Below are 72,089 nucleotides of genomic sequence, written 5' to 3' on the forward strand. Positions count from 1 at the left end.
ATACATAATTTCATTTAAATAAATGTTCACTAAGTAGTTGCTATATACACAAGTCATGGTGGTGGGTATTAGAGACATAAGGAGAAAAGTTTAAAAAATCCTTTCTTTCAATAATATTACCATATACTAGGGGTACAAAGCATATTTGTTGTTGTGTCATGGTAGTAGTACCAAACTCTTTTTTTACATCATTTGGGGTTTTCTTGGCAACAAAACATGTAAGATTAGTAAACATTAATTAGGGAAAATACTCACAACTTGGGACATAAGAATGGGCCTCATGCAGTTAGCATCTAATATACATTTTAAAGTGATTCTAAGTGACTCAAGGAAATAGTGAAAAAAAAAAATCTTTAACTGGTACAAAGTTATGGAAATGCATAGAATAGAAAATCAGAATATAGTAGGTCACAAGTTCTTAGGATATCAGTTTCCTGATCTGTAAAATGAAAACAAGAGGTAGTATAACATGGTTGATAGTCAGCTATAGAGTCAGAAAAACCTGGATTCAAATTCAGCATGCATTAAAAAAAATTGCATGCTTCTTGATATGTTATTTAATCTTTCACTGGTGTAGGCAACCCTACAGGACTGTAATTCATCAAAAACATGCTCATCTATATTTTCAGAATTTCATCTGTGAATTCCATGTCAGTGAAATCACAGGCCCAGTTTCTATCCCTAAATCAAGATAAAAATAGTTGTAGTAAATACCTCAGAAGATGAGATGGATTGACTTTGTAACCCTAGAGGGACTTTATAAATATGAATCATTATTATTTATGTCATGAAAGCTAAATTGTATGTCAACTGTGAAATTCCCCTGATATTTGATAAAGATATATCTTATCCCCCTTATTTCCTTACTCTACTTTTTCCCTAAACTTGTAGAAAAACGTGTGAAATACTGAAAACCCAAAGCAAAGCAATGGAATCCTTTATGTAATGTCAGAATATTTCAATTCATTATTTCATTTTACTGAAGTATTTTTCCTCATCTCTTTTAATTTTTATTATATAAGGAATAATCAACTTTCTGGGACGGAATGGAGGAGACATCCATTGGGAAATGTAGATATATAAAAAATACGTTACATCAATTTATTTTTAAAATTAGAATCTGAGGAAATACCTGTGTGTTTTCTGTTTTGTTTTGTTTTATTTTTAATTTTTAACAAAAGTGTTTGAAGAATTAAAATTTAGAAAATAAATAAAATCCAAGACAATCAGTCCTGTTCTCTTTCTTCATGACAATTTCTTACATCTTAAGGGCTCCTGTTCCCAGAATGACTAAAGGTGATCATTTTGGATCCTTGATTACAAAAATATTCTTTCATTACTGATCAGGAAAGGATCTCAAAGATTATAATTTACAATTGAGCATGAAATCTGAAGCTACATTAATAAGAACATAGAACTATATTGTGAAAATATTTTGGAATAAAAATGTCAGGGAAGAAGATGAAGAAATGAAACAAGGAAGCTAATAAATATGAAAAGAAACCTACTCAAAACATATATTCATGTCTAGAGTTATTGGAAGAAAATGTATTTTTAATATGAATAGCTAAGCAAATAGAATTCCTGTTTATCTATATGTAATAGAAATTTTTTTTTTTTTAACTTAGTAGAGGCTATTGAGTTGATCAGCTTTTACATTTTGCTTTGGGTTCCATTTAGCAGTTTGGGGAATTGTTTATCTCTTTCATTCCTGTATCTTTTTCTTTCTATCTCCCAGAGAATCATTCTTTATGAAAAAAAATTTTTTGAGAGCAAGTTTAGAACTAAGATTAGAACCAAGATTAGAACTGAGCTGAGGCATGTAGGCAGAGAATCTAAGAGCCATAAAGGAAAGAATGTATTCTAAACAAGTGGAATTTATTGACATGGAAACAGAAATTAAGAAAGACATCTGAAAAAAATAAGAAGGCAAAGTTATCTATGAAAAGGACAATAAAGATTGCAATAAAGATGGAAATTTACCTTGTCCAGAGCTTTCAAAACTAGACAAAGAGAGTTTATGTCAAACAAGAGATAATATAGAACTCAATGAATTCATAAAAATAATTTAGTCAGACTTGAGAAAAATCACTTGGTCTGCATGTGGAGATTTAGAGTGAGACAAAACATGATACAAAGGCACTAGTGAGAAATTAATTGGAATAATAGAGATGAGGGATGATGAGGATCTGAACTAATGGAATATTACATGAATGGATAGTAGAAAGATATCAGGATTGTTTTGAAAATAGGTAACAAGATTTGCAATTAAGAGTAGGAAGAATGGTGTAGGTATTGAAGAACAATAGCAAAATTTGCCATAACTATTTCTTACATTTTAAAAATTATTTTTAAATGATATTTATATTGTTAAAAATTTTTTTTTCTTGTATGTTCCAGCATCACAATTTTTGGTTCAGTTCTGCAAATGAGGTAGATATTATAATCATTAGGGAAAGATGTGGCTTGGAAGTCAGAAGATCATTGCTCAAATTCTGACTTTTTAGCAATAACTATAAATAATATATCACCCTGGGCCTCATTTTCATATCTATATATTGAGTGGATTGAACAACATGATTTCTTTTGACCTTTTCAGTTCTATGCCTTTATGATGCTATCTAAATTTGATTTTTATTAGGAGAAAACTGAAGTGATTAAGTGACTTCTCTAATGTCACGTGGCTAGGTAACAACATAACCAAAATTAGAACACATGCCTCTTGACTTAGAGAGTGGTACTTATACTATTACACCAAGTACTTTTCTGTACCTAATATTCCCAAAACATAGTATATCTTCCTTTAAGCAACCCTCTATTATGTATGTCTCTTGATATTCTTCTCTTATTATATATACATAGCAAGGAATAAAGACAATAGTTCAATAAACCCATTTTAATTATTTGATCATTTTTCAGCAATGATTTTCAAAAGACTTCATATTATTTTGCGAATTTTAATTAAATTAACCCCAGAAGACCTCATTTGAAATACCTTCAACTGTCAAATAATATTTATCATACATACCAGGTAGAATTGATCCATCAGTAAAATGTTTGCTTCAAATGCTAATATACAGTGCTCCAGGAAATTATCTCAGTAACAAAAATGCTGATGAATGATTATGCTCATTTATAAACCACATCTTACACGACCTGCTCTTCCCATTATCCTGCCTCTTTCAGAAGGACTTCTGGAAAGGTTAAAAGAAGAAACATAAAAACTGTAATTCAGAAAAGATTATTCATTATTAATAAAACTTGAAAGCCAGTGCCTATATGTTAATCTTTTAGTAAACTTCAAATGCTTTCAACATGCCCATTTATGAACTCTAAGTGCTTTGAATATTGGCAAATGATACAGGGTAGAAAAAAAAAAAGCAAAAGGAAAGAATGAGCATATCTACACCAGGATGCACAGGAAGGGAATCATTAATTTTCCAGTATCCAATCTATTGTCATGGGAACAAAAAACTTACTTTTTTGATTCATCATTACATTTCACTAAAATGGTATGTTGAAATATTTTGCATACAAAGAGAGCATTGTATAATTAGAGCTATGAAACCAAAAGAGTATTAAACTCTCGAAGATCAGTTTTGGGAGTTCTGAAAAGAAGGTATTGTGGCTCTTCAAATATTTTTAATGCTCCTTTATGAAGCTTGATAAGACACTTTCTCATTGTGTTGGAAGTACTGAACATTAGAAGTAGTTCCATTAATATATAGGTGATTTATATTAATTATTTTTAGTAGGAACATTAAAGGATAGCTTTTACATCATTACAAATAGTACTCTAAGAATATAAATTAAATTAGCTATATTTCGATTTGCAAGAAATATTTTTTTTCTTCTCTAAATGGGCAAAATTAGTGTCAAATGATCTTTTGAACAATTTACTACAAGATTCAAAAAAAAAAAAACTTTCATTACCATTGAAGATAAAATTTAAATATATGAACACATCACTTAGGATCCAAGGATTCTTATTTGATATAGTAAATATGAAAATATTTATTAGATAATGTTATTCCTGTTAGCATCTGCTTTCCTTTGTATATTTGCTGAGGATCTTATTCTCTATATCAGCTCCTTATTATCAACTTCCTTTTTTTTTTTAATAGGATGGTATTTAGCCCCCTTTACTTTTTTTTAACATGTATTTTGAACACAAAAACAGCACTGCATGTCATTTCCACATAACACTTAGAAATGAGTAATCAAAAGTATTTGCCAGTATGAAAAAAAAATGTTAATTCTAATATCCCACTTACAAGGAAAATAGTAAAAGTACAAGCATTTCACTGAGTCTGATAATTACTACAACAACAAGAATAACAACATAGAATACTTTCCTTTCCTACTTGGAAAAAATATTTTAAATCTGGTAAAGAAATAATGTGAGATGTTCAGATGAGAAACATTTAGACCCTTAAACACTGGGTCCAATCTAACAATCATTTATTAACTACCTTCTATAGGAGGCATTATTTTGGATATTGAAGATTCGAATAAAAAAACTAATATGACTTCAAAGAGCTTATGTTCACTAAGGTAACTGGGGAATACAATGTAATAACAAGAATATGAGAAGATGGGTTTCTGGCCAAGATTGCAGAGAAGGCACACACAACTTTTTAAGCTCCTCTCATCCTCTCACAACCAACTATTAAATTCAGCCTCAAAAATAGTGCTTGACTGCTGAAATTCATGAAAATTAGAAGCACACAATTTACCAGCTGAAGATAATCTGGAAGATCACCAGGAAAGGTTTGTCCTGAGGGGCCAGTAACAGACCACTGCGGGCAGGGAGAGACTAGCCTCCCAAGCAGATTAGACGCAGGGGTGATCTCTATGGCTAGAGAAGTTATAGAGACAACTCTGCTGCTATAGGCTAACTGCTCTGCCTTGATTACAAAGCAGTAAACCGGCAGATAAATTAAAACCTAAAACAGAGGGTACTCTAAAAAACACCAGAACCAAACAAGATCTGGCTGTAACTACTCAAAACCAGAAGTGACTCAGGCAGACCCATAACACAGCCCTGCAGCCACATCCTGCAGTACAAGGCTTTTACAGAGGGCAGTTATAAATCTGCACAGCAGGGGGGCACAGCCTGGGGCAGCCTTTAATCCAGTGCAGGCTTCAGATTGGGGCAATAGAACTTCCCCAGCAAGACAGTGCTTCCCTGAGCAGGGACACTTCCAGTCCCTGCAGGACTCTTCACTGCTCAGTCTCTAATACCCACAGCCCCAGGGCTTTGGCTTGGGTTAGTGGAAATTTCACTGCTCAGCATCTAGCCCCAGGGCAGTTGTTAAACCACATAGCAGGGTTCTTTGCAAGGCACTTTTCCAGCTCGGCCCTGCAGGCCTGAGTATCTTTCCCAGAGCACTCCTCACTGCTCTTTGTAGCAAGTTGGCAGGACAGCTACCCCCATACACGTATCACTGTTCTGCAGGAATCTGGTAACCTCCTTGTCCTGAAGGCAGACCTTATAGACTTTAAAAAATGAATAAAAAAAAAAATCAAAAGGATGATCGATAGCTTCTATACAGAAAGAGAGCAGTTTTTCAACTCCAAGGAGACAAATAGCAGACAGTCTCCAGACAATTGTTGGTCCCCAACACAAAAGGCTCTCCTAGAAAAGACTATTAAAAATCTTAAAAGAGAACTAGAAGAAAAATAGGGAAAGGAAAGAGAAGCTATGCAAGAGAGTAACAACTTCCTGAAATGTGAATTGGAAAAGGTAAAAAACTCCCAAGAAGTGCCGGGAAATAGAATTTGTGAATTGGAAAAAGAAAATAACTCACAAAAAAAAAAAATGGAAAAAAAAAATGGAAAAAAAAAATGGAAAAAATGCCATAGAGCAAAACAATTCATTAAAAAACTCAATTGGACATATACAAAAAGAAGTGAAAAAAAAAAGCTACTGAAGAAAATAACTCACTAAAAATTGGAACTGAACAAATAGAAATGACTGATTCATTGAGACATCAAGGATCAGTCTAATGAAATCAAAAAAAAAAAAAAAAAAGAAAGAAAGATTGGAAAAAAAAAATGTCAACTATTTACTTGGAAAAACAACAGACCTGGAAAATAGATCTAGGGAAGATAACCTGAGGATCATTGGACTACCTGAAAATTTTGATGAAAAAAAGGCCCTAGATACTATTATATAGGAAATCATCAAAGAGAACTGCTCAGAAGTAATAGAAATGGAAGGAAAAATAGGCATTGAAAGAATTCATCGAACACCTTCCCTAAAATAAAAACTCCAAGGAATATTGTGGCCAAATATCAGAATTTTCAGACTAAAAAAAAAATATATATATATATATATTCCAAGAAGCCAAGAAAAAACAATTCAAATCCCAAGGTGCCACAATAAAGGTCACTGAAGATCTGGCTGCCTCAATATTAAAAAATTGAAGAGCGTGGAATCTGATATTCCAAAAGGCAAAAGAACTTGGAATGCAGCCAAGAATAAACTACCCAGCTAAGCTGAGCATTTTCTTCCATGGAAGAAGATGGACATTTAATGAAACAAAGGAATTTCATTTGTTTCTAAGGAAAAAAACCAGATCATAACAAAAAAATTTTCCTCCAACCAAAGGACTCAAGAGAAGCAGAAAAAGGTAAAAAGAACTCTTGAGAACTGTATTTCTATTGTGGATATACATAAATAATACATGTATAATTTGATTTGACTGATATAACATAAAAAAGGGAAGTAAAAATGGAAAGGGGATAGTGTCAGAAAAAGGAAAAAGGGAAGATAAAAAGAGGGAAAATACATCCCATAATGAGGCAAATAAAACCTATCATATCTGAGGGAACTTAGAGAGAGGGAAAAACATTTTGTGAACCTTATTTTCATCAGAATTGGCTCAAAGAGAAAATAATGGACATACTTGTTTTACAGAGAATCTTCCCTCACCTCATTAAAAAGTGGGAGAGGAAAAGGGAAAAGGAAAAAGAGTAATAAGGGAAGGGTACAAGAAAGGGGAAGGGATTCAAGGGGAAGGGATTCAAAGGGAGGAGAGTGGGATGCTAAAGAGGGAAAGCTGCACAATGCAAGTGATGCCCATAAGTTCAATACTAGGAAAGAGGGTAAGGGGGGGCAAGAAAAAGAAAATCATAATATGGGGGTAATAAAATGGCAGGAAATACAGAATTAGTAATTTTAACAGTAAATGTGAGTGGGATGAACTCTTCCATAAAGCAGAGGTGGACAGCAGACTGGATCAAAAGTCAGAACCCTACAATATGTTGTTTACAGGAAACACATTTAAAGCAGGGATATGCATACAGAGTAAAGGTAAAAGACTGGAGCAGCATCTATTATGCTTCAGGTGAAGTAAAAAAAAAATAAAAGCAAGGGTAGCCATCCTTATCTCAGATCAAGCAAAAGCAAAAACTGATCTAATTAAAAGATATAAGGAAGGAAACTGTATCTTGCTAAAAGGTACTATAGACAATGAAGCAATATCAATGTTAAACATATATGCACCAAGTGGTATAGCATCTAACGTCCTAAAGGAGAAGTTAAGAGAGTTGCAAGAAGAAATAGACAGCAAAACTATAATAGTGGGAGATCTAAATCTTGCATTCTCAGAATTAGATAAATCAAACCACAAAACACATAAGAAAGAAATTAAAGAGGTAAATAGAATATTAGAAAAATTACATATGATAGATCTTTAGAGAAAACTGAATGGTGACAAAAAGGAGTATACTTTGATATCATCAGTTCATGGAACCTACACAAAAATTGACCATATAGTAGGACATAAAGACCTCAAAATTAAATGCAGGAGGGCAGAAATAGTTAATGCTTTCTTTTCAGATCACGACGCAATAAAAACTACATTCAACAAAAAGTTAGGGATAAATAGACCAAGAAGTAATTGGAAATTAATAATCTCATCTTAAAGAATGATTGGGTGAAACAGCAAATTATAGATACAATTAATAATTTCACTCAAGATAATGACAACAATGAGACATCATACCAAAATTTGTGGGATGCAGCCAAAGTGGTAATAAGGGGAAATTTTATATCCCTAGAGGCTTATTTTAATAAAATAGAGAAAGAGAAGATCAATGAATTGGGCTTGCAATTTAAAAAGCTAGAAAAAGACCAAATTAAAAACCCCCCCATCAATTACTAAATCCGAAATTCTAAAATTAAAAGGAGAAATTAATATTGAAAGTAAAAAGAAAAACAATTAAACTAATAAACTAAGAGTTGGTTTTATAAAAAAAAACAATAAAATTGATAAACTTTTGGTAAATCTGATTAGAAACAGAGAGAGGAAAATCAAATTAATAGTCTTAAAAATGAAAAGGGAAAACTTTCCCCAATGAAGAGGAAATTAAAGAAAAAATAAGGGGTTACTTTGCCCAACTTTATGCCAATAAATTTGATAACCTAAGTGAAATGGATGACTACCTCCAAAAATATAGGCTTTCCAAATTAACAGAGGAGGAAGTAAATTGCTTAAATAGTCCCATTTCAGAAAAAGAATTAGAACAAGCTCTTAATCAACTCCCTAACAAAAAATCCCCAGGATCAGATGGATTTATATGTGAATTCTACCAAACATTTAAAGAACAATTAGCCCCAATGCTATATAAACTATTTGAAAAAATAGGGAATGAAGAAGTCTTACCACATTCCTTTTGTAACACAGACATGGTACTGATACCTAAACCAGGTAGGTTGAAAACAGAGAAAGAAAATTATAGACCAATCTCCCTAATGAATATTGATGCTAAAATCTTAAATAAGATATTAGCAAAAAGACTACAGAAAATCATCCCCAGGATAATACATCACGATCAAGTAGGATTTATACCAGGAATTCATTGCTGGTTCATTATTAGGAAAACTATCAGTATAATTGGCCATATTAATTACCAAATTAACAAAAACCATATGATCATTTCAATAGATGCAGAAAAATCATTTGATAAGATCCAACATCCATTTCTATTAAAAACATTTGAGAATTTAGAAATAAGTGGACTTCTCCTTAAAATAATCAGTAACATCTATTTAAAACCATCAGTAAGCATCAAGTAATGGGGACATACTGCAACCATTCCCGATAAGATCAGGAGTGAAACAAAGTTGCCCACTATCACCATTACTATTCAATATTGTATTAGAAATGCTAGCTTTGGCAATAAGAATTAAGAAAGAGATTAAAGGAATAAGAATAGGCAATGAGGAAACCAAGTTATTACTTTTTGCTGATGATGTGATGTTATACTTAGAGAACCCTAGAGATTCTACTAAAAAGTTAATGGAAATAATCCACAACTTTAGAAAAGTTGCAGGATACAAAATAAACCCACATAAGTCATCAGAATTATTATATATCACTAACAAAATCCAACAGTTAGAGTTACAAAGAGAAATTCCATTTAAAGTAACTATTGATAGTATAAAATATTTAGGAATCTATCTTCCAAGGGAAAATCAGAAACTTTATGAGCAAAACTACAAAACACTTTCCACACAAATTAAGTCTGATCTAACCAACTGGAAAAAAAAATATTAAATGATCTTGGATTGGGTAAGCAAATATAATAAAGATGACAATATTATATAAACTTATCTATTTATTCAGCACTATACCAATCAGACTCCCAAAAAACTATTTTAATAACATAGGAAAAAATAACAACAAAGTTCATATGGAAAAACAAAAGTTCAAGAATTTCAAGGGAATTAATGAAAAAAAATCAAATGAAGGTGGACTCGCTGTACCAGAGCTATAATACATTACAAAGCAACAGTTACCAAAATCATTTGGTATTAGCTGAGAAATAGAGTAGTTGATCAATGGAATAGGTTAGATCCAAAGGACAAACAAACCAATAATTTTAATAATCTAGTATTGACAAACCTAAAGACCCCAGTTTTGGGGATAAGAACTCACTATTTGACAAAAATTGCTGGGGAAATTGGAAATTAGTATGGCAGAAATTAGGCATTGACCCACACTTTACACTGTATACCAAGATAATGTCAAAATGGGTTCACGACCTAGGCATAAAGAATGAAATTACAAATAAGTTGGAAGAGCATAGGATAGTTTATCTCTCAGATTTGTGGATGAGGAAGAAATTTATGACCAAAGAAGAACTAGAGAAAATTATTGATTACAAAATAGAAAATTTTGATTATATCAAATTGAAAAGTTTTTGTACAAACGAAACTAATGCAGACAATATCAGAAAGGAAGCAATACATTGGAAAAACATTTTTACAGTCAAAGCTTCTGATAAAGGGCTCATTTCCAAAATATATAGAGAATTGATTCTAATTTATAAGAAATCAAGCCATTCTCCAAGTGATAAATGGTCAAAGGATATGAACAGACACTTCTCAAATGAAGAAATTGAAACTATTTCTAGCCATTTGAAAAGATGCTCCAAGTCATTATTAATCAGAGAAATGCAAATTAAGACAACTCTGAGATACCACTACACACCTGTCAGATTGGCTAGAATGACAGGGAAAGATAATGCAGAATTTTGGAGGAGATGTGGGAAAACAGAGACACTAATACATTGTTGGTGGAATTGTGAATATATCCAGCCATTCTGGAGAGCAATTTGGAACTATGCTCAAAAAGTTATCAAACTGTGTATACTCTTTGATACAGCAGTGCTACTACTGGGCTTATACCCCAAAGAGATACTAAAGAAGGGAAAGGGACCTGTATGTGCCAAAATGTTTGTGGCAGTCCTGTTTGTAGTGGCTAGGAACTGGAAAATGATTGGATGCTCATCAATTGGAGAATGGCTGGGTAAATTGTGGTATATGAATATTATGGAATAGTATTGTTCTGTAAGAAATGACCAGCAGGGTGAATACAGGGAGGCTTGGAGAGACTTACATGAGCTGATGCTAAGTGAAATGAGCAGAACCAGGAGATCATTATATACTTCAACAATGATACTGTATGAGGATATATTCTGATGGAAGTAGATTTCTTCGACAAAGAGATCTAACGCAGTTTCAATTGATCAACGATGGACAGAAGCAACTACACCCAAAGAAAGAACACTGAGAAATGAATGTAAACTGTTTGCATTTCTGTTTTTCTTCCTGGGTTATTTTTACCTTCTAAATCCAATTCTTTCTGTGCAACAAGAGAACTGTTTAGTTCTGCACACATATATTGTATCTAGGATATACTGTGACATATTTAACATATATAGGACTGCTTGCCATCTGGGGGAGGGTGTAGAGAGAGGAAGGGGAAAAATTGGAACAGAAGTGAGTGCAAGGGATAATGTAAAAAATTACCCAGGCATGGGTTCTGTCAATAAAAAGTTATAAGTATGAAAAAAAAAAAGAATATGAGAAGACAAATTAAAGAAGAAACAAGATGTTATGGCAGGAACAATGGATTTAAAAAAATAACGTATAAACTTATTATTTATTTAAATTCATGTTTTTAAATTTTCCATTAAAGATGTTTATTTTCCAGATATATGCTTAATTTTCAACATACACCATTGCAAACTCTTGTTACAAATTTTTTCCTACCCTGTTCCCCACTCCTCTAAATGAAAACAATCCAATATATGTTAAACATAGGCAATTTCTATACATATTTGCACAATTATCATGCTGCACAAGAAAAATCAGATGAAAAAAAGGAAAAAAGAAAAAGGGAAAAAAAAAGGGAGAAAGTAAAAAATGCAACAAACGAAAAAAAGAGTGGAAATACTATGTTATGCTCCATACTAAGTTCCCACAGTGTTCTCTCTGGATACAGATAGTTCTCTCACAAGAACATTGGAACTAGTCTGAAAAATCTCATCTTTGAAAAGAACCATGCCCATAAGATTTGATCATTTTGTAATCTTGCTATTGCTGTATACAATGATCTCCTGGTTTTCTTCATTTCACTTAGCATTACTTTATATAAGTTTCTCCAGGGCTCTCTGAAATCATCCTGCTGATCATTTCTTTAAGAATAAGAATATTTCATAACAATCATATATCACAACTTATTCAGCCATTCTACAACTGATTGGAATCCATTCAGTTTCCAGTTTCTTGCCAATATATATATATGTATATATATATCATGAAACCATTTCAACTTTATCTTGGTATAGGATATTAGAAGAGGGTCAATGCCTAATTTCAGCCATACCAATTTCCAATTTTGCCATCAATTTTTGTAAATTCTGAGTCCTGATCCCTGAAGCTGAGGTCTTTGGGTTTAACAAACAGTAAATTATTATAGTCATTGACTATTGTGTCTTGTGAAACTAATTTATTCAACTGAACAATTACTCTATTTTTTAGCCAGTAAAAAATGGATTTAATGACCAGTGCTTTATAATATAGTTTTAGGTCTGGTACAGGTGGCCATCTTCATTTGCATTTTGTTTCCTTAATTCCTTAGAAATTCTTGACCTTTTGATCTTCCAGATGAACTTTGTTATCATTTTTTCCTAGCTCTGCAAAATAATTTCTTGCAATTTGATTGGTATGGCACTGAATAAGTAGGTTAATTTAGATAATATTGTCATGTTTTTAAAGTTAATTCAGTTTACCCATGAACATGTGATATTTTTCAATTGATTACATCAAATTTCATGTGTGTAAAGTATTTTTCAATTATGTGAATATAGTTCCTAACTTTTTCTTGTCAGGTAGACCCCCAAATATTTTACATTATCAAGCTATTTAAATATATAAATGGAATTTTTCTTTGTATCCCTTGCTGCTGAACTTTATTAGTCATATACAAAAATGCTGATCATTTATATTTTTAATTCTGCAACATTGGTAAAATTGTAAATTGTTTCTAATAGTTTTTTTAGTTGATTCTCTAGGATTCTCTAAGTATACCATCATATCATCTGCAAAGAGTGATAATTTGGATTTCTCACTATCTACTCTAATTCCTTTAATTTATTTTTCTTCTCTCATTGCTAAAGCTAACATTTCTAATACAGTATTATATAGTAATGATGGTAGTGACCAAACTTGTTTCACCTCTGATCTTATTGGGAATGCTTCTACTTGATCCCCATTATACATAATGCTTGCTGATGGCTTTAAAAAGATGCTATTGATCATTTTAAGTAAAACTCCATTTATTTCTATACTCTTGTGTTTTTAATAGCAATTGGTGTTCGATCTCATCAAATGCTTTTTCTGCATCTATTGAGCTAATCATATGATTTTTTATTATTTGACTATTGATATAGTCAATTACGCTAATAGTTTTCCTAGTATTGAACCAGCCCTGTATTTCTGGTATAAATCCTACTTGGTCATTAGGCATTATCCTTTTTTTTTTTTTTTTTTTTTTTTTTTTTTTTTTTTTTTTTTTTTTTTTTTATTTAATAATTACATTATATTGACACTCATTTCTGTTCCGATTTTTTTTCCCCTCCCTCCCTCCACCCCCCCCCCTAGATGGCAAGCAGTCCTTTATATGTTGGATATGTTGCAGTATATCCTAGATACAATATATGTTTGCAGAACCGAACAGTTCTCTTGTTGCGTAGGGAGAATTGGATTCAGAAGGTATAAATAATCCAGGAAGAAAAACAAAAATGCAGATAGTTCACATTCGTTTCCCAGTGTTCTTTCTTTGGGTGTAGCTGCTTTTGTCCGTCATTTATCAATTGAAACTCAGGTCTCTTTGTCAAAGAAATCCACTTCCATCAAAATATGTCCTCATACAATATCGTTGTCGAAGTGTATAATGATCTCCTGGTTCTGCTCATTTCACTTAGCATCAGTTCATGAAGTCTCTCCAAGCCTCTCTGTATTCATCCTGCTGGTCATTTCTTACAGAACAATAATATTCCATAACATTCATATACCACAATTTACCCAGCCATTCTCCAATTGATGGGCATCCATTCATTTTCCAGTTTCTAGCCACTACAAACAGGGCTGCTACAAACATTTTGGCACATACAGGTCCCTTTCCCTTCTTTAGTATTTCTTTGGGATATAAGCCCAATAGAAACACTGCTGGATCAAAGGATATGCACATTTTGATAATTTTTTGGGCATAATTCCAGATTGCTCTCCAGAATGGTTGGATTCGTTCACAACTCCACCAACAATGCATTAGTGTCCCAGTTTTCCCGCATCCCCTCCAACATTCATCATTATTTTTTCCTGTCATCTTAGCCAATCTGACAGGTGTGTAGTGGTATCTCAGAGTTGTCTTAATTTGCATTTCTCTGATCAATAATGATTTGGAACACTCTTTCATATGAGTGGTAATAGTTTCAATCTCATCCTCTGAAAATTGTCTGTTCATATCCTTTGACCATTTATCAATTGGAGAATGGCTTGATTTCTTATAAATTTGAGTCAGTTCTCTATATATTTTGGAAATGAGGCCTTTATCAGAACCTTTAACTGTGAAAATGTTTTCCCAGTTTGTTGCTTCCCTTCTAATCTTGTTTGCATTAGTTTTATTTGTACAAAGGCTTTTTAATTTGATGTAATCGAAATTTTCTATTCTGTGATCAGTAATGGTCTCTAGTTCATCTTTGGTCACAAATTTCTTTCTCCTCCACAAGTCTGAGAGATAAACTATTCTATGTTCCTCTAATTTATTTATAGTCTCGTTCTTTATGCCTAGGTCATAGACCCATTTTGATCTTATCTTGGTATATGGTGTTAAGTGTGGGTCCATGCCTAATTTCTGCCATACTAATTTCCAATTATCCCAGCAGTTTTTATCAAATATTGAATTCTTTTCCCAGAAGTTAGGGGCTTTGGGTTTGTCAAACACTAGATTGCTATAATTGACTATTCTGTCTTGTGAGCCTAGCCTTTTCCACTGATCCACTAATCTATTTCTTAGCCAATACCAAATGGTTTTGGTGACTGCTGCTTTATAATATAATTTTAGATCAGGTACAGCTAGGCCACCTTCATTTGATTTTTTTTTCATTAATTCCCTTGAGATTCTCGACTTTTTATTGTTCCATATGAATTTTGTTGTTATTTTTTCTAGATCAATAAAATATTTTCTTGGAAGTCTGATTGGTATAGCACTAAATAAATAGATTAGTTTAGGGAGTATTGTCATCTTTATTATGTTCGCTCGGCCAATCCAAGAGCACTTAATATTTTTCCAATTATTTAAGTCTGACTTTATTTGTGTGGAGACTTTTTTATAATTTTGCTCATATAATTCCTGACTTTCCTTTGGTAGATAGATTCCCAAATATTTTATGGTATCAACAGTTATTCTGAATGGAATTTCTCTTTGTATCTCTTGCTGTTGGGTTTTGTTGGTGATGTATAAAAATGCTGAGGATTTATGGGGATTTATTTTGTAGCCAGCTACTTTGCTAAAATTATGAATTATTTCCAATAGCTTTTTGGTAGAATCTCTGGGGTTCTCTAGGTATACCATCATATCATCTGCAAAGAGTGATAGTTTGGTTTCCTCATTGCCTACTCTAATTCCTTTTATATCTTTCTCGACTCTTATTGCCGAGGCTAGTGTTTCTAATACGATATTAAATAATAATGGTGATAGTGGGCAACCTTGCTTCACTCCAGATCTTACTGGGAAAGGTTCCAGTTTTTCCCCATTGCATATGATGCTTACTGATGGTTTTAAATATATGCTCCTGACTATTTTAAGGAAAAGTCCATTTATTCCTATGCTCTCAAGTGTTTTTATTAGGAATGGATGTTGGATTTTATCAAATGCTTTTTCTGCATCTATTGAGATGATCATGTGGTTTTTGTTTGTTTGGTTATTGATATAGTCAATTATGCTAATAGTTTTCCTAATATTGAACCAGCCCTGCATTCCTGGTATAAATCCTACTTGGTCATAGTGTATTATCCTGGTGACAATTTTCTGTAATCTTTTTGCTAATATTTTATTTAAGATTTTAGCATCAATATTCATTAGGGAGATTGGTCTATAATTTTCTTTCTCTGTTTTCAGCCTACCTGGTTTAGGTATCAGTACCATATCTGTGTCATAAAAGGAGTTTGGTAGGACTCCTTCAATCCCTATTTTTTCAAATAGTTTATATAACATTGGAGTTAATTGTTCTTTAAATGTTTGGTAGAATTCACATGTAAATCCATCTGGTCCTGGGGATTTTTTCTTAGGGAGTTGATTGATAGTTTGTTCTATTTCTTTTTCTGAGATGGGACTGTTTAGGATATTTACTTCTTCCTCTGTTAGTTTGGGCAAGCTGTATTTTTGGAGGTATTTTTCTATTTCATTTAAGTTGTCGAATTTATTGGCATAAAGTTGGGCAAAGTAACTCCTAATTATTGCTCTAATTTCCTCTTCGTTAGTAGTGAGTTCTCCCTTTTCATTTTTAAGACTAACAATTTGATTTTCCTCTTTCCTTTTTTTAATCAGATTTACTAAGGGTTTGTCTATTTTGTTGGTTTTTTCATAGAACCAACTCTTAGTTTTATTAATCAATTCAATAGTTTTTTTACTTTCAATTTTATTGATCTCACCTTTTAGTTTTAGAATTTCAAGTTTAGTGTTTGACTGGGGGTTTTTCATTTGTTCCTTTTCTAGCATTTTTAATTGCAAACCCAATTCATTGACCTTCTCTTTCTCTATTTTATACAAATAGGCCTCTAGAGATATGAAATTTCCCCTTATTACCGCTTTGGCTGCATCCCATACATTTTGGTATGATGTCTCATTATTATCGTTTTCTTGGGTGAAGTTATTAATTATGTCTATGATTTGCTGTTTTACCCAATCATTCTTTAGTATGAGATTATTTAGTTTCCAATTATTTTTTGGTCTACTTCCCCCTGCTTTTTTGTTGAATGTAATTTTCATTGCATCGTGGTCTGAAAAGGATGCATTTACTATTTCTGCCTTACTACATTTGAGTTTGAGGTTTTTATGTCCTAATATATGGTCAATTTTTGTATAGGTTCCATGAACTGCTGAAAAGAAAGTGTATTCCTTTCTGTCTCCATTACATTTTCTCCAGAGATCTATCATATCTAGCTTTTCTAGTATTCTGTTTACCTCTTTAACTTCTTTCTTATTTATTTTCTGGTTTGATTTATCTAATTCTGAGAGTGCAAGGTTAAGATCTCCCACTATTATAGTTTTACTGTCTATTTCTTCTTGCAGCTCTCTTAGTTTCTCTTTTAAGAATTTAGATGCTACCCCACTTGGTGCATATATGTTTAATATAGATAGTGCTTCATTATCCATGCTACCCTTTAGCAAGATATAGTGTCCTTCCTTATCTCTTTTAATTAGGTCAATTTTTGCTTTAGCTTGATCTGAGATCAGGATGGCTACCCCTGCTTTTTTGACTTCACCTGAAGCATAGTAGATTTTGCTCCAACCTTTTACCTTTAACCTGCATGTATCTCCCCGCTTCAGGTGTGTTTCCTGTAAACAACATATTGTAGGATTCTGGCTTTTAATCCATTCTGCTAACCGCTTCCTCTTTATGGGGGAGTTTACCCCGTTCACATTTATGGTTAGAATGACCAATTCTGTATTACTTGCCATCTTGTTAACCCCGGTTTATGCTTTCCTCCCTTCTTTCCCCTTTCTCCCCCTTCCAAGTATTAAGCTTGTGAGCACCCCTTGTTCTCACAGCCCTCCCTTTTTAGTGTCCCTCCCCCCGCCTTAGAGTTCCTCCCCCTATCTTACCCCTTTCCCTCCCAGTTCCCGTATTCCCTTCCGCTTAGCTTATTCCTTCCCTTTCCACTTTTCCCTTCTCACTTTTCAATGAGATGGGAGAAGTTTCACCATAGATTGAATATGTCTTAAGATTTTTCACTTAAAGCCAATTCTGAAGGCAGTAAGATACCCACTATATTCATCCCCCTCCATTCTTTCTCTCAGATATAATAGGTTTCCTATGCCTCTTCATGAGATGTACTACCCCCACTTTACCCTTTTTCTGGTACAATGTCCTTTCCACATCAATTTCTAGAACAAGGTATACATGTATTCTTTATGCATCTATATAGTCAAAATATAGTTCCCAAGATTAATCTTTACCTTTTTAGATTTCTCTTGAGTTCTATATTTGTAGATCAAACTTTTTGTTAAGTTCTGGTTTTTTCATCAGAAATAGATGAAATTCGCTTACTTCGTTGAATGTCCATCTTCTTCCCTGGAAAAAGATGCTCATTCTCGCTGGGTAAGTTATTTTTGGTTGCATACCAAGTTCCTTAGCCTTTCGGAATATCATATTCCAGGCCCTTCGATCTTTTAATGTGGATGCTGCCAGATCCTGGGTGATCCTTATTGTGGCTCCTTGATACTTGAATTGGGTTTTTTTAGCCGCTTGCAATATTTTTTCTTTCATCTGAGGGTTCTGGCATTTGGCCACTATATTCCTTGGTGTTTTGATTTTAGGATCCCTTTCAGTGGGTGATCGATGAATCCTTTCAATGTTTATTTTTTCCTCTGTTCCTATGACTTCTGGGCAGTTCTCTTTGATAATTTCCTGGAAGACAGTGTCCAGGCTCTTTTTTTCATCATGTTTTTCTGGGAGTCCAATGATTCTCAGATTGTCTCTCCTGGATCTGTTTTCCAGGTCTGTTGTCTTCCCCAGAAGGTATTTCACATTTTTCTCCATTGTTTGATTTTTTTTGGATTTGCTTGACTGATTCTTCTTGTCTCCTCGAGTCATTCAATTCCACTTGTTCAATTCTGATTTTCAGTGAAGTATTCTCTTCACTCACTTTTTTGAAATCTTTCTCTAATTGTCCAATTGAGTTCTTTTGTTCTGTGGATTTTTTTCCATTTCGCCAATTTTGTTTTCCAGTTCACTAATCCTATTTTTCAAGGATTTTACTTCTTTATCCACTCTCTCTTTAACTGACTTCTCCAGGCTCTTTTGCCAAGCCTCCCTCTCCTTTTCCCATTTTTCTTCTAGCTCCCTTGTGAGAGCCTTTTTAATCACTTCTATGAGGTTCATCTGTGCTGAGGAACAGATGATTTCCTCCTTTGGGGAATCACCTGGGACTGCCTGTTTTTAGTCTCCTCAGGATTTAGAGTCTGCTCTCTATCTGTGTAGAAGCTGTCTAGGGTTAAAGTCCTCTTCAGCTTCTTGCTCATTCTGTCTATTAATCAGAGACAAACTACCAAAGAAAAACAGAAAAAACTGGAGTCTTTCTTTGGGGGGGGGCTGGGTGTGTTATCGAGCTTCCTCTACAGACTGCAGGTGGTAGCAGTGAGGCACTAGCAGGACTGTGCTGCGCCTGCGCTCTGAGATCCCAAAGCGTGCTGAGTCACTGAGGGGGGGAAAGGGGTGGGCGGCCAGGTCCTGAGAGACTCCAGCTGTTTGCGGTTGTGCTCTTCAGCCCCGGTGTTTTTAGCTTCTCTGCTGGGCTGTTGACTTGCTGCAGGTTCCAAACCTGTAGCGAAGCTCTCCCCGCAGAGACAGCTGCGATCACTCCCCACCCCCTCTCCAGTCTGCTCCCGTGCTCTCACTGCCGCTGCCCGCCGCCCGCGCCCGATCTAAAACCGCCCCAGCCCTCCAGTAAAGACAGACCTTTCTTGGCGGATCTCAAGGATGGCTTCTCTTGGTAACTATTTGTGGGTTTTTTTCAGTCAAGCATTGATTCAGAGGCTTGTAATGAAGTGGATAGTGAGAGAAAGCGCGGAGCTTATGCAACTGTGAGCCTCCTCTCCGCCATCTTAACCGGAAGTCATTAGGCATTATCCTAAGGATAAGTAGGGGTTATATGTTTGCAAATATTTTATTTAAGATTTTGCCATCAATATTCATTAGGGAAATTGGTCTATAGTTTTCTTTCTTTGTTATACAAAACTACCTGGTTGCACCATATTTATGTCATAAAAAGAATTTGATAGGATTCCTACTTTCCCTATTCTTCCAAATAGTTTATATACTATTGAAATTAATTGATGTTTAAATATTTCATAGAATTCACATATAAATCCATCTAGATATTGTTTCTTAGGGAGTTGTTTATTTTTTTCTAAAATAAGTCTATTTAAGTAATTTATTTTATCTTCTGTTAACCTGGACAATCTATATTTTTTAAGGATTCATCAATTTTCCCTAGATTATCAGGTTTATTGGCATATAGTTGGGCAAAATAGCTCCCTGCTCTAATTTCCACTTTATTGGTGGAAAGATTACACTTTTCATTTTGAGACTGTTTGATTTTCTTCTTTCCTTTTTCTAATCAAATTAATTAATGGTTGATCTATTTTGCTGTTTTTTCATAAAATCAATTCTTAGTCTTGTTTATTAGTTTTTGTGGTGTTGTTGTTGTTTTTTACTTTCAGTTTCATTAATCTTCCCTTTTATTTTCAGAATTTCAAATCATACTTAATTGGGGGTTTTTACTTTGTTCTTTTTCTAGCTTTTTACTTGCATGCCCAATTCACCAATCTTCTCCATTTCTATCATATGAAGGTAAGCATCTTGAGATATAAAATTTCCCCTAAGAACTTCTTTGGCTGCATCACATAAATTTTTGTATGGTACCTCATTATTGTTATTCTCTTGGATGAAATGATTGTGTCTATTATTTGTTGTTTTACCCACTCATTCTTTAGGATCATATTATTTAGTTTCCATTTAATTTTTAGTTTAATTTTCCCAGGTCCTTTATTACATGTAATTTTATTGCATCATATCTGAAAAACATGCATTTACGATTTCTGCCTTTCAATATTTGATTTTGAGATTTTTATGCCCTAATATGTGGTGAGTTTTGTATAGGTTCCATATGCCACCAAGAAAAAAAAGGTAATATTCCTTTTTGTCTCCATTCTATTTTCTCCAAACGTTTATCTTGTCTAACTTTTCTAAAATTCTATTTACCTCCTTAACTTTTTTCTTGTTTATTTTGTGTTTTAATTAAACTTGTTTTGATAGAACAAGGCTGAGATCACCCACTACTATAGTTTTTCTGTCTAATTATTTTTGCAGGTCTCAACTTCTTTTCTAGGAATTTGGATACTATATCAGTTGGTGCATCTTTGTTTATTATTGATATTACTTTATTACTAAGGTATGAGACACTGCCAAGAGGGAGTACAGAGGCCACCTTGACCTTTGGTGAACAAGTTTTCTTCCATTTTGCAGAAACATCCTAATTAAACAAGGAGCAGTGATGCATGCCTGGGAAAAGTATTTGCCTGAGGGTCACAACATAGCTCCTTTTAAGAAGGGATGCCTTGACAGGTCCTCTTGTCTGTAAGTGTTTTGCTGATGTGGCTGGTTTAGGGCTCCTCCCATGCATACACAAAGTCCTATAAGTTGCTTTTCAAAATGGTGATTGGGGATTGTCTGCCATTCATGCACTGATCACACTTGCAAAAATGTATGACAACAAGGCTGTGTGGCATAATAAATTAGAACTCTTCACACACTTTATGAATCTCCCATCTCATTCATCTTGTCTCTGAGATCAAAGGGCTCATATACTTTGAGAGCTCTTTAACAAGATATAGTTTTCTTCCTTATTTCTTTTAATTAACTCTATTTTTGTTTTTGCTGGATCTGAGATGAGGATTGCTACTCTGTTGTTTTTTTTTTTTTTTTTTTTTTTGTTGTTGTTGTTTGTTTTGTTTTGTTTTGTTTTGTTTTTCAGCTGAAGCATAATAGATTCTGCTCCAGCCCTTTACCTTTATTCTGTATGTATCACTTTGCTTTAAATATGTTTTTTGTAAACAATATATTCTAGGATTCTGGCTTTTAATACAGTCTGATATCCACTTCTGTTTTATGGGAGAGTTCATCCATTCACATTCACAGTTAAAATTACTAACTGCATATTTCCTGCTATCTTATTTCCCCAAGTTATACATTTCCCTTTCCTTTCCCCTTTCCCTCCTCCCCAGTTTTTTTTTTCTTCTGATTACCACTTCACATCCCTTTTCCTTTAACTTCTGTTTTCCCTTGTTTTACCCACCCCCCACTTTTGCTTTCACCTTTCCTCTCCAACTTCCATATAGGGTGAGACAAGTCCCTCTGTGAAACTAAATAATTGAAAGGTTCTGATAAAGGCCTCATTTCCAAAATATATAGAGAACTGACCCCAATTTATAAGAAATCAAGCCATTCTCCAATTGATAAATGGTCAAAGGATATGAACAGACAATTTTCAAATGATGAAATTGAAACTTTTACCACTCATATGAAAGAGTGTTCCAAATCACTATTGATCAGAGAAATGCAAATTAAGACAACTCTGAGATACCACTACACACCTGTCAGATTGGCTAAGATGACAGGAAAAAATAGTGATGAATGTTGGAGGGGATGGGGGAAAACTGGGATACTGATGCATCGTTGGTGGAGTTGTGAACGAATCCAACCATTCTGGAGAGCAATCTGGAATTATTCCCAAAAAGTTATCAAACTGTGCATACCCTTTGATCCAGCAGTGCTACTACTGGGCTTATACCCCAAAGAGATACTAAAGAAGGGAAAGGGACCTGTATGTGCCAAAATGGCTGTGGCAGCCCTGTTTGTAGTGGCTAGAAACAGGAAAATGAATGAATGAATGCCCATCAATTGGAGAATGGCTGGGTAAATTGTGGTATATGAATGTTATGGAATATTATTGTTCTGTAAGGAATGACCAGCAGGATGAATACAGAGAGGCTTGGAGAGACTTAAATGAACTGATGCTAAGTGAAATGAGCAGAACCAGGAGATCATTATATACTTTGACAACGATATTGTATGAGGATGTATTCTGATGGAAGTGGATTTCTTTGACAAAGAGACTTAACTGAGTTTCAATGGATAAATGATGGACAGAAGCAGCTACACCCAAAGAAAGAACACTGGGAAATGAATATGAACTATTTGCATTTTTGATTTTCTTCCCCAGTTATTTTTACCTTCTGAATCCAATTCTCCCTGTGCAACAAGAGAACTGTTTGGTTCTGCAAACATATATTGCATCTAGGATATACTGCAACATATCTAACATATATAGAACTGCTTGCCATCTAGGGGAGGGGGTGGAGGAAGGGAGGGGAAAAATCGAAACAGAAGCGAGTGCAAAGGATAATGTTGTAAAAAATTACCCTGGCATGGATTCTGTCAATATAAAATTATTATTAAATAAAATTAAATTAAAAAAAAAAGAAACTAAATAACTGGTGTTCTCTCTTTGAGCCAAATCTGAGGAGAGTAAAATTCATGCAATGCTCATCCACCCCGCTTCTTTTCCTTATTGTAATGAGGTTTTTTTTTTTTGTCTCTTCTTGAGATATAATTTACCCCATGTACCTCCCTTTTCTTCTTCTAATAAAATGCCCTTTACAACTTTAGTTTCTTTTACATATAATCATCAAAAAAAATCAAATTATACCTGAATCCTCTAAGTATACCTATAGCAGAGATCTAGTTTTCAAGTTCTTTCCTTTTTAGCTATTTATGCTTCCCTTGAGTTCTGTATTTGAAGATAAAATTTTCTGTTCCCCTCTAGTCTTTTCAACAGGAATATATGAAATTCACCTCTTTCATTGAACTTCCATACTTCCATCTTTTTTTCCTGGAAGATAATGCTTACTTTTGCTGGACAATTGATTCTTTGGGGCAACCCAAGGTTTTTTTGTTTGTTTGTTTGTTTGTTTGTTTGTTTTTTGTTGTTTTGTTTTGTTTTGCCTTTTAGGATATTTGACTGAGGGTACTCTGATCCTTAAAAATGGAAGCGCCAAAATTCTGGGTAACCCTAAGAGTAACTCCTCAGTATTTGAATTATTTCTTTTTGGCTGCTTGAAATAGTTTCTCCTTGGTTTGATAATTCTGAAATTTAGCTATGATATTCCTTGGAGTTTTCATTTTGGTATCTCTTTGAGGAAATGATGACTGAATTCATTCAATGGCTATTTTACCCTCTGCTTCTAGGACACTAGGGCAATTTTACTTGATGATGCCTGAAACATGATGTTTAGGCTCATTGTTCATCTTGTTTTTTAAGGATTTTTTTTTTCAAAACATATGCATGGATAATTTTTCACATTAAACCTTTGCAAAACATTGTTTTCCAAATTTTCCTAGCCTTCTCCCCAACTCCTTCCCTATATGGCAAATAATCCAATATATATTAAACATGTTAAAATATATGTTAAATCCAAATGTATGCATATTTATATAATTATCTTTAAGCCCAAGAAAAATCAGATTAAAAAAATGAGAAAAAAATGCAAGCAAACAAGAATAAAAAAGTGGAAATGCTATGTTGTGGTCCTTATTCAGTTCCAAGAGTCTTCTCTCTGAGTATGGATGACTCTCTTCATTACACCATCATTGGAACTAGCCTTAATCATCTCATTGTTGCGAACAGCCATGTCCATCATAATTGATTTTCATATAATCTTGTTGTTGCTGTGTAAAATGATCTCCTGGTTTTGCTCCTTTCACTTAGCATCAATTGATGTAAATCTGTGTAGATTTATCTGAAATAATCCTGGTGATCATTTCTTATAGTGTATATGTTATAAAGTAATACTATATACCATTGACATACCATAACTTATTCAGCCATTCTACATCTGATGGGAATTCACTGAGTTTTCAGTTTCTTGCAACTACAAAAAGAGTTGCCACAAACATTTTTGTACATGTGGGTCCCTTTCCCTTCTTTATGATCTCTTTGGAATATAATCCCAGTAGAAACACTGCTGGAACAAAGTTTATGCACATTTTGATAACCTTTTGGGCATAGTTCCAAATTTATCTCCAGAATCGTTGGATCAATTCACACCTCTACCAACAGTACATTAGTGTCCCAATTTACCCACAACCTCTGCAGTCTTTATCTTTTCCTGCCATTTTGGCCAATATCAGAGTTGTCTTAATTTGCATTTCTCTGATCATTAGTGTTTAAGAACAACTTTTCTTATAATTAGAAATGGTTTTAATTTCTTCATCTAAAAATTATCTGTTCATTTCCTTTGACCACTTCTCAATTGTAGAATGGCTTGAATTCTTATAAATTGGAGTCAATTCTTTATATAATTTAGGAATGAAGCCTTGAATATAAAAGCTTTTCCCCAATTTATCGCTTTCCTTCTAACCTTGTCTGCATTGGTTTTGTTTGTATAAAAACTTTTAACTTAGTATAATCAAAATGATCTAGTTTGTGTTCAATAATGAACTCCAGTTTTTCTTTGGCCACAAATTCCTTCATTCTCCACAGATATGAGAAGTAAACTACCTTTTGTTCTTTTAATTTGCTTATAATATCACTATTTACATTTAAATCATGAACCCATTTTAACTTTATCTCGAAAGGAAGTTAGGTGTGGGCCAATGCCTAGGTTTTGCCAAACTTATTTCTAATTTCCCCTGCAGTTTTTGACAAAAAATGATTTATTTCAAAAGCTGGAGTTTTTGAGTTTGTCAAATACTATTTTACTATAGTCACTGATTATTTTGCCTATGAACCTTATCTGTTCCACTGATCCACTACTCTTCTTTTAGCCAGCATCAAATGGTTTTGATGACCACTACTTTATAATATAGTTTTAGGTTTGATATAGTGAGGACATCTTGATTTGCATTTTTCCTTAATTCCCATGAAATTCTTGATCTTTTCTTTTTCCAGATAAACTTTGTTTTTATTTTTTCTTGCTCTGTACAATAATTTCCTGGAAGTTTTCTGTTTGTTTATTTTTGGTATGACACTGAATAAATTGGTTAATTTAGGTAGTATTGTCATTTTTATATTATTAGTTCAGCCTACCCATGAGCATTTGATATTTTTACAAATTATTAGATCTGACTTTACTTGTGGGGAAAGTGTTTTGTAGTTGTGTTTATATAGTTCCTGACTTTGTCTTGGCTCATCAATGCCCTTCAATCCTTTAAAGTAGAAACTGGTAGATCCTGGGTAATCCTGATTGCGGCTCCACAACATTTGAATTATTTCCTACTGACTCCTTGCAATATTTTCTCCTTCATTTGATAGTTCTGACATTTAGCTACAATGTTCCTTGGAGTTTTAGTTTTGGAGTCTTTTTCAGGTGATCAGTGAATCCTTTCAATTGCTATTTTGTCCTCTGGTTCCAGGACATCAGGGCAGCTTTCCTTGATGATTTCTTGAAAGATGTTGTCAAGATTATTTTTTCATAATAGTATTTAGGTAGTCCAATAATTCTTAGACTGTGTCTCTTAAATCTATTTTCCAGTCAGTTGTTTTTTCCAATGAGGTATTTTCTTCTTCTTCTTTTTTTTAAATTAAAAATTGTTGACTTATTCTTCATTTCTCATTGAGTCATTTACTTTCATTTGTTCAATTCTCATTGTTAGCATATAAATTTCTTCATTGAACTTTTTATCTCCTTTTGCATTTAGCCAATTTAATTTTTAAACAAGTTGCATTTTTTTTTCAATTCACAAATTCTGTTTTTCAATGAGTTGGTTTCTTTTCAAATGTATATTCTTAGGAGTTATATGCTTGTTTCATTTCATCAAACCTATTTTGAAAGGAATTATATCATTTTCCCATTTCTCTAAATTTATTTTCCAAGTTTTTTTTCCAGATAATTTTTGTTTCCTTCTCTAAATTCTCCTGCAAAGTGCTTATTTCCTTTCCCCATTTTTCTTCCAATTATTTCTAAGGTCTTTTTTTTTTTTTTTTTGAATTCTTCCAAAAGAGCCTTATGAGATAGGGACACACTCATATCATCCTTTGTGGCTTCATCTGGAGATGATTTGTCTTTTTTGGGTCCTCAAAGTTTGAGATATGTTCTTCTCTTTCTCCATAAAATTCCAGGATACCAGGAAGAGCTCAGATAAAAAGTGTCTCTTCTCCACCATCTTGGTTTAGCCTCCCTACTTTCATTTTTGTGAGATTTTGACTTCCTATTTTTTCTCCTTCCTCCCCTTTTCCAAGATAGCACAAAACCCAATATAGGCTATATGTGTGTAGTCATGTTACACATATTTTCGCATTAGCCATACTGTAAAAGAAAAATGAGAACAAAAAGGAAAAAAGAGGAAAAAAGAAACATTAAAAATGAAAATACTATATTTTGATCTGTATTCAGACTCTGTAGTTCTTTCTCTGGATGTAGATGACATTTAATATCACATGTTTTTGTTTTGTTTTGTTTGGTTTGGTAATTGTCTTGGATTACTATATTGATGAGAAGAACTATAAAAGCTGACCATCATAAAACGTGGCTGTTATCAAGTACAATGTTCTCTGGTTTTACTCACTTCACTTAGCATCTATTCATGTGAGTCTTTCCTTTTTTTTTTTTTCCCTAAAATACACCGGCTCATCATTTCTTATAACACAATGAAATTCCATTATATTCATATACCCTAAGTTATTCAGTCAATCTCTAATTGATGGACATCCTCTTAATTTCCAATACTTTGCCACCACAAAAGAGGTACTATAAATATTTTTGTACATATGTATCATTTTCTTTTTTTATGATCTTTTTGGAATAGAGACCAAGCTAGCACTTGTATTATTGCATATAAATCTAAGCACAAGATATGGTCATTTGACCATAGTTTCAAATAACTCACCAGAATAGTTGGATCAGTTCATAAGTCCATCAACATGTGTGCCAGTCTTCCAATACCTCCTATAACAGTTATCATTTTCTTTTTCTATCATGTTAGCCAATCTAATATGTGAGAGTTGGTACCTCAGGATTTTTTAAATTTTCATCAAGGGATTTTTTTAAGTCAAAAATCATGAGTTCATATCCTAGCTCAGTCATTAATAACCTTAAAGAACTCATTTAAATTGATTAAGCTTTGTTTCCTCATCTATAAAAAAGGGTGTGAGACTTAACGACTCTTTAAATTCCTCTGTGACTTTCAATCTATGATTACAAGTTCATTTGAAGGAAAGAGTTTGAGTGCCAATATTTAAGAAAAATATTCTTGTGAGATAAGCACCTGAGTTGAGCCTAAGGATTCAAAAAGGACAACCAGAGGAAGAAATACAAAAACATAGAGGCAGTAGATGTAATATTAATATATAATAATGTATATTCTTACTCCTCTGTTATCTAATGAGTGATGTTTCTATGTTACTCTGGTCTCAATTCATTATGACACATTATGAGAAAACTGATAATTATATATGTTTATAAGAATTATTATCAGTGAAACAATTTGGGAATGCATAAAATTGAGATATCTGCAATAAGACATCACTTCCTTTTGAACAGGTTTTAAAATTACTGTCAATAACCTCTAATTTATATCCCCATTTCACATTTAATGTGGTGAATTTGTGACTAAGTTTCAAAGTGTTTTACAAATATATATATATATATATTCCCCTTAGGCATCAACATAGCTTATGATTCTTCACTGAAAGGTGCTATAAGAAAGTACAGGGTAATTATAATTAGTTAAAAATGAGTGAAGCAATTCTTTGCTGATTACTTCCTACAAGCATAACTAATCTAATGTTTTGCTCCCCATGAAATAATGGTTAAAATGTTAATTATTAAGGCCTTATTAAAGCTTAATTGTTATCTGCTTCTGTGGAGTTCATTAATTAGGAACCATATCATGTACCATCTTCATTTGTAAAAAGGTTTTAGCAGGGAATGTCAGCATAGCAAAGGATCTAGACTGTAACATCCTTTCCTCCAAATCTCTCAAACCCATCGTGTCACATCCATCACAAAGCCTTCACATTAGGAAAAATAAAATGAAGAGCTCAGGGGGAAAAAAAAAGAGAAAAAAAAAAAACTACGTGACAGAAGATTGGATAGTGGAGAGACCTCTGTGTCTTATCCCTTTTATTAAGGGGAGATTAGCCAGCTGATAGGAACATCTATCTTCATGCTCAAACTCTAAAGTTAGCAGGGTTATGATCCAGTATGTTAAGCAAGTGCTTTATATCAAGCCAAACAGTTATTGTCAAAGTCAGCATGAAGCTCTCCCAGTAATCTTGACATAAGGGCATTGAAACATTGATAACAACTCTACATTAGGAGTTTACCTAGTTGGTGGAGTATGGTGACATTCCTAGTTTCCAAGACTTTCCAGTGGACTTAAATAGACAATCAATATGATACTTTTTTTTTCATTCTTATGTCAGTGTAGTCTGAGAGTTTCTAATTATAGTACCTAAATCTTTTCCTATTCATCAATAGGACTATTCAACAATACAAAAGGTCTGCACTTTTTTTCTTATAAACTTTCCTGATTTCATCTCATCACTCCTAATCATACCTTTCCTCACTCTCATCTGTCTCCTTTCTCATTGTTCACACCCAACAGATATTTGTAGACATTTATTATGTCTTTCCTTGTCTTCCCTTTGGCAAATTATTCATATTAATTCATTTAATATGTCTTCATAAATCAATGCAACAGCCCCTTAATCATTTTCATTGCTTTCCTCTTAACTCCCTTCAATTTTTTTTTCATGTCTTGCACACACAATGAGTTAGCTAAGCCTCAAAGTAGCATTTTAGATATGGACTCATCAGAATTACTAGCAAGAAACTCATTTTATTTCTTAATCATAATGGTTCTATGGATACATTTTAAAATGTTAGGAGATTTCTGCAAAATAACAGAACAGTGCTTTACATATCAATGATCACAGAGTTGATTAGGAGAATATAGAATCCCACTTTAGGGATAATTGTATAAGCACATTGAGAAAACTATACAATAACAGTTCAGGCCCTAAGACAATGAACTCCCACCTTCTTTTTTTCTTATTTTTGTTAAAATGAGATTATATGTGTAAATCTCTTAGCACAGTGCCTAAAACATTGTTGGCACTTGATAAATGCTTGTTCACTTCTCTGAGGACCTATGCTTAAACTGTTATTTTCACTTCTTAATTGTTACACTGCATTGAGAGGGATAATTTGGTCTATTTCTCTGCAGTGAAAGTAACATGTTCTTAAAAACATTTATCTTTGTATACTTCTAAATTAAGTTACTTTCTTCATCAAACTTTGACTATATTATCTTTTTCACAAATCTCCATCCAGGGCTATATGATACATTTTCACATTAATGAAAGTTTAGTTTAGTTCATGGAGCCAAGAATTGGTAGTTAGGGAAAACTTGGTTTCTTATGCTGGTTCTTCCAATAAGTACTTTAAAAACTGTGGGTGAGACACTTAATTACTCTGGGTCTCAGTGAGTTCATTTCAGAAAATAAAATGACAGACTTGGATAAGCTGATCTTTATGACTTTCACCAAAGTAGCTTAAAAAGGCTATGGAAATATGAAACAATATTTTCTTTTTTTTTTAATTTTATTTTATTTAATAATAACTTTGTATTGACAGAATCCATGCCAGGATAATTTTTACACGACATTATCCCTTGCAATCACTTATGTTTCGTTTTTTCCCCTCCCTCCCTCCTCCCCCCCCCAGGATGGCAAGCAGTCCTATATATGTTAAATATGTTGCAGTATATCCTAGATACAATACATATTTGCAGAACCGAACAGTTCTCTTGTTGCACAGGGAGAATTGGATTCAGAAGGTAAAAATAACTCGGGAAGAAAATCAAAAATGCAAATAGTTCACATTCCTTTCCCAGTATTCCTTCTTTGGGTGTAGCTGTTTCTGTCCATCATTTCTCCAATGAAACTCAGTTAAGTCTCTTTGTCAGAGAAATCCACTTCCATCAGAATACATTCTCATACAATATCGTTGTCGAAGTGTATAATGATCTCCTGGTTCTGCTCATCTCACTTAGCATCAGTCCATGTAGGTCTCTCCAAGCCTCTCTGTATTCATCCTGCTGGTCATTCCTTACAGAGCAATAATATTCCATAACATTCATATACCACAATTTACCCAGCCATTCTCCAATTGATGGGCATCCATTCATTTTCCAGTTTCTAGCCACTACAAACAGGGCTGCTACAAACATTTTGGCACATACAGGTCCCCTTCCCTTTTTTAGTATTTCTTTGGGGTATAAGCCCAATAGAAACACTGCTGGATCAAAGGGTATGCACAGTTTGATAACTTTTTGGGCATAATTCCAGATCGCTCTCCAGAATGTCTGGATTCGTTCACAACTCCACCAACAATGCATCAGTGTCCCCGTTTTCCCGCATCCCCTCCAACATTCATCATTATTTTTTCCTGTCATCTTAGCCAATCTGACAGGTGTGTAGTGATATCTCAGAGTTGTCTTAATTTGCATTTCTCTGATCAATAGTGATTTGGAACACTCTTTCATGTGAGTGGTAATAGTTTCAATTTCTTCATCTGAAAATTGTCTGTTCATATCCTTTGACCATTTATCAATTGGAGAATGGCTTGATTTTTTATAAATTTGAGTCAGTTCTCTATATATTTTGGAAATGAGGCCTTTATCAGAACCTTTAATTGTAAAGATGTTTTCCCAGTTTGTTACTTCCCTACTAATCTTGTTTGCATTCGTTCTGTTTGTACAAAGGCTTTTTAATTTGATATAATCAAAATTGAAACAATATTTTCTTAATTTTCTTTTTATTTATTGCTCCCAGTTGTCCTTCTTATGCAGGTTTCCAGGGTCAGGCAAAATATAAAAAAGAGTTACAGGTTTAGAAAATGCTTTGGTGAACCACATAGCTCCAATTAGCTGTATGGACTAAAATTCTACCTTTTATAAGAAATGTTTCTCAACACCTTTTAATTCTAGTGCCTTGCCTCTTTTAATTATTACATATTTATCCTGTATATGACTTGTTTTGTATGTAATTGTTTGCATGCTGTCCCTCCCATTAGAATGCAAAGTCTTTTTGAGCAGAAACTGTCTTTTGCCTTTTCTTTTTTGTCTCCTCAGCATTTAGTACCAGATCTGGAACATAGAAATTATTTAATAATTATTAGTTAATTTGATTTAATTTTAATATGGGGAACAGATATGGAGATTGAAAAATAACTAGAATTTTCTACTCTATTCTTCAAGTGCAGGTTTTTGTATTCAATGTCATTCTTCTAGTTTCTCATCTTCATGACTTTTTCAAACATCATTTCTCTCTTATCCTCAAAATAAATGTCATTCAAACAAGGACTCAGTACATTCTGATGCCGTTATTGTTTATCCTTATTATAATATCATTGATATTCATTGGCATAGCACTGTATTTCTACAGGGTAAACTTTAGAGGGTAAATTCCTGTCCCTGCTTCTGTCACAAATACTACTAATCTGTCTGTTATGTCTCTAAATAGTATGGTATTCATTTGAATGGGCTTATTTGTACTTGATATGGCTGATGTCTGAAAAACTTAGTTTAAACCCACAGATGCTTTGTCATCACCATAGGTATATCTTGAGGGAAAAAATCTAAGTAAAAATAATAAGTAAAGAGTACATATGAACTAAATTAAGTAAGGTTAAATTTTAAATTTGATTTACTGCTGCACTATTAAGAGTTAAAACTGCACTGAAACTTTTGGGAGTGATACAGAGATGGATAGAGAGATGGATGATAAATAGATAACAAGAGAAATTATTTTACATATATAAATAAACTTATGAAGTCTCCCTTAAACTGACTTGTGAAATCTCCCTAATGTTGTAAAGCATTTAAAGATAATAGGAACTTTTACCTTCATCCAATGCAATTCCTGCCATAATTGTTCAGAGTAAAAAAAATTGTCCAGAGCAATGGATAACTTGGAGTACAGTCAGTGACATGCCAGGGTAAGGAAGATCAAGTTACTAAAATTTATTCTCTAATTTACACCATTAAAAAAAAAACTTTCCTTTTTTTACATTTTTTTTTTTTTATATTACACCAAGTCTTTATTTCCCACTTCAGATTCTATTTTACCCCTAGGCAGCTGAAGTTCTGGATCTCTGAGCTGCCTCACTGCTTTTCCCTAGGATTGATATTAATTTATTTGAATTAATTAAATTCACTAGTACAGTTTGGCTTTTGGGCATGCACATTAAACAAATAAACAAAAACAAACAAACAAAAATCATATCTGCCCACAAATAGATTTATAAAGAAAAAAAATTAAGAAAGTATCTGGGGAAGGTCATGAAAGGAATTTACTTCATTCCCTTAGCATGTCCCTTATGAAAAATCCTAAGAAGTTGTATAACTGAAATAAATGATTAACTATATCATTCAACTTTTTCTTGATACTTGTGTGAGACTAGTTATTTGCGTGTCTACTCTCCTACAACACCCCCAATCCTTTCAGGTCTATATTGCTGATTACTGGAAACTCAGATTTCAACAAAAACTTTTAAAATCACAAAAGAGGACATTGTTGTGGGAGGCAGAAGACATTCAGCATACGCAAAATTTTACAGGGAAATTCATGTCACAAATTAGATAGATAATATCTAGACAAAGAGAGACAGAGAGAGAGAGAGAGAGAGAGCGAGAGAGAGAGAGAGAGAGAGAGAAGAAGAAGAAGAAGAAGAAGAAGAAGAAGAAGAAGAAGAAGAAGAAGAAGAAGAAGAAGAAGAAGAAGAAGAAGAAAAAGAAGAATTTTGGGGATTCTCATCTTTTGACATAAATTATTTTTACAAAAAATGTCAGAAAACATGAGAAATAGTTAGAACCAAATAATATTGGGAGAAAAAAAAGGCTATATCTCAATGAATAGAAAGAATTGGTTATTATTAAGAGCACAATCAATATTTTTTCATTCTGAGCATCATGTCATTAGAACAAATATCAAATTAATAGGACATATTAAAAAGAAAATACACTAATTTCATAATGATTCATTTAATATGCTATTGACTCTGGAAAAAAATAGGAAATAGATATGAATGACGTTTTTGGCTCTGATTAACACTATTTCTAATGATGTAAAATATCAGCTTAATTAATAGGAACTATGGTAGAAAGCAACTATAATCTCTTTATGAAGGGATACTATAACATTCAAAAACAACCCTGTTGCAGTCCAAAGTTCTTTGACAAAACTTAGGAAGCATAATGAAGAAAGCTCATAAGGAATGTCATCGTATAAAAGAGGAAACAATTCTGCAGCAACCTTAATGTGCAAGTAACTTAGCTTATCCCAAGGGAATTTAAATATAAGACAAAATTGGAAAGGGGAGAACAAATAAAAGTGCAATTTAGTGGCTCTGCCAGAATTTCTGTGGTGATCTCTTATCATCAAAAGCATGGTAACCACTACATTTAAATTCCAACACTCCAGCAGACAATATGTTATGTGAGGAAATAGAAATGTCACTTTAGAAAATGAAATTTGGACGAGTGTCTACATCAAACTGAATGTATATAGAAAAATCTGTACTAGAGGTGGGGATTTTAAAAACATGAATGTATCATTTCAAAAAGATATTTTAGAAGGGAAGTCACTAAGAATTAAATTCTAATGTCTTAAATGTAAATTATTCCCACAAAGGAAATATAATTTTGTTTCTATTTTCTCTGCCAAAGAGAAAGATATCTGTACTGGGGTACTTGAACATAAAATGATTAGTAGCAGTTGAATCTCAAAGTAAATAATGTCTCTCATATTATTAGATACTTATGGCCAGATGGATTCAAGACTGGTTGAATAATTGAATTCAAATAGTCATTAATAAGGAGATATTATCTAGGAGTCATAGATATAGTAGAATACTAAAGCATCTCTTTTTCACCCTGTTCTGTTTAACAATATCTTAAGATGAAAGCTTAGATAGAATCCTGTTCAAATTTTCAGACAACAAGAAGCTGAGGAGAAGAAATGGATAATGTTAAAAAAACATATTAGATTACAGAAAAAAAAATCTCAGCATTTTAGAATGATAGAAACAAATCTGATAAGATAAAAATTGATAGAGATAAATGTGAAGTACTTGTTAAGTTGGTGTTTGATCTCGTAGTGTTGGGCTTTACAACTATGCTCTAGCAAAGCCTTTGGATGATTAAAAAATAATAATGGTCAAAAAACTCAAAGATAAATAGGATATGCATTCCTTCATCCTGTCCAGGACTGAATAGACTTGCCAAAGCTGCCAATGGAAAACAGACAAGCAAATGGGGGTAGCAGAAGACAAATCATGGAAGTAGCTGAGACTTAGAGCAGGAAGCTGTGATGCACCAGTGCTTTGACAAGGTGGCAAGAACTCTGTGGTCCTGGCTAAGGTCCAACAGGAAACAGGGCCAGACCAATATCAATGCTTAGACCCAGAAACATAACATCCATGTAAGCCTTGCTGTTGGCATAGCAGAAACCACATTCACAGGAAAAGACAGGGTAGCATCTGGGAGACAAAGCACCTTGAGTCTTTTAGAGGTCTTTTACAAGCAAAGATCAGCAACATCTGAATGGAAATTATGACTGACAGTTAAAGAAAAAGATAACTATCTTTGGGAACTCTATCTTCTCACCTAAACTCTCTTTAACTCCTCTTCTTCCTATTTAAGAGAGTTAATACCATCCTCCCAGTCTTTCAGGCTCAAAACCTAGGAATTGTCCTGTACTTCCTATCTCTTACCCCTCCCCCCATACCCAACTTGTTGCTAAGATATCTCAACCTCAATATTTCTTCAATACTTGTCTTTCTATACCTTAATTCTGGAGCAGGTTGTCAGCACCTCATGCATGAAAGTTACAAAATCCTACTGAGTGGTCTGCTTTCCTCAAATCTCTCCTCACTGCAATCTATCATCCCTTCAAGTTATTTTATTTAAATTCAAGTCTAATCATATAATACACCTATTCAATAAACTCCAGTGACTTTTTATTACCTTAAGGATCAAATACAAATTTTCCATTAAATGTCCTTGATAATCAAGTTATTCTTGGCTGCATACCAAGTTCCTTAGTCTTTTGGAATATCAGATTCCAGGCCCTTCGATCCTTTAATGTGAACACTGCTAGATTCTGAGTAATCCTTATTATGGCTCCTCTGTATTTGATTTTTTTTTTTCCTGGCTGCTTGTAGTATTTTTTTCTTGGTCTGATAGTTCTGGAATTTAGCCACAATATTTCTTGGAGTTTTGATTTTGAAATCTCTTTCAGTAGGCTATTGATGAATTCTTTCAATGTCTTTTTTTTACCTTCTGTTTTTATAATATCTGGGCAGTTCTCTTTGATGATTTCCTGAAAAATAGTGTCTAAGCTCTTTTTTTAATCATGATTTTCAGGGAGTCCAATAATCCTTAGATTATCTCTCCTAGATCTATTTTCAGGTCTGTTGTTTTCCCAAGTAGATATTTAACATATTTTTTTCTTTTTTTTTCTTTTCATTTTTTTGGTTTTGCTTAACTGATTCTTGTTGTCTCCTCAAGTCATTCCTTTCCATTTGTTCAATTCTGATTTTTAATGAATTATTTTCTTCATTTTTTTTTATTTCTTTTTGTAATTGTTGAATTGAATTTTTAAGTGAGTTGTTTTATTCTATGGACTTTTTTCTCCCATTTCACCAATTTTATTTTTTAAGGAGCTATTTTCTTTTTTTTTCTAATTCTGTTTTTCAGGGAGTTCATTTCTTTATCCACTCTATCTTTTGATAAGTAATTTGACTTATCCAGACACTCTTGAAAACCTTCCCTTTCCTTTTAGCTATCTTTTAAGAACCCTTTAAATGTATTCTATGAGAGACTTGTGTGATGGGGAACTGGTTATATCACCATTTGGGGCTTCATCTGGAAACAATCTGCTTTTAGTCTCCTCAGGATTTGAAGTCTGCTCTCTTTCAGTATGGGGAAGCTGGCTATAGTTAGAGCCCACTTTGTTCTTTTTCTCATTTTAATAACAACAATAACAATAACAAAATGCAGTCTGCTTTTGGGGTAGTGTGGTGTTACCAAGCTTTCTCTACAGATAATAGGATGTAGCAGTGAAACAGGAGTGACAGAGCAATGGCTGTGCTGGATCAGCATCTGCACTGGGATTAGGATCTATGCTGTGTTCAGCTTCTGTGCTGGGATCAGCAGTTGTACACTGAGATTGTGCTGAATCCTTCTGGATTATGGTAGATGTGGCTAGGTCCAGAAAGACTGTAGCATTTTGGGGTTATAGTTTTTACCCCTTATGTTTATAGCTTCTCTACTGAGCTATTGGCTTGCTGCCAGAGCAGAATAGCCAACACTCCTGGCAAATTTTCAGATGGCAAAGACCACACAGACCCCCCTCTGGTCTGCTCAGTGTGAGCTGTTTCTCGTGCTCTCACTGCTTGCCTGGTTCTGGGCCTGGCCTAGCCATCCTTGCTTGTGAGCAAAAACAAAGCTTTTCACATTCATTTCGAGATTATCTTCTGTTGGTAATATCTTGTACTCCCAATACTCATTGGTTTTGACAGTCAAGCACTAATTCTGAGGCTGAGTTTCACAAAAAATAGTTTGAGGGAAAAGGAGAGCTTAGATAGACATTTGGGTCCTCTCCACCATCTTGGCTCTGCCCCTATTATTGTACTTTTAAGAGAAGGAAATGATAATGAAAAAGAAAGTTATTGGAATACAAAGGAAAAAGGAACGATGATTTACTCTCACATCTAAAAGAGGCTTGAGCTAAGACAACATTGAAGTGGAAATAAAAATAGAGATAAAAAGAACTAACTTTAGAAATACTAGGTTAAAGGCAACATCAATAATGAAGATATATAACATATACATATATACGCAAAATATCCAAATGCTTTAGGAAAAAAATAATCAAAAACAGGGAGAAATAGAAATCTAAATAAATAAATGAGACAAAGAGAAAAAAAAAAGGAAAAAAATAATTTCCTGAATAGTAACTTCAGAAAAAATTGAGATGATGGATTCATTGTTATTAGTAAATTGTTGACAGAAAGATGTTAAAATATTTCTTAATTATGTATAATATTTTCACTAAAATTGATTATTTATGGTGGGAACCAAGAGAGTAGCAATTTCCCTGAATTCCCCCTCAGTTACATTGGAATACATTTATATAATACTCAAACCAGTTCCTAGAGTAACAAACACACAAATTGATATGATAAAATAATTTTCCAGTCAAACACAACTTAGAAAGTTGTCATGGAACAGTTATTATACCTGCACAAGAGTGATGCATATTTTACCACAGGCCACAGCACAGCACACCCAGAAAACCAAAAGCCACGGAATCAGCAATAACAGCAGCAGCTTCATGATTCTCATTCCTCAGATAGTAAGAGGATCAAATAACTGATCAGGAAACCACAAGTGTCTCTTTGCTGGCACTGGGGGAAAGACTCTGTTGTCTTGCTCAATCATATATCTGGGTCATAGTTCTGGGTGGAAGTCCCATGAAGAGGAAGGGCACTAGCACAAAATAGCTTGTGGCCACAGTGGACCTGGTACATTCCTCACACTTCCAGGGCTGAAAAAATGTTTGTGGTAGCTCATATTGCAGGGTACAGGATAGGAGAGTAAGTAAACCTCTTATCAGATCATATCATTTTGGAAGTACTAAGAGCTCATGTTTTTAAGCATGTTGTTTTTCTTTTCCAATTTGTCAAATCCATTTTGCAAAGAATGGCATGCTTTTCCCAATTCCCTAAATTTATGAGAACAGCTGCACAAAACCTTTAAATGTAGGAACAGTGCATATTCCATTCTAAAAGCAGAACCCCATTTTAATAAAAAAATTTTAAAAAGAAGAAATAGACTGGGAAAATGAGCAAACAAAAGAAAAAAAAATTATGAAAAGTTACTATGGTGATAAAGAAAATCAAAATGCTCATGGAGCAAAAGATACAAAGTCAAAGTTCTGCAACCAAAGCCTTCAAGAAAAATATGATTTTGAATCAGGCCATGCAAGAACTCAAAAAGCATTTTGAAAATCAAGTAAGAGAAGAAGAAGGAAAAGTTTGAAGTGAAACTGTTGCAAGAAATCATAAAAAATGAGTCAATATCTTGATAAAGTATATAAAGCACACACACTCACACACACACATACAAACAGAAGAAAATAACACTTTAAAAAAGTAAAAAAAAAAGTATAAAAGTAAATGAGGAGAAGAATGCCTTGAAAAGCAGAATTAGTCAAATGGAAAAAAAGAGTCACAAAAGCTCACTGAAGAAAATAATTTCTCAAAAAAATAGAATTGGGAAGAATAGACAGGTCTTTGTCTGAGCTCTTCCTAGTTTCCCCCAGATCAACACCAGTTCAAGCCTCTGAAATTGTTTTAGAGTGACAAAACCAAGAAATATTTAGAAATATTTATTTCTTGACTATTCAAGGATATTTACTGAAACTTAGGGTGTCCTGTATATTGGCATTTTATCCTCAATAGGAAAGAAGAATAGCTCAATACTGCAAGAAAAATCATCTTATCTTTGACTCCTATAGACATGAGCCACAAAGCAAGTTCAAATTATTCCCTAAAGGAATAACCTTTCTCAGCCTTTTGGCTGGATTCCTAGTTTCCAATTTAATTTCAATATGTCTGTCCCATTTGAGAAAGGTTCAATCTGAGGCATAAATCTGTTCCAAAACATAGACTAACCAAGGAAATAAACCTGAGACAATAAGCTTTTTAGATTTCATTGTTGTAACTAAAATTCACATGTGTAAAAACCTCTTATGCAAAAAGAACTGAATATAAAAGTTTTTTTTTTTTTTTATTCCATCTTGGGTGACATCTAACTCAATCATCCTATTTCCTGATATCAACCCACCTTGACTGTAGAATTTCTGTCTATATCAATTAAATTTAAATTAAATATAGCATTTGATGTAGGTTTAATCAATCTAAGAAATACAATAAAGGTGAAAGAAATCTATCAAAATTCTTCCTTTTGGACAATATGGTATAATGGAAAGAGAAGCAGATTTGGAGGTGAAAGATCAGAGTTCAAATTCTGTAATTGTCATATACAACTGCTGTGATTTTGGGTGAGGCATTTTACCTGTTGATGCCTCAGTTTTTCTTATTTAAAAGATGAACAATTTTGAGTAGATTGTTTCCAAGGTTCATTGCAGCTCTAAATTTAAAATTGATGATCTCTTATTGGAAGTTTAGTTCAGAATCACCAAATATCTTCTGGATGTTCTATAGACACACCAAACTGAATTTATTCATAATAGAACTCATTATATTCTTCCCACTTCCTCCTCAAAAACTAAATGTTGGATTTTAGTTGTAGTCATTCCCATTGTTCAAGTCACTTATATTCATAGCTTTGCTCATTCTTGTTTCACAGCTCAACACCTATATCCAAAACAATGCAAAGTCTTATTCATTGCACCTGTGCTTTTCCCCTCCCCCGCCCCCCCATCCTTTTGGCTCCATTCACATAATCTCTACTTAAGACCCTGATCCAGCTCACTTGGACTATCACAATTGCCTCTGAATTAGTTATTCATTTTCTAAACTCCCTTTCTAATGGATCATTCAAATAGCTGTTACATTGATGTTCCTAAAACAGCCTATTTTGACCTAAAAAAATCTTAAACAACTCCTAATCTTCTCTAGGCTAAAATACTAAATCCATAGCATACATTTCAATTCGTCTCTCTGCTTTTGAAGGGACCCCAAAACTCTAAAACACCTTGAAGGACAAATTCTCCTTGAATCCTGTCACTGTGGGGGCCCCATCCAAGGACAGGCAGTCACATTCTGTTGTTTGGGTGTGACTGGTTGAGTTCTGAGCTAGAGATACCAATCCTACTGAATTGGAGAAACACCCTATTCAATTGAAGATTTTCTATTCAATTCCAATTCCACCCACCAGGCTCATCAGGTAAGGAAGCAGGCCTTGGCTTGTAGCCAAAGACTTCCTTATAAAAACAGTAATTTTAAACTCATTTCCTTGCAGAGGTCCTAACATGCCATGCCATGCTATGCCATGCTATGCCAAGGAAACCTCTATAAGTTGTAATGATATTTTCTTTCAGCACTACCTCTCTTTATCTCCCTCACCTAGTTCCCTAATGAGACTTTATGCCTCTCTGTCAGGATTTCTCTACTAGAAACTTTACTTCCCTGCTGGGATATTGCCGCTAAAGAATTCAGCCTTTCTATTCATATATAGCAAAGGCTGACTTCCCAATGCCAATAACAAACCTCTTTTATCAGTTTAGTTTTTTCAGGTTTATAAATTCCTTTATGAAGAATCTCTGCACCACCAGAAGGAGAGTTCCCAAAACTCTCTACCCGTGTGGCGAATCCCAAGGGTGTGAAAGAAAGCCAAACCTCTCCATTTGGTTCCCAGAACCCCCAAACCTGCCACTAGACCTCATCATTTAACTCCCTGATCACCAGGAACTCTAATCTCATTTTGTTTCCCTGAATCTAATCTCATCATTTGGTTCCCCATAATCTACACCTCATCACTTTCACAGTTTTATTTCATATCATTGCTCTTTCTATACTTCCTATTATTGTCAAAATGATCTTCTACTTATTCCTTCCAATGTAATGTTCATGTGCTCCTTTTGCTCTAAGGAAGGTCCTTAAAATTCAATCACTTCTGAATTAAATAACCTGGATTCCAGTTCCACTCCTGGCATCCACTTCCACATTACTTCCAAATTCTGGTTTTATGAGCTACTGTCTTCTTACTCATACTAACTGAACTTCCCTTAAATGCAAGCTTAAATGCTATTTCTCGTATAGGTTCATTCCTAGTTTCCTTAGTTAACTTGGTTATTACAAGTCCTTCCCTTTAGCGATATTGATACATATGCATGTATTCATTTAAATCTGTCTAATAGTAGGCTCAGTCTCAAGATTTAAGGTATATACAACATTTTCCAACAGCTGTAATTCTCCAGTGTGAATGTTCTATGAGCCTTCTTTTGGGCATGTCTAATAGCCCTGCTCTCCAATGCAGAGCATGTCCAGATATTATATGACTGTTTCCTATCTGCTTATTGTGTGTGAAAGTGGTGCCTGCTTACCCTGACTAGTTTCAACTCCTTAGAACAAAATGCCCTTGCTTCACAAACCCTCTGGTTTCCATGTCCTTCAGCTTCCCCACTCTGATTCCCCAGGTTTCCCTCTTTTTGTGTGTGAAAATTGTTAGGAAAATAAGGACTCCCACATTCTATACAGACTGCATAAATTGTATATATTTGTATTCCACAAGTAGAATACCAAGCTCTTTGGGGGCAAGGCCTTTTACAAGTCTTTACATACACATCATAACATTTTGTCTTAAGCATAGTAAGCGCTTAACATATAAAGATGAATAAACATACAAGCGTTAAATTACTAAAACATTAATTTATTGGGATTTGTCTAAGAATTTTATTTTGTGTTTCCTGAAGCATTCCAAATTCTTTGTTAACTTTCTTTTTGCTAGCCTAGACAGGAAATCCAAACATTAATGATGCTTCTTCTGAGTGATATCTTGATAAGATCTTTATTAGAAGACTGTTTATGGTAATTATACATGGATAACCTATTTCAAAGTACTTAGCATGTCAGGGAAGATGGGTGAGGAAAAGAGGGAGAGTTTGAATTTGGAATTCAAAACTTAACAATAAATGTTAAAAAAAAATTTTTCCCATGTAATTAGGGAAGAGTTTTTTTTTTTTAAAAGAATTCTGTTCATGTTTATTCTTTTTATTAAATTACTATTCATAGGGTTTTTGAACTTGAGGAAAACTTTGACCAATCCATTAAGTTATTAGCCATAATTTGCCTAATCTATAGATTTTGACTTAGGTTTTCCTGTAAAAAACTGAAATGAAGAGAATTTTCTAGGCTTATTTAAGCAGACTTACTTCCACATATAACTAATCTCTCTGGGTCATAGTTTCTTCATCTATAATTTTTATTCTGAATAAGAGAGACTGTACGACATCTAAAATCTCTCTCCATTTTAATTTTGTGGTTCTATAATCTCCTAAAAGGTCAGTCCAAATGGAGAAAGAGAGTGGGTTCCAGAAGTCAGGAGAAAATAAGGCAGAATCACACAAATGAGCACTCAGTTGTTTCATTTACAGTATCAGAAGAGGGGACAGAGTCAAGATAGCAGAGAAGGCACATGCAACTTTCTAAGCTCCTTTCATGCTCTCACAACAATATTAAATTCAGCCTCAAAAATAGCACTTGACTACTAAAATTCACGAAGATTAATAATTTACCAACTGAAGATAATCTGGAAGATTGCCAGGGCAGATTTGCCCTAAAGGATGTGAACAGACCAGAACAGACAGGGAGATAGGAGAGACTAGCTTCCTGAGCAGACCAGGGGCTGGGGTGATTTCTGTGGCTAGAAAAGTTAGAGAGACAACTCTGCTTTGGGTGACTGCTCTGTCTTGATTACAAAACAGTAAACTGGCAGAGAATTTAAAGCCAAAGACTGAGGTTACTATAAAAAAAAGCCAAAACCTAACAAGATCTGGCTATACCTACCCAAAACTGGAAGTGACTCAGCACTGACCACAGCATAGTTGTGCAGCTATAACCTGCAGACAGTTACAAATCTGCATGGCCAGGGGTGCATAGCCCGGGGCAGCCTCTAATTTGCACAGTGGGGGGCTCAGCCTGGGGCAATTGAACTTTATGCAGCATGACTGTGCTTTCCTGGGCAGGGACACTTCTGGTCCCTGCTGGGCTATTCGCTGGTCAGCCACTAATACCCACAATCCCACTGCAGGCTTTGGCCTGGGATAGTGACACTTTCACTGCTCAGCTTCTATCCCCAGGGCAGTCCTTAACCCAGACAGCAGGTCTCTTCGTGGAGCACTTCCATAGCTTGGCAGGCATGAGTTATTGTGGGGGGGGAAGGGGAAAGGGGAAGTCTCTCTCAGAGCACTCCCGTACCTCAATGCTCTTTGTAGCTGGTTGGCAGGACAGCTACCCATATATACACCTATCCCTGTTCTGTAGAGGAAGCCGGTAAACTCCTGGCCCTGAAGGCAGACCTTACAGGCTTTAAAAAAAAAAAAAAAGTAAAAAAATCAAGGACAATCCATAGCTTCTACACAGAAAGAGAGTAGGTTTTCAACCCCGAGGAGACTAATAGCAGACAATCTCCAGACAATTGTTGGTCCTCAACACAAAAGGCTCTCATAGAAGAGACTATTAAAAACCTTAAAAGAGAACTAGAAGAAAAATGGGGAAAGGAAAGAGAAGCTATGCAAGAGAGTAACAACTTCCTGAAATGCGAATTGGAAAAGGTAAAAAACTCCCAAGAAAGTAGGATTTGTGAATTGGAAAAAGAAAATAACTCACTTAAAAAAAATTAGTGAAATAAAAAAAAAGAATTCATCAAACACCTTCTAAAAAAGACCTAAAAATAAAATCTCCAAGGAATAATGTGTCCTCAGAACCATCAAAAGGATAGGAAAAATATTACTTATAGTTTTGCTGTCTATTTCTTCTCACAACTCTCTTAACTTCTCCTTTACGAAGTTACATGCTATACCACTTGATGCATATATGGTTAATATTTATATTGCTTCATTGTTTATAGTACTTTTTAGCAAGATATAGTTTCCTTCCTAAGGAAAAAAATATTACAAGCAGCCAGGGAAAAAAAAAAAAAAACAATTCAAATAACAAAGTGCCACAATAAGAGTCACTCAAGATCTGGCTGCCTCAACATTGAAGGATTGAAGGGCCTGGAATCTGATATTCCAAAAGGCAAAAGAACTTGGAATTCAGCCAAGAATAAACTACCCAGCTAAGCTGAGCATTTTCTTCCATGGAAGAAGATGGACATTTAATGAAACAGATATATTCCATTTCATTCTAAGGAAAAAAAAAACAGACCTAAAAAAAAAATTGATCTCCAACCACTGGATTCAAGAGAAGCAGAAAAAGGTAAAAGGAACTCTTGAGAACTGTATTTCTGTTGGGGGTATACATAAAGACCACATGTATAATTTGATTTTACTGATATAACATAAAAAAGAAAGTAGAAATGGAAAGGCGATAGCATCAGAAAAAGGGAAAAGGGAAGATAAAAAGAGGGAAACTACATTCCATGATGAAGCAAAGGAAAATTATCATACCTGAGGGAAGTTAGAGAAGGGGAGAAACATTGTGTGAATCTTACTCTCATCAAAGTTAGCTCAAAGAGAAAATAATTGACATATTTGTTTTACAGAGAATCTTCCCTCACCTCATTAAAAAGTGGGAGAGGAAAAGGGAAAAGGAAAAAAGAGTAATAAGGGAAGGGTACAAGAAAGGGGAAGGGATTCAAAGGGAGAAGGGAGGGATCCAAAAGAGGGAGAGCTGCACAATGCAAGTGGGGCCCAAAAGTTTAATACTAGTTAAGGGGGTAAAAGTGGGTAGAAAAAGAAAAGCATAATTGGAGATAATAAGATGACAGGAAATACAGAATTAGTAATTTTAACTGTAAATGTGAATGGGATGAACCCTCCCATAAAGCAGAGGTGGATAGCAGACTGAATCAAAAGTCAAAACCCTACACTATGTTGTTTACAGGAAACACATTTAAAGCAGGGAGATACAGAGTGAAGGTAAAAGGCTGGAGCAGAATCTATTATGCTTTAGGTGAAGTCAAAAAAAAATAGGAGTATCCATCCTTATCTCAGATTAAGCAAAAGCAAAAATTGATCGAATTAAAAGAAATAAGGAAGGAAACTATATCTTGCTAAAAGGTACTATAAACAATATAAATATTAACCATATATGCACCAAGTGGTATAGCATCTAACTTCCTAAAGGAGAAGTTAAGAGAGTTGCGAGAAGAAATATACAGCAAAAGTATAATAGTGGGAGATCTCAATCTTGCACTCTCAGAATTAGATAAATCAAACCACAAAACAAATAAGAAAGAAATTAAAGAGGTAAATAGAATATTAGAAAAATTAGATATGATAGATCTTTGGAGAAAACTGAATGGTGACAGAAAGGAGTGTACTTTCTTCTCACTAGTTCATGGAACCTATATGAAAATTGACTATATATTAGGACATAAAGACCTCAAAATTAAACGCAGTAAGACAAAAATAGTAAATGCTTTCTTTTCGGATCATGATGCAATAAAAACTACATTCAACAAAAAGTTAGGGGTAAATGGACCAAAAAGTAATTGGAAACTAAATAATCTCATCTTAAAGAATGATTGGGTAAAACAGCAAATTATAGACACAATTAAAAATTTCACTCAAGATAATGACAACAATGAGACAACATACCAAAACTTGTGGGATGCAGCCAAAGTAGTAATAAGGGGAAATTTTATATCATTAGAGGCTAACTTGAATAAAATAAAGAAAGAGAAGATCAATGAACTGTGCTTGCAATTTAAAAAGCTAAAAAAAGATCAAATTAAAACCCCTCAATCAATTACTAAACTTGAAATTCTAGAATTAAAAGGAGAAATTAATAATATTGAAAGTAAAAAAAAAAAAACTATTGAATTAATAAATAAAACTAACAATTGGTTTTATAAAAAAAAATAAAATAGATAAACCTCTGGTAAATATGATTAGAAAAAGGAAAGAGGAAAACCAAATTGTTAGTCTTAAAAATGAAAAGGGGGAACTTTCCACCAATGAAGAGGAAATTAGAGCAATAATAAAGAGTTACTTTGCCCAATTTTATGCCAATAAATTTGATAACCTAAGCGAAATGGATGACTACTTCCAAAAATATAGGCTTTCCAGATTAACAGAGGAGGAAGTAAATTGCTTAAATAGTCCCATATCAGAAAAAAGAAATAGAACAAGCTATTAATTGACTCCCTAAGAAAAAATCTTTAGGACCAGATGGATTTACATGTGAATTCGACCAAAGATTTAAGGAACAATTAACCCCAATGCTATATAAACCATTTGAAAAAATAGGGAATGAAGGAGTCCTACCAAATTCCTTTTATGACATAGAAATGGTACTGATACCTAAATCAGGTAGGTTGAAAACAGAGAAAGAAAATTATAGAACAATCTCCCTAATGAATATTGATGCTAAAATCTTAAACAAGATATTAGCAAAAAGACTACAGAAAATCATCCTCAGGATAAAATACCATGACCAAGTACAATTTATACCAGGAAGGCAGGGCTGGCTCAATATTAGGAAAACTATCAATATAATTGACCATATTAATAACCAAATTCACAAAAACCATATGATCATCTCAATAGATGCAGAAAAAAGCATTTGGTAAAACCGAACCTTTATTCCTATTAAAAACACTTGAAAATATAGGAATAACTACACACCTGTCAGATTGGCTAGAGTGACAGGGAAAGATAATGTGGAATGTTGGAGGGGATGTGGGAAAACAGGGACACTGATACATTGTTGGTGGAATTGTGAACACATCCAGCCATTCTGGAGAGCAATTTGGAACTATGCTCAAAAAGTTATCAAATTATGCATACCCTTTGATCCAGCAGTGTTTCTACTGGGCTTACACCCCAAAGAGATACTAAAGAAGGGAAAGGGACCTGTATGTGCCAAAATGTTTGTGGCAGCCCTGTTTGTAGTAGCTAGAAGCTGGAAAATGAATGGATGCCCATCAATTGGAGAATGGTTGAGTAAATTGTGGTATATGAACATTATGGAATATTATTGTTTTGTAAAGAATGACCAGCAGGATGAAAACAGAGACGACTGATGAGACTTACATGAACTGATGCTAAGTGAAATGAGCAGAACCAGGAGATTATATACCTCAATAGTGATACTGTTTGAGGATGTGTTCTGATGGAAGTGGATCTCTTCAATAAAGAGAGCTAATTCAGTTTCAATTGATCAAGGATGGACAGAAGCAGCTACACCCAAAGAAAGAACACTGGAAAATGAATATAAACTGCTTGCATTTTTGTTTTTTCTTCCCGGGTTATTTATACCTTCTGAATCCAATTCTCCCGTGTAACAAGAAAACTGTTCAGTTCTGCACACATATATTGTATCTAGGATATACTGTAAGCTATTCAACATGTAAAGGACTGCTTGCCATCTGGGGGAGGGGGTGGAGGGAGAGAGGGGAAAAATCAGAACAGAAGTGAGTGCAAGGGAAAGGCTGTAAAAAATTACCCTGGCATAGGTTCTATCAATAAAAAGTTATTAAAAAAAAAAAGAAAGCATTGGAATAAATGGTCTTTTCCTTAAAATAATCAGTAGCATCTATTTAAACCCATCAGTAAGCATCATATATAATGGAGATAAACTGCAAACCAGGAGTGAAACAAGGTTGCCCACTATCACCATTAGTATTCAATATTGTATTAGAAATGCTAGCTTTGGCAATAAGAGCTGAGAAAGAAATTAAAGGAATTAGAACAGGTAATGAGGAAACCAAATTATCACTCTTTGCTGATGACATGATGGTATTCTCTAAGTATACCCAGAGATTCTACTAAAAAGTTATTAGAAATAATCCATCCCTTTAGCAAAGTTGCAGGATACAAAATAAACCCACGTAAGTCATCAACATTCTTATATATTACCAACAAACTCCAACAGTTAGAGTTACAAAGAGAAATTCCATTTAAAATAACTATTGACTATAAAATATTTAGGAATGTATCTGCCAAGGGAAAATCAGAAACTCTGTGAGCAAAACTACAAAGCTCTTTCCACACAAATAAAGTCAGGTCTAACCAACTGGAAAAATATTAAATGCTCTTGGATCGGGCGAGCAAATATAATAAAAATGACAATACTATCAAACTAATCTATTTATTTAGTGCTATACCAATCAGACTCCCCCCAAAAACTATTTTAATGACCTAGAAAAAATAACAACAAATTTCATATGGAAAAACAAAAGGTCAAGAATTTCAAGGGAATTAATGGGGAAAAAAAATCACATGAAGATGGCCTAGCTGTACCAGATATAAAATTATATTTTAAAGCAGTGGTTACTAAAACCATTTGGTATTGGCTAAGAAATAGGCTAGTTGATCAGTGGAATAGGTTAGGTTCAAAGGACAAAACAGCCAATAAGTTTAATAATCTTGTGTTTGACAAACCCAAAGACCCCAGCTTTTGGGATAAGAACTCACTGTTTGACAAAAATTGCTGGGAAAATTGGAAATTAGTATGGCAAAAACTAGGCATTGACCCACACGTAATGCCATGCACCAAGATAAGGTCAAAATGGGTTCATGATTTAGGCATAAAGAATGAGATTATAAATAAATTAGAGAACACAGGATAGTTTACCTCTCAGACCTGTGACAGAGGAATGAATTTATGACCAAAGAAGAACTAGATATCATTATTGATCACAAAATAGAAAATTTTGATTATATCAAATTGAAAAGTTTTTGTTAAAACAAAATTAATGCAGACAAGATTAGAAGGGAAGTGATAAACTGGGAAACCATTTTTACAGTCAAAGGTTCTGCTAAAGGTCTCATTTCCAAAATATATAGAGAATTGACTCTAATCTATAAGAAATAAAGCCTTTCTCCCATTGATAAATGAATAGACAATTCTCAGACAAAAAAATTGAAACTATTTCTAGCCATATGAAAATATGCTCCAAGTCATTATTAATCAGAGAAATGCAAATTAAGACAACTCTGAGATATCACTTCACATCTGTCAAATTGGCTAGAATGACAGGAAAAGATAATGCGGAATGTTGCAGGGGTGTGCAAAACTGGGACACTGATACATTGTTGGTGGAATTGTGAATACATCCAGCCATTCTGAAGAGCAATTTAGAACTATGCTCAAAAAGCTATCCAACTGTGCATACCCTTTGACCCAGCAGTGTTACTCCTGGACTTATATCCCAAAGAGATTTTCAAGAAGGGAAAGGTACCTGTATGTGCAAGAATGTTTATGGCAGCCCTCTTTTTAGTGTCCAGAAAACTGAGTAGAAGCCCATCAATTGGAGAATGGCTGAATAAATTGTGGTATATGAATATTATGGAATATTATTGCTCTTTAAGAAATGACCAGCAGGATGATTTCAGAAAGGCCTGGAGAGACTTACATGAACTGATGTGAAATGAAATGAGCAGGACCAGAAGATCATTATATACTTCAACTACAATACTATATGATGACCAATTCTGATGAATGTGACCCTCTTCAACAATGACATGAACCAAATAAGTTCTAATAGAGCAGTAATGAACTAAACCAGCTACACCAAGGGAAAGAACTCTAGGAGATGACTATGAACCACTACATAGAAGTCCCAATTCTTTGATTTTTATCCACCTACATTTATGATTTTCTTCAAAGGTAATTGTACACTATTTCAAAGCCCAGCTGTTTTTATACAGCAAAATAACTGTTTGGATAGGTATACATATATTGTATTTAACTTATACCTTAACATATTTAACATGTATTGGTCAACCTGCCATTTTGGGGAATGGGTAGGGAAAGGAGGGAAGAAATTGGAACAAAAGGATTTGAAACTGTCATTGCTGAAAAATTACCTATGCATACATCTTGTAAATAAAAAGCTATAATAATAAAAAAAAAGGGAAAAAAAAACAATATCAGAAAGGATATTCAGTTTGTATGGTTGGCAAAACACTTCTCTACAATTGGATTTGAGAATATAGAAAGAGAAAATGTATCTACATAAGGTATTTCATAGAGATGAATTTCCTATTACAAAATGTATTATAATTAATTCTGACATTTATGGATTTTTATGAAGTATGCTATTTTGAAATCTTCAATGACAATTTATTTTCCTGATGCATATATACAATGGCCATATGGTACAATTGCAATTGTGAAACAGTGAAAATAAAAGTAATCAACTAGAAGACCTGAGTTCTTTTGCAAACTAGTTTGTGAACTTTGAAAAATCATTTGACCTCTGGGTTTCTTTCTCATTTATAAAATTGGTGAGGGGAGGGGAAGTGGGTGATCACTAAAGCCTCCTTCTATTTCTAAAATTCTCTGATACTTACATAGCTTTTGAGGAACTACACTATAAAGCATATTGGCATTGAGTGCTATATTTCTTTGGAGTTGACTGCTTAAAAATACATTTATTTTAAACAAAAGGCGTAGGTCACATAGAAACTTTAAAAGGAACAAAGAAAGCAATGTATTTTTAATGTTAAATGCTGTATCTAAAGTGCATTACCTTTGGTTAGCAAAGCAATACTAATGTTTATAACAAAGTTAATGGATATATTGGTCATTAATTATTAGCAATGACCAATTCCCTTCAGGAACATTTGCTTCCAACACTGGTACTTGCACTAAGAGTGCTTATCTATCCTAATCACTTATAAACTTTTCCCTTTTCTCTGCCCAACACAATAATGATATAATCAACACACAAAGGCTAGGAACAAAATCTAGTATGTTGTGGGTACAAAATAATAAAACAATTCTAATCAATTTGGAAATTCTTCCATTCAATCCTACAAGTACTATATTGAGAAGTAGGGATATGGACATATGGTATAATAAAACATGCATATCCTTGGTTTCAGTAACTTTCAGAAAATAAGGAATGAAACTTAGGACTGAAATTCACATGAGAAGTAACCTTCTTAGGTTGCCAGCAAATTGGTACTAGTCTTGAGTTAAGGGTGAATAAATACACCATTACAAAATGCATGAACTTTATGCTTTCTATTTTTTTCATTATATTCTATCTTGTCTATCCATGATATCAAATCATGGCACATTAGAGAAAATTGGCTCATTTATACATAAGATTCATCGTATGAAGTGGCATGACAAGGGACATGTTCCAAATGATTAAATGTTAGGTGCTAGATTCAAATAACCCTCAAACTGAGACCTGTTAAAGTCCTTAGCTTAAAAAGGCTAAAGTATCCAACTATATTCAGGCCCATCTTCATTCTTCCTGAACCATATCTGGCCACTAGACCCAGATGGTTCCAGAGGAGAAAATAAGGTGATGACTTTTATAGCCCTCCCTCATTCATATCTAATTCACCTTCATATCATAGCCTCATATCCCTGAAGGACAAACAACAATAACATAAACAGGTCTCTGCCCAAGTCACAACCAATTGTTCAGGATATGTCCTTTTCTAATTTATCAAAGGAAGTTTTCAAAGTCTGAATGTTTTACAAATACTTTTTATTTCACATAGACTCTCAAAGTCGATTAATATTTCAGTTGTTTTATGATAGACAGCATCCATGTGTGACAGGGGTTGATCTATTCTACTGGGATATAATGTGGACATATATGCAAAGCTTCAGTTTCTTATTTATAATATTTAAAGTGATAGAGGAAAATAGGATGTCAGGCTTTACAAAAACAAAACAAAACAAAACAACAACAAAACCATACACACACACACACACACACACACACACACACACACACACACAAAGAAATAAATGTAATGGTCATTTAAAAATGATAGAATAACAATTATTTATCAAAATTCTTCAGTAAATCAAGGCTCAGTGATTTTATCAGGGAGAATCTTCCTTTGGGGAAAACCAAATCTTTCATACTTTATAAACAAATTTAGGAATTGCCATTTACAGAAAAGTAACCAACTTGAAGTTTGTACTTAGATTGATATTAGGATTACTGGATCACTCTCTCACATATGACTTGAAAACTTTTCAATTTGGTAAGACTTGATAGATTTTGAGTGTCACTGGGATAGGCTTTGAGAAGCTGTATCCAAAGAGAACAAAGAATGAGGAAAAATGTTTATACAAATAAAAATATTTGGAGCAGTTCTTTTTTGTGGTGGCACAAAAGTAGAAAATAAAGGAGCAAGAAGATAAATAGCAGAGGCTTTCATAAAAAATGACATTGGAATTTAATATCATCTATAGAGATGCAATTAACAAGTATGACCATGCTAAAATCCAATAGGGATAACTGTTAAATCATACACTCAGCAATGCAAGTCAGAGAGAGATAGAGAGATCTAGTAATGATGATAGAAGACAAGCTCAAAATGAACAAGTCAGTAGTCTAATTTAGTAGCCAAAAAAGCTAATGAGACCTTGAAATCACATGGAAAGACTTACTATCTTTAAAACAAAACAAAACAAAACAAAACAAAACAAAACAGTGCTAGTTATTATGTATTCTGTATTTGTGTTCAGTTCTGGGAGACGTTTTAGAAAAGGCCTCAATAAGCACTTGCGAATCTAGAGAAAGACATCAAGGCTAATAAATTGCCTTGAGATTATATCATATGAGGAATGACTGAAGGAATTGTGGGTCCTTAACCAAGAGAGGGAAAATTTTAGAAAGTATAAGATAATTGTTTCTAAATATCTGGATGACTGTAACATGGTAAGGACCCTATACTTTTTCAGTTCACTCAGAAAACAGGACCAGGAACAATAAGTATAAATTATAAAGGGTCAGATTTAAGGCTTGCTGTAAGAAAACATTTATTAATGATAGGATCCATAATACAATAATGGAAAAAATGGAAAAGCTTGACTTGAGAGATAGTGAGTTCTCTGTCATTTCATAAATTCCCTTGGGAAAAAAAAATGTTTTTTTGATCACTTGCTAAATAAATTGTCCAGGGTAGAGGGAGGAGAGGGAGATTAGGTATGGGTTGGACCAGATTGCTTGTGACTGCCCTTCCAATTCTGAAATTCCTTGAAAAGTAGTTTGATCAAGGTCAGAAAGCTAGTAAATGTGCAAGTTAGGACTTGAAATCAAATCTCTTACACATAGGACACTTTTTTCCCCCATGGTCTTCTCTTATTTGGAGTGTGATATATGGCCATTGTTAGTGTGTGTGTGTGTGTGTGTGTGTGTGTGTGAACAGTAAAATGACAAACAAACTTATTAATGTTATTAGTGTGACAGAATGAAATCAGTATGCCCTTATCTTATCTTAAAAATGAACTTGGTTAGATCCCAGGTGATTTAGGGGATGCAAATGAAAGAGGCTTCTCTATTACAAGGCCAACTTCCCTGTTTTATCCTCAATTACTTATGCAGGGTGAAGCAATGAATCAGGCCAGTAGGCAATTAGGAAAAAAAAATCCTTATTTGATAAAGGTAAGTCCATTATTTGGATGTAGGAATTAGTCAGGGAATGACTGCTATAAATCCTTTTTTTTTTTTTTTTTTGGGGGGGGGGAGGGAGAGATCACTCAAAACAAACTCTTTGGTAGGGATGTGCTTTAGTTGTATTTAGTATCAATCAAAATTTTCTACAAAATTAAAGACAATTAATATAGCTATGAAAAGATCAAAGGTCAAAAACTGCTATAAAGGTGGGAGTTCAGATGATTAAAGGACACCACTTTATAAGGTATGTGTGTGTGTGTGTATAGGAGGAGAGAAAGGAAAGTGAGAAACACAGGAACAGAGACAGACTCTTTTTAGTAATTATTTTCAAAATAGCTATATATATGAGGCCAAAACTAGGTCTTATAAATAATGTATTAAATTTTAAGTGGTATTCAGTAAACTGTGGGCTTGAGGAAGACAAATGGATTTTCAAGAGCATTTAAAAGCCAACGAGTCTTCTTCACTTGGTTCTAAACCCAATAGACAGAATAACAAAGAATATATATCTCAGGAAAGATTGTATCGGAAGAATTAGGTTAGAAGGACATGCTAAAAAGGGGGAAGGGGAGAGAATAATCAAACAAAAAACAATGGATTTTTCTTTTTCATTTTAAACTATTCTCTATTTCTAAAGCAAAAAGTTAGGTTGAACACTTTTTATCTGATATCTATATTTTTATCTATTTTACCTATTTCGTGTTATAATTTTACAGTTCCTTTGATTTTATTTGTGTTAGGGCACGTACTTTCTTAATAAAAAAATCACAAAACATAAGCACGATATCAATTTGTTTTTGTTTTAAAGAGGAAATGCTATTAATTTTTGTTCACAAAGAAATATAAGGCCAATTGTAAAATGTTGCATTTGTATGAAATGTTTTTAATTTCTATAAGACTATTGACCAGATGTCCTTGAATTTAATTTATTAAAGCTGTCTCTCTTGTGACTATTCAATAATTTATATGGATTCCACTGAGGAATTTTGCATTCAATGACTTATTGAATCATTTCTTATTAATATGGAACTTTAAATATTAAAATCTTTGGAACCATGAACAACTTTTCTTGACAAAAATGCATGGTAATCGATATATTAGATAAATTCCATTCTTATTCAAACTTGAAAATGCAACTAATGAATGTAATATTCATTAAAGTTTTTTTTAGGTCTCAAAATATCAAGATAATTCACATAATATTGAAATGGAAATAATTTTATTAAATAAAAATAAAATTTTGGTTGATTCATTTACTGTATCTAAGAAATATAAAAGCATTGAATTCCTGAAACTTGGGAACCTTTTATATTTGAGAGAAAAATAAAGCAAAAAAAAATGATTAAAAATTAAAAATAAGAAAGAATAAAGAAAGGTCTTTCTTAATGTATAAACATACAAAAACTTAGAAGGATTGAAAACAATGAAAATGTGAATATGTTGATTTAAGGAGAGTGAGCAATAAGAAAGTTTAGACATTAGTCAAAATATGAAAAATGACAAACATAAGCTTCTTCATTGAATTGTTCACTCAACCCACCATTCTATTTTAATGTCCACCACTACCTGTGTACTGTTTTGTTTTGTGACTGAGTCTTCCTCCCTTGTCCAACTTGAAAGTAAATCTTTGTACCTAATAGATAGGGGATTTTTATTTGCTATGCTTTTGACCTGGGGTGGATTAGACATACTGGGGAAACTCATTGGCCCTATACCCCCAGGGATTCACTATGGTAATGTAAGACCTACTTCATCATTCCCAACATTTTAATCAACTGCTTCTCAATACTCACCCATATGATTTTATTTAGCCCCATCTGATAATTCCTACCTTCTACAACTTGTATTCAAGTACTTTGAATTTATTTATTTGTACACCCCATCATTTTAGTCAGGTGCATCTCAGTACTCCCTATTTAAAAAAAAAAAAAAAAAAAAAAAAAACAACAAACCACTATCTTCAAACATCCTTGGCAGCAGAGATTACAACTATGAGTCATCAAATCCAGGAATAACCTTTCATAAATCACTAACTTAATATTACATGATATAGACACATGAGTTTTAGTATGCTCCTATCAAAATATCTGGATGTAAAGAAAGTTTTGTAAATCTTTTATCCAGCTATGGCATACAGTGATCTATATGGTTGCTTCACTTATGTAGCTCTAGTTCTGATTCAGATCTTAAATTTATTTATTTTTAATTGCTTTTACATCTCTTAGGTATGGGTCCTATCTCTAGCATGGAAGGTCACTATTTGTCAGTCTTTTAGTAGAAGATATCTGAAATAACCATTTCCATTTCCATTTTCAAAATTTCATGATCATATATGTGGCTATCCTAGAGATAAGAACTTTGCTAGGCTGGTCATCATATGATGGACAGTATAAATGACTAAACTCAAAACCCTGATAACTTGGTAGAACACAAGAAGCCACATTCTACATGATCCCATCACAATGAGGATCTTTGCTCAGCCTCTGTATTTTGAATATAGAAAGTGTAATTACTGCAGCAGCCACACCTTGATAAACCATTTAAGTCCAGGTTATAAATCAGGTTTATAGTAACACAGATATTTCACATCCTTTGGTGAGTTAAGGGGATGTCTACTCTAAGTATTTGAACTTCACTGATAGAAAAGATGTTTGAGAAAAATTGTTCCAACATCTAAGTTCCATACAACGCTTAGAGCTTGTTAGAAATGTAAGATACCAAAGTCACCCACTGCATCCAGACCCATAGCCAGTCATCCTAGCTTTTCTCTTGCCACTGGACTATGATGATTCTAGAAGGAGGAGGGAGGATGAGGACTTTATGCAACTGTCTCACTTCAATCCAATTCACATACAAGTCAAGACATCACCCTGTGATGTTATTTATCCTCTTCAAAGTGAAGGAGAAACACCAACAATATTTTGTATATTTTTTCATTGCACATAGCTTGGGAATTACACATATTTGATATTGCAACATCAATTTAAAATTTGGTTCTTGTTTGTATGAATAAGTATTATGTCCAGGCATCTGTGGGCAAAAATACTCTATGCAATAATGATTTCAGTATCTCTTTCAGACTGAGATGTCTAGGATATATTTAAGTTTGTATTTGTAGTATGGGGATTTACAATCTGTCATTCCATGAACGATATTGAGAATCTGATGTATAATTTTAGCCACTAAGTCATTTCTAGCTAAGAATTCAATATGTATTGAAATTTTGCACCCAAAAGGAGTATGTGACAGTTTCTAACATTTCTTTATCTAATCTAAATTATTAACTTTGTCAGAAGTCCTTAAGGGAAATGACCTGGACTTGCAGTGCCTTCATAAACCCCTATCATTTCCATAAAGAAATAAAAAAAAAAATGTGTGTATATATACATATACATATGTATATACACACACATATATAACTATATATTCATATACATAAACATTTTATAAATCCATATACACAAACACATGCATATTTATTGTTCCATTATGTGTATGGATATATGTATACCCACATACAAATGAATACACATGTATGTATGTGTGTACAAACAAATACATAGTAGTTGGATTACAAGGTAGTTGTAGAAGGTAGAAATCATCAGATGAGAAATAAAGACTTCCTCCAGTTGGCAACCCAATTGGAAATATTAATTTTAGTTGGTTGTTATTAAATTTATAATAAAAACAAATTAAAAAACCAAAATTATAAAACAACAGGGTAACTAAAAGAACTCACACAAATTAAAAGGAAACAAAGCAACAAAGGAGTGAGGTGACTGACAATTTTCCATGTTATATTTGTAAAGAAGAGTATTCCTTTATTGTGGATTATCATATGTTGGCCATGTGCCCTGGAAGAGGCATCGCTGTCAGATTTGATACACAGAGAGTGGTCAGGAGGGACAAGAGGCAGAAATAAAAACTGGCCAATTTGCTGGGTGGGACAAGAAAAAGAGAAGAGTCAACTATGATTCCAATATTAGTAGATGGATGATAAAGAAAATGAAGGTGATGTCTTTACAAAGAAATGAACTGTTTATGGCTAAAGTAGATAGAATGTTTGGCAGGCTAAGTCTTAGTAAGTCTATTGATTGTTAGCATATGTCTCCCATTTCATGTAGGAGAAAATTCAACAGATCTAAATCAAATCAGCACAGAAATGAACAGAAAAGAAACTGTCCTATTAACTGCTAAGAATGAAATAAGTTTCCTTGATTAGTCTGCTTTTATAGTAAGTAGAGTACTGGACACGAATTCTGACTCAGATCTTTATTAAGGAACCTTATGCAAGCCATTTAACCTGAGTCTCAATATCCTTTCATGAAAAATAATGCTAACATATAGGAACTACTTTACAGGGTTGTTGTAGGGAACAAATATGATAACCTATATTAAGTACTTTGCAAATTTAAAAGTCTGTCAGCTATTTTCACTATTTTATTTTCAGTCAGGCTAAAAAACAAATGCCAATTTCTCAGTGAGGTTGTTTTGTAAAACAATAGTTTAGACAATCACACAGCTGTCCCATTTTTCTATTTTACCCCATTTTTTATTGTTTTAGCCAATTACTAGTTTACTTCTACTTCTTTTTTTGCTATTATTATTTTTCTGGTTAAATTATTGCTTATGCTGTCCAATTATTTGGATAACTTTCTTTGTTTCCTTCTTTGTTGTTGTTGTTTTATCCTTGTATGCCATTCTTAAATGGCTAATTTAGACTCCCTTATGCATTTTCTTTCATCTTATCAGCTACCTTTTTTTCCCTGCTTTCATTCAAATGTCTCTTTCAAATGTTTCCCTAAATCTCATTTATTCCATATATAGTTATTTTACTTGTCTTTTTTTTTTCATGGTATGATTATCTCCACTCAGGAATGTTCTGTTAAAAATAATAATAATAATAATAAAAGAAGCAGTGAAAAATTCAACTCAGACTTTTAATATTAAAACCTGTGCTGTATTCTGAGGCTGTGCACAGATAGAATACTTGTCTTCAAAAGAAAATATCTTTCTTCTTGTGGGTTATGTTAAGATAATTTATAACAATAACACAACAGAGTATTTTCAAGTTTCTGTCATTAATGTTGGAAAAAGAGTCCAGATAAAATAGATGACCAATGAAGGTTCATTTATAGTTAGGTTGACAGATTACAACTTCTCTTGTTATTACACATCTGAAACATGCCTAATTTTCTTTTCTGCTTTCTATCTTGTGTAACATGATAAATTTGGTGGTGCAAATGCAAGACCCCATTATACTTGGAATATATCCCAACTTCCTTGCATATTAAAATCATTCTTTTCTTTCAAAGGCCACACTAGAGTTCTATTCCTCCAACAGTATGTAAACCTACTGAAGGCAGGCTTTATTTAATTCTTTGTTCTAGTGCCTATCAGAATGTTTGCACAAAGAATGCTCTTAATAAAAGCATGCTGATTGATTATTCTTCTTCATGAAATTTTCTCTGATCCCAAAACAGGTAGTCCATGTTTCCTGGATCTCTCTTCTTATAATTTATGTCTTTAATTCCTTTGGTTTATTTGTATATTCAACTGTATCCTAAGTTCCTTGATGGGTACTATATTCTTGATACCTATTAAACTATCTTTCACTGAGTAGACACTTAATACCCAGGTTGATGTAAATACTTTATATTTCATGAATATTGATAATTAATTACCACTGTCACTGTGAATAGTTCTCTCTACTTTTTTTTTTTTTTGTTTAAGTTGGAAAGCAAGACAAAAGAAGAATGCACAGATGTATAGTAATTTTATTGTCATAAGCATTGGCCAAAGTGAATGAAAGGTCTAACACATTTCAGTGCAACTACTATAAAATGGATTCAGTCACATTTTGTGTATTCACATTCTTTTTTTTTTTTTTAATAACTTTTTTATTGATAGAACCCGTGCCAGGGTAATTTTTTACAGCATTATCCCTTGCATTCACTTCTGTTCCAATTTTTCCCCTACCTCCCTCCACCCTCTTCCCCAGATAGCAAGCAGTCCTTTACATGTTGAATAGCTTACAGTATATCCTAGATACAATATATGTGTGTGCAGAACTGAACAGTTTTCTTGTTGCACAGGGAGAATTGAATTCGGAAGGTATAAATAACCCGGGAAGAAAAACAAAAATGCAAGCAGTTCATATTCATTTCCCAGTGTTTTTTCTTTGGGTGTAGCTGCTTCTATCCATCTTTGATCAATTGAAACTGAATTAGCTCTCTTTATTGAAGAGATCCACTTCCATCAGAACACATCCTCAAACAGTATCGTTGTTGAGGTATATAATGATCTCCTGGTTCTGCTCATTTCACTTAGCATCAGTTCATGTAAGTCTTGCCAGTCCTCTCTGTATTCATCCCACTGGTCATTCCTTACAGAACAATAATATTCGATAACATTCATATACCACAATTTATTCAACCATTCTCCAATTGATGGGCATCCATTCATTTTCCAGCTTCTAGCCACTACAAACAGGGCTGCCACAAACATTTTGGCACATACAGGTCCCTTTCCCTTCTTTAGTATCTCTTTGGGGTATAAACCCAGTAGAAACACTGCTGGATCAAAGGGTATGCACAGTTTGATAACTCTTTGAGCATAGTTCCAAATTGCTCTCCAGAATGGCTGGATGTGTTCATAATTCTACCAACAATGTATCAGTGTCCCTGTTTTCCCACATCCCCTCCAACATTCCACAGTATCTTTCCCTGTCACTCTAGCCAATCTGACAGGTGTGTACTGGTATCTCAGAGTTGTCTTAATTTGCATTTCTCTGATTAATAATGATTTGGAGCATATTTTCATATGTCTATAAATAGTTTCAATTTCTTCGTCTGAGAATTCATATCCTTTGACCATTTATCAATTGGAGAATGGTTTGATTTCTTATAAATTAGAGTCAATTCTCTCTATATTTTGGAAATGAGGCCTTCATCACAACCTTTGATTATAAAAATGTTTTCCCAGTTTGTTGTTTCTCTTCTAATCTTGTCTGTTTGTGTTTTGTTGGTATAAAAACTTTACAATTTGATATAATCAAAATGTTCTATTTTGTGGTCAATAATGATCTCTAGTTCTTCTTTGGTCATAAATTCCTCCCTCTTCCACAGGTCTGAGAGGTAAACTATCCTATGCTCTTCCAATTTATTTATAATCTCATTCTTTATGCCTAGGTCATGAACCCATTTTGACTTTATCTTGGTGCATAGTGTTAAGTGTGAGTCAATGCCTAGTTTCTGCCTTACTAATTTTCAATTTTCCCAGCAATTTTTGTCAAATAATGCATTCTTATCCCAGAAACTGGGGTCTTTGGGTTTGTCAAACACTATATTATTAAAGTTATTGGCTGTTTTGTCCTTTAAACCTAACCTATTCCATTGATCAACTAGTCTATTTCTTAGCCAATACCAGATGGTTTTAGTAACTGCTGCTTTATAATATAATTTTAGATATGGTATAGGTAGGCCACCATCATTTGATTTTTTTTTCATTAATTCCCTTTAAATTCTTGACCTTTTGTTTTTCCATATGAACTTTGTTGTTATTTTTTCTAGTTTATCAAAGTAGTTTTTTGGGAGTCTGATTGGTATAGTGCTAAATAAATAGATTAATTTAGGTAGTATTGTCATCTTTATTATATTTGCTTGCCCAATCCAAGAGCATTTAATATTTTTCCAGTTGGTTAGATTAGACTTAATTTGTGTGGAAAGTGTTTTGTAGTTTTGCTCATAAAGTTTCTGATTTTCCCTTGGCAGATAGATTCCTAAATATTTTATACAATCAGTATTTACTTTAAATGGAATTTCTTTTTGTAATTCTAACTGTTGGGTTTTGTTAGTGATATATAAGAATGCTGATGACTTATGTGGGTTTATTTGTATCCTGCAACTTTGCTGAAGGTGTGGATTGTTTCTAGTAACTTTTTAGTAGAGTCTCTAGGGTTCTCTAAGTATACCATCATGTCATCAGCAAAGAGTGATAATTATCACAATGGTTTCCTCATCGCCTATTCTTATTCCTTTAATATCTTTCTCAACTCTTATTGCCAAAGCTAGAATTTCTAATACAATATTAAATAGTAATGGTGATAGTGGGCAACCTTGTTTCACTCCTGATCTTACTGGGAATGGTTGCAGTTTGTCCCTGTTACATATGACGCTTACTGCTGGTTTGAAATAGATGTTACTGATTATTTTTAGGAAAAGTCCATTTATTCCTATACTCTCAAGAGTTTTTAATAGGAATGTTTTTTCTGCATCTATTGAGATGATCATATGGTTTTTGTTAATTTGATTATTAATATGGCCAATTTTACTGATAGTTTTCCTAATATTGAACCAGCCCTGCATTCCTGGTATAAATCCTACTTGATCGTGGTGTATTATCCTGGGGATGATTTTCTTTAGTCTTTTTGCTAATATCTTATTTAAGATTTTAGCATCAATATTCATTAGGGAGATTGGTCTATAATTTTCTTTCTCTTTTTTCAACCTCCCTGGTTTAGGTATCAGTACCATGTCTGTGTCATAAAAGGAATTTGGTAGGACTCCTTCATTCCCTATTTTTTCAAATGGTTTATAAAGCATTGGGACTAATTGTTCTTTGAATGTTTGGTAGAATTCACATGTAAATCCATCTGGTCCTGGGGATGTTTTTTAGGGAGTTGATTAATAGCTTGTTCTATTTCTTTTTCTGAAATGGGACTATTTAAGCAATTTACTTCCTCCTCTGATAATCTGGGAAGCCTGTATTTTTGGAGGTAGTCATCCATTTCGCTTGGGTTATCAAATTTATTGGCATGAAATTGGGCAAAGTAACCCCTTATTATTCCTTTAATTTCCTTTTCTTCAGTGGAAAGTTCTCCTTTTTTTCATTTTTAAGACTGCTAATTTGATTTCCCTCTCTCCTTTTTCTAATCAGATTTACCAAAGGTTTATCAATTTTATTGGTTTTTTTCATAAAACCAACTCTTAGTTTTATTGATTAGTTCAATAGTTTTTTGTTTTACTTTCTATATTATTAATTTCTCCTTTTAATTTTAGAATTTCAAGTTTAATAATTGATTGGGGGTTTTCAATTTGGTCTTTTTCTAACTTTTTAAGTTGCAGGCCCAATGCATTGATCTTCTCTTTTTCTATTTTATTCAAGTAAGCCTCTAAGGATATAAAATTTCCCCTTATTACTGCTTTTGCTGCATCTCATAAATTTTGATATGATGTCTCATCATTGTCATTCTCTTGAGTGAAATTATTAATTGTGTCTATAATTTGCTGTTTCACCCAATCATTCTTTAAGATGAGATTATTTAGTTTCCAATTACTTTTTGGTCTATTTACACCTAACTTTTTGTTGAATGTAGTTTTTATTGCATTGTGATCTGAAAAGAAAGCAGTTAGTATTTCTGCCTTCCTGCATTTAATTTTGAGATCTTTATGTCCTAATAAATGGTCAATTTTTTGTGTAGGTTCCATGAACTGCTGAGAAGAAAGTATACTCCTTCCTGTCACCATTCAGTTTTCTCCAGAGATCTATCATACCGAATTTTTCTAATATTCTATTTACCTCTTTAATTTCTTTCTTATTTGTTTTGTGATTTGATTTATCTAAATCTGAGAGTGCAAGATTGAGATCTCCCACTATTATAGTTTTGCTGTCTATTTCTTCTCGCAACTCTCTTAACTTCTCTTTAAGGAAGTTAGATGCTATACCACTTGGTGCATATGTGTTTAATACTGATATTGCTTCATTGTCTATAGTACCCTTTAGCAAGATATAGTTTCCTTCCTTATCTCTTTTAATTAGATCAATTTTTGCTTTTGCTTGATCTGAGATAAGGATGGCTACCCCTGCTTTTTTGACTTTACCTGAAGCATAATAGATTCTGCTCCAGCCTTTTACTTTTACTCTGTATGTATCTCCCTGTTTTAAATGTGTTTCCTGTAAACAACAGATTGTAGGGTTCTGACTTTTGATCCAGTCTGCTATCCGCCTACTCTTTATGGGAGAGTTCATCCCATTCACATTTGCGGTTAAAATAACCAATTCTGTATTTCTTGCCATCCTCACATCCCCAGATTATACTTTTCTTTTTCTTGCCCTCCTTCCCTTCTTCCTTATTGGTCCCACTAACGTCATGCAGCTCTCCCTCTTTAGTATCCCTCCCTCCTCCCTTTGAATCCCTTCCCCTTTCTTGTACCCTTCCCTTATTACTCTTTTTCCTTCTCCCTTTTCCTCTCCCACTTTTTAATGAAGTGAGAGAAGAATCTGTGTAAAACAAATATGTCAATTGTTTCCTCTTTGAGCCAACTCTGATGAGAGTAGGATTCACACAATGTTCCTCCCCCTCTCTAAGTTCCCTCATATATGATAGGTTTCCTTTGCCTCATTGTTGCATGTAGTTTCCCTCTTTTTATCTCCCCTCTTCCCTTTTTCTGACACTATCCCCTTTCCATTTCTACTGCCCTTTTTTATGTTATATTGGTAAAATCAAATTATACATATGGTTTTTATGTATATTCACAACAGAAATACAGTTCTTAAGAGTTCCTTTTACCTTTTTCTACTTCTCTTGATTCCTGTTGTTGAAGATCAAATTTTTTGTTTAAGTCTGGTTTTTTCCTTAGAAACAGATGGAATTCCTCTATTTCATTAAATATCCATCTTCTTCTGTGGAAAAAAATACTCAGTTTAGCTGGGTTGTTTATTCTTGGCTGCATTCCAAGTTCTTTTGCCTTTCAGAATATCTGATTCCAGGCCCTTCGATCCTTTAATGTTGAGGCAGCCAGATGTTGTGTGACCCTTATTGTGGCATCTCGGTATTTGAACTGTTTTTTTCCTGGCTGCTTGTAAATTTTTTTCTTTAGTCTGAAAATTCTGAAGTTTGGCCACAATATTCCTTGGAGTCTTTATCTTAGGGTCTTTTTCAGAAGGTGTTCGATGAATTCTTTCAACGCCTATTTTCCCTTCTGGTTCTATTATTTCTGGGCAGTTCTCTTTGATGATTTCCTGTAAAATAGTATCTAGACTTTTTTTTTTCATCATAATTTTCTGGTTGTCTGATGATCCTCAGGTTATCTCTCCTAGATCTATTTTCCAGGTCTGTTGTTTTTCCAAGTAAATATTTGACATTTTTTTTCCAATCTTTCATTTTTTTGGTTATGCTTGAATGATTATTGATGTCTTAATGAATCAGTCATTTCTATTTGTTCAGTTCTGATTTTTAGTGAGTTATTTTCTTCATTAGCTTTTTTTACTTCTTTTTGTATATGTCCAATTGAGTTGTTTTGCTCTATGGAATTTTTTTCCATTTCACTAATTTTTTTTTTTTTTTGTTGTTGTTGTTTGTTTTTGTTTTTGTTTTGTGAATCATTTTCTTTTTCCAATTCGCAGATTCTGTTTCCCTGCACTTCTTGGGAGTTTTTTACTTTTTCCAATTCACATTTCAGGAAGTTGTTTTCTTTTTCCACTTTATCAAATTTTTCTTTTAGTGAGTTATGTGCCTTTTCTGTACTCTCTTGCACAGTTTTTCTTTCCTTTCCCCATTTCTCTTCTAGCTCTCTTTTAAGGTTTTTAATATTCTCTTCTAGGAGAGCCTTTTGTATTGGAGACCAACAATTGTCTGGGGACTGTCTGCCAGTAGTCTCTTCAGGGTTGAAAAGCTGTTTTTTTTCTGTATAGAAACTATCAATCATTCTTTTGATTTTTTTACTCATTTTGTTAGACCCTGTTGGGTCTGCCTTCAGAACCAAGAGGTTACCAGCTGCCTCTGCAGAGCAGTGAAAGGTGTATGGAAGGGTAGCTGTCCTGCCAGCCGGCTACAAAAAGCAGAGAGATACTGGAGTGCTCTGGGAAAGAGTTCTCCACCCGAAAGTATCTCAGGCCTGCAGGGCTGAGCTGGGAAAGTTCCCTTCAAAGAACCCCTGCAGTGTAGGATAACGACTGCCCTGGGGCTAGACACTGAGCAGTGAGAGTTTCACTTCCCAAGCCAAAGCCTGCCCTGGGGCTGTGGGTATTAGCAGCTGGGCAGTGAATGGATTTGCAGGGACCGAAGTGTCTTCCGGGGAAGCATAGTCAGCAGGGGAGGTTCTATTGCCCCAGGCTGAGCCCCCCACTCTGCTGATTAGAGGCTGCCCAGGCTGTGCTCCCCTTGCTGTGCAGATTAGTAACTGGCCCTGCAAAAGCCCTGAACTGCAGAATGTGGCCGCAGGGCTGCATTAAAGTCTGCCTGAATCACTTCCGGGTTGGAGGGATTACAGCCAGATCTTGTTAGGTTCTGGTGTTTTTTAGAGGACCCTCTGTTTTAGGCTTTAACTTCTCTGCCAGTTTACTGCTTTGTAATCAAGGCAGAGCAGTTAGCCTATAGCATAGTGCTCCCTATAACTTCCCTAGGCACAGAGATCAGCCCCACCCCTAGTCTGCTCAGGATGCTAGCCTCTCCCTGCCTGTGCTAGTCTGTTCCTGGCCCCTCAGGACAAACCTTTCTTGTGGAGCTTCCGGATTGACTTTGGCTGGTAAATTGTGTGCTTCAAATCTTCATGAATTTAAGCAGTGAAGAGTTATTTTTGAGGCTGGATTAAAATGTTGGTTATGAGGGTAATGAGAGGAGCTTAAAGGGTCATGTATGCCTGCTCTGCCATCTTGGCTCTGGCCCTGGACATTTTGTGTATTCAACAAATGGTAAGCAGATAAATGCATCAAGGATGGTTCATGCATAAATGGCTCATAATATGACTAATAGTTCTTTCCTCAATGAACATATAAGAGAATAATATTTTTGTTCATGGGCTATGATCGTTGTTCAGAAAAGTCTGTCCTTATTGGAGGTCCTTTATTAGATTCATGGGCCAAACTGACCAAACAAGAATCACATAATAAAGCACTGTGATGATGCCAAACTTCTTTGGCAGCTATATTCTATTACTAGAAACATCAACTCTTCAGGATATAATTTTTGTTCAGATTCTACCCATTAATCACTTTTGTAATCTTGAGAAAGTTGTTTGACTTTTCTGTCAAAAGGTTATCTACTTATCTAGGGTAAATTTTTTGGGGAAGATCTGTATTATTTCTAAGCCTCTATATATTACTAGAGTGGATAGATACAGTGGACAGAGTGCTAGGCCCGGAGTCAGAAAGAACTGAGTTCAAACTTACCCTCAAGACATTTATTAAATATGTAATCTTGGACAGGTCATTTAACCCTGTTTGCCTCACTTTCCGCATCTGTAAATTGATCTGGAGAAGGAAATGGTAAATCATTCTGGTATCTTTCACTTTTTTAAAAAAATTAATGCTTTTTATTTTCAAAATATATGCAGTGATGATTTTTCAACATTGACCTTTGCATAGCCTTGTGTTCCAAATTTTCCCCTCCTTCTTCCCCACCCTATCCCCTAGATGGTACATAGTACAATATATGTTACACATGTTCAAATATATGTTAAATCCAATATATGTAAACATATTTGTACAAATATCTTGCTGCACAAGACAAATCAAATCAAAACAGAAAGAAAATTAATAAGAAAACTAAATTCAAGTGAACAACAACAAAAAAAGTGAGAATGCTATGTTGTGTTCCACACTCAATTCCTACAGTCCTCTCTCTAGGTGTAAATGACTCTCTTCATCATAAGATCACTGAAACTGGTCTCAATCATCTCATTGTTGGAAAGAGTCACATCCATTTGATTGAGCTTCATATAATCTTCTTGTTGCCATGTACAATGATCTCCTGGTTCTGCTCATTTTGCTTAGCATCAGTTCATGTAAGTCTCTCTAGGCTTCTCCCCTACTACTCCCCAGCTACACCCAGCGAAAAAAACTATGGGAAATGAGTGTGGTACACAACATAGCATTTCCACTCCTTTTGTTTTTGTCCACTTGCATTTTTGTTTTCCTTCTCAGGTTATTTTTACCTTATTTCTAAGTCTGATTCTTCTTGTACAGCAAAATAACTGTATGGATATGTATACATATATTGTGTTTAACATATACTTTAACATATTTAACATATATTGATCCACCTGCCATCTAGAGGAGGAGGTGGAGGGAAGGAGGGGAAAAGTTGAAAAAAAAGTTTTTGCAAGAATCAAATGTTGATCTGGAATTACGCCCCAAAAGTTATCAAATTGTGCATACGCTTTGATCCAGCAGTATTTCTATTGGGCTTATATCCCAAAGAAATACTAAAGAAGGGAAAGGGACCTGTATGTGCCAAAATGTTTGTAGCAGCCCTATTTGTAGTGGCTAGAAACTGGAAAATGAATGGATGCCCATCAATTGGAGAATGACTGGGTAAATTGTGGTATATGAATGTTATGGAATATTATTGTTCTGTAAGAAATGACCAGCAGGATGAATACAGAGAGGACTGGCAAGACTTACATGAACTGTTGCTAAGTGAAATGAGCAGAACCAGGAGATCATTATACACTTCGACAACGATATTGTATGAGGACATATTTTGATGGAAGTGGATTTCTTTGACAAAGAGACCTAACTGAGTTTCAATTGATAAATGACGGACAAAAGCAGCTACACCCAAAGAAAGAACATTGGGAAACGAATGTGAACTATCTGCATTTTTGTTTTTCTTCCTGGGTTATTTATACCTTCTGAATCCAATTCTCCCTATGCAACAAGAGAACTGTTCGGTTCTGCAAACATATATTGTATCTAGGATATACTGCAACATATCCAACATATATAGGACTGCTTGCCATCTAGGAGAGGGGGTAGAGGGAGGGAGGGGAAAAATCGGAACAGAAATGAGTGCAAGAGATAATGTTGTAAAAAAATTACCCTGGCATGGATTCTGTCAATATAAAGTTATTATTAAATAAAATAAAATAAAATATTAAAAAAAGAATCAAATATAAAAAAAAGAATCAGTTTTTCTTGCTGAACGCCTGGGATCTTGGGGTGCTCTGTCTCTGGCTTTTTGGGCCATATTGGAGCCAATGCTGGGAAATGAGAGGGGGTTCTCCAGAACAACCAAGGTCTTGAAGGAGGTGATGTTTCTACATCAAGTTAACAAAAAAATCAGGGTCGTTTTTGTTGGAATCCTTACTAACTGTTAACTAATTAGAGTTGATCTAATCTTACAAGAAGATGTTTTGGGCAGAACCTGAAACAAGGTACTAAGTAGAACTAATTAATACAAGGCTTGTGTTCACACCTTTACTCATTGGAGTTCAATGAGTTCATACCTCCCTTGAAGCTCTTTGAGCCAGAGAGCACTATGGGAGAAAACCCATAATCCCTCTCTCTGGAAGGAGCATAAATAGGCCAATGGGCCAGTCGAAGAAGTTCTTCAGAGTAAGAAGCTACAAGTCGAGATTTCACCGGAATGACATGAAGCGTTGGAGCTGGCTGGAGGCTGAAGAAAGCAGAGGCAGAGGCTGAAGGACCAGACCTTTGGATTTGGCAACATTCAGAGAGAGCTCTTGGAACCAAGCAGAGAGATAGGCCTCTAAGCTAACTGGGCTATATTGGAGACTTGCCCAGAGACATATAAGTACAGATTCAAGTTGATACTGGCTCTGGAGGCTGAAGAAAGCAGAGGCAGAAGCAAAGGACAAAGCAGCAAGAGCTCTTGGAACCAAGCAAAGAGATAGGCCTCTAAGCTAACCGGGCTATATTGGAGATAATAAATGATCTGAACTTTTATCACCTGGCTGCGTTTTGAGAAGAAAAAGATCACCACAGTTTTTTCTTGTGGAGGTGGGGGCTCCTTCACCTGGGTGGGCACTTTTCATTTCAAGCTCAGTTCTTGCAGCTTACCAAATAGTAAGGCCTGGAGTGTTTAGGCACTCTGGAGATGGTTCCAATATTGTATTTTATTTCGTTTTGGTTACTTAACTGCTTGAATTCTTGAATAAACCATTCTCCAGAACAACAACAACAAAAAAAATAAATGCTGAAAATTTACCCATGAATATATCTTGCAAATAAAAAAGCTATAATAAAAAATAAATAAATAAAATCATCCTGCTGATCATTTCTTTTTTTTTTTTTTTTAATAACTTTTTATTGATAGAACACATGCCAGGGTAATTTTTTACAGCATTATCCCTTGCATTCACTTCGGTTCTGATTTTTCCCCTCCCTCCCTCCACCCCTTCCCCCAGATGGCAAGAGTCCTTTACATGTTGGATGGGTTGCAGTATATCCTAGATACAATATATGTGTGCAGAACCGAACAGTTTTCGTGTTGCACAGGGAGAATTGAATTCAGAAGGTATAAATAACCTGGGAAGAAAAACAAAAATGCAAGCAGTTTATATTCATTTCCCAGTGTTCTTTCTCTGGGTGTAACTGCTTCTGTCCATCTTTGATCAATTAAGGCTCTCTTTATTGAAGAGGTACACTTCCATCAGAATACATTCTCAAACAGTATCGTTGTTGAGGTATATAATGATCTCCTGGTTCTGCTCATTTCACTCAGCATCAGTTCATGTAAGTCTCGCCAGTCCTCTATGTATTCATCCTGCTGGTCATTCCTTACAGAACAATAATATTCCATAACACTCATATACCACCATTTACTCAACCATTTTCCAATTGATGGATATCCTTTCATTTTCCAGCTTCTTTTTTTTTTTTTATTCTTTTTTATTTATTTATTTTATTATAGTTTTTTTTTTTTTTTATTGACAGAACATATGCATGGGTAATTTTTCAACATTGTCCCTTGCACTTACTTCTGTTCCAACTTTTTCCTTCCCTCCCTCCACCCCCTCACCTAGATGGCAGGCAGTCTCATATGTGTTAAACATGTTAAAGTATATCTTTTTTTTTTATTTTTATTTAATAATTACTTTATATTGACACTCGTTTCTATTCCAATTTTTTTCCCTCCCTCCCTCCACCCCCTCCCCTAGATGGCAATCAGTCCTTTATATGTTGGATATGTTGCAGTATATCCTAGATACAATATATGTTTGCAGAACCGAACAGTTCTCTTGTTGCATAGGGAGAATTGGATTCAGAAGGTATAAATAACCCTGGAAGAAAAACAAAAATGCAGATAGTTCACATTCGTTTCCCAGTGTTCTTTTTTTTGGGTGTAGCTGCTTTTGTCCGTCATTTATCAATTGAAACTCAGGTCTCTTTGTCAAAGAAATCCACTTCCATCAAAATATGTCTTCATACAATATCGTTGTCGAAGTGTATAATGATCTCCTGGTTCTGCTCATTTCACTTAACATCAGCTCATGTAAGTCTCGCCAGTCCTCTCTGTATTCATCCTGCTGGTCATTTCTTACAGAACAATAATATTCCATAACATTCATATACCACAATTTACCCAGCCATTCTCCAATTGATGGGCATCCATTCATTTTCCAGTTTCTAGCCACTACAAACAGGGCTGCTACAAACATTTTGGCACATACAGGTCCCTTTCCCTTCTTTAGTATTTCTTTGGGATATAAGCCCAATAGAAACACTGCTGGATCAAAGGGTATGCACAATTTGATAATTTTTTGGGCATAATTCCAGATTGCTCTCCAGAATGACTGGATGTGTTCACAATTCCATCAACAATGTATCAGTGTCCCTGTTTTCCCACATCCCCTCCAACATTCCCCATTATCTTTCCCTGTCATTCTAGCAAATCTGACAAGTGTGTAGTGGTATCTCAGAGTTGTCTTAATTTGCATTTCTCTGATTAATAATGATTTGGAACATATTTTCATATGGTTATAAATAGTTTAAATTTCTTCGTCTGAGAATTGTCTGTTCATATCCTTTGACGATTTATCAATTGGAGAATGATTTGATTTCTTATAGATTAGGGTCAGTTCTCTATATATTTTGGAAATGAGGCCTTTATCAGAACCTTTGATTGTAAAAATGTTTTCCCAGTTTATTGTTTTCCTTCTAATCTTGTTTGCATTTGTTTTGTTTGTACAAAAACTTTTCAGTTTGATATAATCAAAATTTTCTATGTTGTGGTCAATAGTGATCTCTAGTTCTTCTTTGGTCATAAATTCCTCCCTCTTCCACAGGTCTGAGAGGTAAACTATCCTATGCTCTTCCAATGTATTTATCATCTCATTCTTTATGCCTAGATAATGAACCCATTTTGACCTTATTTTGGTGTATGGTGTTAAGTGTGGGTCAATGCCTAGTTTCTGCCATACTGATTTCCAATTTTCCCAGCAATTTTTGTCAAATAATGCATTCTTATCCCAGAAACTGGGGTCTTTGGGTTTGTCAAACACTATACTATTAAAGTTATTGGCTGTTTTGTCCTTTGAACCTAACCTATTCCATTGATCAACTAGTCT

The sequence above is a fragment of the Antechinus flavipes genome, chromosome 5 (genome assembly GCF_016432865.1).
Source record: "Antechinus flavipes isolate AdamAnt ecotype Samford, QLD, Australia chromosome 5, AdamAnt_v2, whole genome shotgun sequence".
In the NCBI taxonomy this organism is placed as follows: domain Eukaryota; kingdom Metazoa; phylum Chordata; class Mammalia; order Dasyuromorphia; family Dasyuridae; genus Antechinus; species Antechinus flavipes.